The 60,948-nt window shown below is 40.3% G+C and overlaps 3 protein-coding genes across 7 annotated transcripts; all 3 read left to right on the forward strand.

The window, feature by feature from the left end:
- The first annotated feature begins 22,201 nt into the window (after positions 1–22,201).
- slc25a48 (solute carrier family 25 member 48) lies at positions 22,202–34,003 on the forward strand. Its single transcript, XM_040043107.1, has 7 exons — positions 22,202–22,393; positions 24,625–24,668; positions 25,205–25,276; positions 26,255–26,507; positions 28,302–28,592; positions 31,520–31,653; positions 33,017–34,003. Exons 1-7 carry the CDS (start codon positions 22,339–22,341, stop codon positions 33,119–33,121), a joined length of 954 nt encoding a protein of 317 aa, XP_039899041.1. The 5' UTR covers positions 22,202–22,338; the 3' UTR covers positions 33,122–34,003.
- A 1,347-nt stretch (positions 34,004–35,350) lies between these two features.
- LOC120740641 (NLR family CARD domain-containing protein 3-like) lies at positions 35,351–52,816 on the forward strand. 5 transcript variants are annotated; one of them, XM_040043100.1, is made up of 17 exons: positions 35,351–36,345; positions 36,453–36,561; positions 36,668–36,790; positions 36,869–36,979; positions 37,366–37,476; positions 37,582–37,713; positions 37,834–37,905; positions 39,758–39,865; positions 40,234–40,312; positions 40,434–40,647; positions 42,931–44,734; positions 44,837–45,010; positions 45,226–45,399; positions 50,460–50,633; positions 50,894–51,064; positions 51,177–51,223; positions 51,385–52,816. In XM_040043100.1, exons 2-17 carry the CDS (start codon positions 36,479–36,481, stop codon positions 51,966–51,968), a joined length of 4,161 nt encoding a protein of 1,386 aa, XP_039899034.1. In that variant the 5' UTR covers positions 35,351–36,345; positions 36,453–36,478; the 3' UTR covers positions 51,969–52,816. The 5 variants fall into 5 exon arrangements, with proteins under 5 accessions (XP_039899034.1, XP_039899035.1, XP_039899037.1 ...); XM_040043102.1 differs by lacking the exon at positions 35,351–36,345 and having other exon boundaries at positions 36,369–36,561; positions 36,657–36,790; XM_040043099.1 differs by lacking the exon at positions 35,351–36,345 and having other exon boundaries at positions 36,369–36,561.
- Positions 52,817–53,184: 368 nt separating this feature from the next.
- Positions 53,185–60,672, forward strand: LOC120740570 (stonustoxin subunit beta-like). The gene is made up of 4 exons (XM_040043018.1): positions 53,185–53,210; positions 58,450–58,683; positions 58,800–58,846; positions 60,143–60,672. Exons 1-4 carry the CDS (start codon positions 53,185–53,187, stop codon positions 60,670–60,672), a joined length of 837 nt encoding a protein of 278 aa, XP_039898952.1.
- The last annotated feature ends 276 nt before the right edge of the window (positions 60,673–60,948 follow it).

Genomic DNA, 60,948 nt, shown 5'->3' on the forward strand with positions numbered 1-60,948 from the left:
GTGTACATGTTCTGACATGTACCACCTACCTAAGCATTGTTGCAAAGTAACAGCCACGAGGACGGCAGGACCCAAGGTTTCCCAGCAGGTGTTCCCCAAGTAAGCAACGCATACACATACGGACATCCACGTGATAAAACACTCAGCTTTTCATACACATTCACTCCTCAAGTCAGTTAGTGCTATACAAATTGAGTAATTATGATTACTGCAAAGACTCCTGTATCTAAATATATGTAAATAATATTTACAGACATTCAAAATGTTAATAGTCCCAGCTTTTACACTGTTATTTAAAACTTCATTATTTTCACTTCCTGAGCAGGAAAAAAGATTTTTGAATAAATGGAAATAATCTAATAAGCCATTTGGCAGACGGAGTCTTCCGAGGTGCTTTGTCATTTTTAGTATGCCTCAATTCAGGAGATGCCGAACCTTTAGCACTGGCGGTGTTAGTGCCTTGCTCTGCTCTCTCTCGTCAGCTGCACAGGAACATGTGAGCGGTGAGTCAGCAGATGCTCTGGGAGGTTTCATATCGCCCTGGTTCATATCTCCCGAATCCTCAGACCGATAGCCCACCATCTCTGGAGTGTCCTGCATTCCCTGACAGGTGTAGAGAGTTGGCTTCTCTTCACTGCAGAAATGGCATCAACTGTGCTACAGATTATTTTATTACATGGTTGTTGGCTGACTCGCACCTGAGCTGTGAGGAAAGAAAGGAGGGGGTGTTCAGCACAGATGAGCTGGACTCTTAAAGCTGCTCCTCTGCAGCTTGCACACTGCATGTTGTGGGAAATCATTTTTAAGCAACATCCAGGTTCTATCCATCCATTCCCTTCCACTTATCCTTATCAGGGTCACGGCTGCAGCCAGTCTATCGCAGGGCACAACATCCTGATTATTTTATGACTCATGAGTTAAAAACTAACGTTAAAAAATTCCTGAAGTCAATGTATGTCAGGTACACTCAGCTGTGCAGAGAAATGAAGCAGTGGGTTGTCTTGATGGATGCTCGATCCTCCAGGTTTCTGGAGTAAAGTCTAGACTAGTGTCTTTTAAACTTCTATGACATCCGCTTGAAGTCTGCTGCCTGAGGTGAATGCATGGTTGGTGCAGATGAGTCCACACACTCACAAAAAACAGGCAGGCACACAGACATCTGCACAGACCCTCACACTAACCATTCGATGACATCACTGGGACCTAAGCAGACCTGAGCAGACTCACGGACATGGAAGGTATAATTCCCTTCTTGACAGTTTCTGCACATTTTTTAAACTTTTTTTTTATTAATTTGTTTTTACGGTGGCAAACTCTGCCACATGTTGCAGAATTAATCATGAAAAGCACGAGGAAAAATGTTTTCGTTAAAACACCTGGAAAACGACAAGATTTAGTTGGCTGAGTGATGAACTGTGTGTCTTCAAATGAAAAGTTTCTTTAATGTTTTTAAACAACTTGTAGCTAGAGCTCTGTAAGCACACAAACTAAGGAAGAGATGTGAAAACAAAGACTGAAAATCCAAACAGACCATGACAGCCTCAAAGAAACTGAGTTACAGTCAAACAGATCTGTGAAGCGAACAGACGGACACTGCTGTGTTACAGACGCTGTCACGCATCTCCATCATTTACATGTGTGCAGGATTCTGTGAGAGCAGACCTCTGAGTGTGTGTGTGTGTGTGTGTGTGATTTTATTTCACACCCACTCGCACGCATAGTTCACTCATATCAAGCAAAGATAACAAAATGTGCATCTGTCAAAAACACTCTGTTCAGCAGTGTGAGAGATATGTGATATTGATGAGCACCGTCTCAAAGCCAAACAGATGTAAGCTGTTGAGAAAACACAAAATTGTTCAGTTCGCTGTCAGTTCTGCTCTATCGTCTCCATTTATCTGGTGATAAGATGTGACCTCTGACCTCAGTAAACTAGCACTGATACAGTACCCACACATCCTCCAGTAATGGCTGTATCAGCAAATGCAGACTGATAAACAAGCTGAAATCTGACACGTTGGTCTAAACCCAGTGAAGTGTTGGGAGCATAGGTGGGTCCGTTACTGTTTACAGCATGAGGAGAAATATTCCTCTCAGAAACTCGCTAATCTTATTTGCCTTGTGATGTTAGGATATTTCTGAAGTTCTGAGTGATGCCAGCCTGAAGGATGATGAATCTGGGACTTGACGTGCGGTTACAACCAAGCAGCAACCTGAATGCTAGAATTGTACTTCCTTAAATGGCCACTAGAGGGCGACTCCTTAAATGAGTAAAAAAGGCTTCACCTCCACCACTGTTGGAGTTAGTGATCTCGGTGCATGGCTTTCGAGTTGTTTATCAGTTTGTTAGTACACATGCTCTCGTTAGCATGCATCTGCGTTTATGCATTACCTGTGCAGGTGCAGAGCGAGACTAGAGACTAGACAGTCTATGGTAGAAACACATTTTTCGCGCTCTGATTTGTAACTGAACAAAGTTTGAGACCTGCCTGTTACACGTGTTGGGTCCAGCTCGCTCCTGTGTGTCGGCTGTGTCTCCTTTTCTAAGTTCATTAAAAGATGCCATAAATAGTCTATGTTGTTAAATAACTATCTAAAATGTTTCATTAAAAGTTGCAGCTTGCATGATGTTTTGCTGTGTTTCACTGTGTAAGCCTAAAGGCCAGGGGAAAAATAAGTAAAAACTGAGAGCAGTAAGTGAATCTGTGGGTGTTTTTAACACGCTTAATCAGCCAAATCATGCTGTTTATAAGAGTCGACAAGAGTGAACCTTGGCAGACCCACTGCAGAAACTGCAGGCGCAGGTTGGTGCCCGAAGGCCAACTGTGTTGGTGTGTCAGGGCCATTAAGGTCAAGACGTGGGAAACTTTGAACTGAAGTGTGTGAAAATATGCTCTGGGCTTAATTTTAGCTTCGAGGCTCAACACTCGGTTCATCTCGTCTCTCAACAGAAGCTATTTTCACCTGGAAGGATGTCACAGGGCGTGATTGTCACAGGCTTTTTTTTTTTTTTACGTCTTGGGCAACATCAGACTCTCTCAGCACAACGCAGGAGAACATCAGAGCCAGAAGGAAGGAGGCTGGCTGTCAGAGGCAGAGAAATCAGCACGAAAAAGCATTTTATGACTAAAAAGTGAGCCAAAGCTGGACCTTTGGAGAAGGTTAATTATGTGATCACTTCACTAAAAGTGTGCATCTGTCTGTTTCACCCCTCTCTGACTTCTTTCTTCATCTGTCTTTTCTGGACTCTCCGTCTGTAAAGAAGCAGCAGGTTGGAGCTGGAGGCTTAATACTATTTGGATCAGCCAATAGGTGAATGAATCTCATTATTTCTGCAGCAGCAGTCTCTTAATTTATTTTACCATGAGAAATGATATGTGACACACAGTACATAAGAAAAAACCCATGAGCAAAAAGTTTGTTCCTCTTTACTTCTGATAGAAGAATTTTTTTTTATTTTGTCCTATAACCATCACTCTGCATGCCGTCTGCTTCTGAAGATTACTGGTGATGATTCGAGTATGAGCTCTTTTGAGCTCTCCAGAGGATGACCACATCACTCTGAAATCAATCGTTATTGATTTCAATTAGATACAGCTTAAAGTTATAGAGCAGAAACACAGCAAATATGTAGAAGGTATTTTTAACTAAGAGCCGTGGAAACAGGTGTTTTCCAGACAGTGCAGTCTACCTGCACACATTTGATTTTGTTGCCTTTTTGCCATGGAGTCATTGCATCACAAGCACAGACAGGCCAGACATGACCACAGTTTGTCTCGGAGCACTCAGGTCCGTCACTTGATCGGTTTTCAGATGTCAAGTCCAAGGTTAGACTCTCTGTGCCCACGGGCCTGGTGTCAGTGAGAAAGCAGATCTGAAGGGAGGTAAAAAAACACACAAACACACAACCAAAGACAAAACAGCACAACCCACAGGAGCCAAGCTAACCTTTTTTATTTATTTTTATTTTTCATTCTGCTGCTACTCGGGGCAAGGTAAAAAAAAAAAAAAGTGTTGAATGGAGAGAGGAAGGAGGGGGAGGCGTTTTGGGGAGTCTGGGAGAGAAGGATGAAATAAAGAAAGAGGGGCAGGAGGTGAAGAGGAGTCACTGGAGAGAAACCGAGCCGAGCTGCTGTCGGATACAGGAGATGCTGCTCACAGACAAATATGTTGATATTCAAGTTATGTTATTGAACATATTTGTAGAAAACAGCAAGAAAGGTTCCACTGCTGTTTGAATTATGGATAGAGGTCTGCTGTGCAAACACAAACTACACACTGAAGCATTTTTGAGTGTTAGCTAGCTTAAATGATTAGCATCGTCTGTGTATTATCCATCAGAGTTTTGTGTGTGTGTGTGTGTGTGTGTGTGTGTGTGTGTGTGTGTGTGTGTGTGTGAGTGCTTTAACTTTTCAAACCTGCAGCTCAGAGATGGGGATACCTTACAAACTGAAATATATGCTCCACTCTTCTGTTGCATTATTAATGATTGTTGTGAAAGTGCTTGCAGATTTTCTGTATTGCTAATTTTACTCAGTGCAGAGCTAAAAGTCAGAGCATCAAACAAACAGCATTGTTGTTCTTTGTCTCTATCTGATATAAAAAGGAAAGCAAAAACATGAAAATAAGCACTGCTGATTATTAGAAAATAAACAATCACAAATCAGCACATTGCTTGCTTTTGTTTTGTGTGTGTAATATCCATGTGTAGTGCTGTAAGAGAAATAACTGATATATATTCATATGTATCCACATGTGCAATGTGTTGATTAGCTGGTTTGGTTACATCCAGATTTTTAAAAGTCAAACAAATGTCATTATTTACATAATGGCAGACATCTAAGCTTTGTCTGTCAGGCATAATGTGTTTCACTTTAATCTACGGTCCATAAAAAGACACAGGATACTGTACAATTTTAATAAATGCCTGAGAACAAGAAGAGAAATGTGTGGAATGTGTTATTTATGCAACAGCATTGCGTGTTTTCCTAATTTCCTACCCCAGTGATCATCCTGTTACTTTCATGTTTTCAGTGTGACCCCTTGTCGAGGTTTTGTCCTTTCTGTTTTCCAGGACACGGTCGTTAGTGCTGATGATATTCTCAGCAGACACACTCTCGGTAAAATAATAAGCAAACAAGAAAAGTATTCTTCTGGAAAGAGGAATATGTTGACCCAGAAAGCGCTGAGAATAGCAGCTAAATGCTCGCCGTGTGAAAAAGGATGGTCTCAGGCTGACATGTGAACAATCATTGTTTGTTCGAATACACGCTGAGCTTTTAAGGTAAAAATGGAGACTGGTCTAAAAACAGCCACCTTGGAATTTCTGTCTTCTCGCTGACGGCAAATGCATGCGTTTCCTTATGGAGCACACTTTTATCCATCCAATTTGGCATCGTGTTTGGGCCCCGCTCTGCCTGTAAACACTGCAGCACTTAACCTTTGAGCACAAATGGCTCACACACCACAGCAAAATTCAACTTTGTGCTGCTTCCTTTTTCTTCTCTCCTCATCAAAAAGCCTCCTTTCCAACGTCGCGGCCAGCAGAGTCAACACATCACCCCCCCCCCCACACACACACACACACACACACACACACACACATGCCCTGTGCACACTATTCTTCTACTACTGTCACTTTACATTAAGGATGCTCACCTCAAACAACCTGCTGGGGGCTGCAGCAGCAAACTGGTTTTACATCAACACATCTCTCTCTCACTCACACACACACACACACGCACATATAGATATTTGTTCCCCAAGCATATGTTTAATTTTCCTGCATTGTAAAATTCACATTTCCTATTAATGATGTATTGTATTTCAGGTCCTGAGTGACTGACAGTCTCCATCACACAGTGTGAGAGTAAAAGAGAAGCAAAGAGCAAAGATTAGAGGATTGATCAAATTTAAATTTTTACTAATTAAATAAGTTAAACAGTTACTGAGGCAGGTGGTCTTCCACTTGTTTCTCCTTTCTGTGAAGAATTGGAAAAAGTACCGGTATATAAATATATATCCAAAGACACTTCTAGAAATTTAAATTCATATCGCGCCAATTCATAACAGGAATCACCTCAAGGGTCTGGATAAGGTAAAGCTCACACAGTGTTGGGGAAAGCCCTAACAATCAAGCAACCCTGTATGAGCGAGCATTGCAACAGTGGGAAGGAAAAACTCCCTTTTAACAGGAAGAAACCTCTGACAGAACCAGGTTCGGGGAAAAACAGAGGTTTGTAGAATCTGACCCTCGTGAAGGATGTAAATGCTCCTGTTCGCAGGTCCTAGCGAGCCTCATCCATCTGATTTACTGAATTCGTCTTCATAGGCTTAGGAACCATTATGCAGCGCCCTCTCATCTGCACTCACACCTTCCTCTGACACCTCTCAGCTGTTTCAGACAAACGTGTCTGCTGCTCTCAGAGTTTGACACGTCTTACAAAGGCCTCCGGTGCCATACGTCGCTTCAGTACTAATCCTACAGGAAATTAATGAGAGATTACCCAAGCAGCTTTGTTTTTTGCTGAGCTCCTCTAAGAGACAAACTGTGTGGTATTCATCTGATTGAAATCACACTCAATCAGCTTTTGTTTTTCTGTGGTAGAGAACAGAAAGCTAAGGTGAGATCCCACCTGGCTCAGAAGCAGCCGCACCAACCAGTGCTGTGTCCTGTAGCAGCTCGCTCCTTTGAACACGCCATGCACATCATCACAGTGGAGGCGTGGCCTCTCTGAAGGGGCTGGCCTGTGAGTCAAGGACATTTATTATTACTGTTTATTGGTGAAAATTCATGATTGGAGTTGTGAATTATTGGCACCTCAAACAACATGTGTTTAATAATCTAGACTGAATGGTCACAAACTGAATACTAAAGCAAACACCTGGAAAACTCTGATATCAGGCCTCTCACGCTCACATTTTTATTATTTACTGACTAATTTTTACTGTGAAAAGAAATGTTGAATATTTTTCCTTGCAGTTTTCACTTAAATGCAGTTCTGTGGTCTGCATCCAAGTCCAAGGCTTCCATATTAAACATATAAATCACACTGTGACTTCCTTTTTTGTTTCAGTATGTGCATCTTTTTGAGATAAACAGTTTAAGGAGATGAGAAAATAAGAACTAGAAGCCGTTTGGTTCAGAAAAACAGATCATTTTTCTTTCTCTTCACTTTTTATATCTTTGATTGGATGCTGTAAAAGTCCCTCTACGTTTTCTAGTCTGTTGAGTTAATGATCAGTTGAAGAACAGTTAAATTCATCGCCTGAGTTCTTACCACCAAGGAATGAGGGAAGACGTGACGTTGTGCTTGAGGAGTCGCTCTCCAAGTCGTTTTATCGGGCTTTCTCGCTCTCATGAAAGAAATTCCCTTCAGGACGGTAAATTTCTGAGCTCAGCTGCTAGCTCAGATCCTTTGACCTTGACTTGTGGTTGAAAAGAAAAAGCATTCAAAAGGCAGCTGAAGTTTAATTTATACATGCCTATGGTAACAGGACAACCACTGACAAATATGAATAAATATAAGTTTAAATTAATTATTCACTCAAAGATCTTCACAAAAAATTATTTTTTCATTTCTAACATGCAACATGTGAAAACATTAAAATGATCTGTTTATAATACTTTTTTCTGCTGCTGTTGTTATCTAATTTGACCACATGAGAACATCTGAGGATCTTATTAAAAGCTCACTAATAGAGCCAAGCATTAGAGCCACAGGAATTATATTATTTCCCATTAATATAATTCCTGTGGCTCTAATGCTTTTAGAGTTGTTGACATACCCATCCACTAACTTTTCAATTTTTAATGTATAAATAGAAACTTTCTGCATTGGCATTGCAAATAAATCCAATTTTGCTCCAATTCTCCATGTATTTCACTTTAAAAAGTACAGAGTAATAGTAAAGTATCATCATGGAGTAAGTGTAGCATCTGTACTAACTAAGAAAATCCTCCAGCCTTAGATTCATACTGCTCCTGGAGAACTGCACTCAGACTTATTCATTCTAGAAAGTTCCCTTTTAAGCTGATATGGATCAAAGCCAGCTTTTACCTGCAGGGACAAAATGCAACAATATTCATGTCTGTGATTCCAAGGCATCACAATATTAGAGCCTAATGTTATTATGTTATTATCATAATGAACGTTATGACGTTGTTTGTTTCGCTCTTGGGTTTGAATGCAGTTCAGACTGGTTTGTGCCACACGTGGAATAAAGGCTGGGACGTTTGGACGATCTGTGGAGGTTGTGCTGATTGTCAGCAGTCTGAGAGCAGATTCATTCTGTTAATGTGATTAGACATGTTTTTTCCACTGTTGGCTTGTTCAATAATAGATTAGAGACCACTGTAAGTTCACTTGGTACTTAGTTGCTGTTTCTTGGAGTGGGGAGAGCTGCTGTATATGTAGGCTGGAGCTTTGGCTCCTGGTGAGATTCATTTTGACAAGGGGTGGTGCTGAGGAGGCCACGGTGACTGAAAGGGGGTGTAGCCCAGTCCAGAGTCACTTTATCAGTTGTTACATTTGGATGATCGTCTTGAAGTTGTTACTTTTTCATTTTAGCGTAGTTTATTTTTTCTGCACTTTTGGACAAATTGATAATTAAGAAGCATAAATAATCTGGTAAATATCTGGTGAAATGCAAGAAGACAATGAGTTAATTCTGAGGGAACAGTAAGACTCCTGCACCGTCCGTGACCTGTAGAGGGCAGTCCCCACATTTATATGGAAAAAATTACAGGACAAAGTCTTAAAGTGCACACAAGAAATAATTGATTGACAATTATTATTGTTAGAGAGGGACCGATCCGATATTACGTACTGACCTAAATTACTGGATCGGATATCGGAGAGAAATAAAAAATGTAATCTGATCTGAAGTATCACAAAATCACCTCACAAAATGGGCTACTTGGCTTAACCCAGCTCGGCGCATCGGAGCAGTATGTGTCACGTGATAGAGCGGCTGTTGTCTGCGAGACCTGTCGGTGGTCTGTTGGAGCCTTTGGAGGCTCGCTACCAATGTTCCCTCTAATTTTTCACACAAACTCCCCGAGCGGTCCCTTAGACCACTGTGAGTAACAACAGACGTGTGCACTGTGGTCACGCCAGCATTGAATCCATCCAAGTTACATGGTTTATTAAAATAATCAAATTACAGCATTTACATTTATGTTTGACTACTTACTGCTTTAGCCCACTTACAATGAAAATTTAAAAAAATCTTGTTCATGACCTGTGTAGTAAGTTAACACTATTGGGAGTAAAAATAACTTGAAGTCCAATTTTGAAAACACAACTTATTATTTTTTTTATAAAGCTCTGACTTGTATTATGAGTATGAGTCTGTGGTCTGGGAGAAAGTCCTGTAACTCTGTGTCTGCAAAATACAGTATATAATGACCAATGTTGGGCAATTATATAGTTACTTCTTCAAAAAAGTGACTGAGTTATGCAAACAACAACGTTTTTTAAGTACTCTGTTTGCCTAAAAATGCAACCAAGGCATTTTTTTAAATAAACATTTCAAACTATTTACAGAACAATCAAGTGTTCTGCATCAAATTCCACATCAGTCACACTGCTTTGCTAGCTAAAACACTGTTTTCGGCACATAACGACGCTGTCACAGCCTGTCGACGTTGATTAGCTGCGTATATATGAGTGAGAATCGCATTATTGGCTGGACTATGGGATAAGGTGGCATCATTCTAATCCCATACGGGAGCAGCCAGTCACTTACTGGCTAACACTGCAAGACAGAATTGTTAAAGTATTAATTTTAATTTCAATTCAGGTTAGATTTTTTTTTGTGCGCAACGCAGATTTTCTGTGCGCAGAGAGCGTGCTGCCAAATAAATATTTTTCTATGTTATGTCATTTAAAAACTTTGAATAAATAATTATCTGAATCTTACAACAAAATTGGTCACCTGATTAAATGTATAGAAATCCATTATTGTATATAGTAACTAATAAGTCTAATATACACCCTAGTAAGCTATAGTACTTTTTCCTTTGGGAAGGTACCATCTGTGCAGTCTGCAATTCTGTTGAAGAAAGATGTTGAATCTATTTAATTATAGTAGAAAAATAATTGATTCCTGTGCATTTGTTTTACACTTGCATTAAATTAAAGTTGATTACATCGATTAAGGGCGGGGGGTGGTTCCCTAATATTTTTGCTGGGAGTTGGCAACCCTATTAGTTAGGTAGATAAGTACTCTTTAAAATACCAGAATAGGGAGGATGGTGTAGGTTTAAATTTATTAGACTGATCAGTGTTGCTGAACTATAAAATGTTTTGGGTGGAGTGTATTTTTTGCATACAGGTATAACAGAATAGCTTCAAACTTGAGTATGAACTTATACAAAATGCAGCAAGATATTTATAAAAAACAGTTTTATTGATTACAAAATACGCTATATCGGATTCATATCAGTATCGGCAGATATCCAAATGTATGATATCGGAATCGGTATCGGACATTAAAAAGTGGTATCGTGCCATCTCTAATTATTATTATTATTTATTAATTATTATTGGCTAATGATCAATACACACATGTTTATTAATACCAACTGTCTCCCATATAAACAGTAGAGTATAAATATAAGTGTCCTGAGCTGTAAACATCAAACGACAGCATGCATCAGTAGTTTTGCTGAAATATGCTGAGGAGTACAGACCTTCTATGTGTGTAAGGAAGTGGTTTGGACAATGACATTCAGGTGAATAATGTTATTACTACATGTAGTTTGCTGCATGATTAATATTATTATTATTAATTTTACGTAATATTAAAATGCTTACAAATAAAAGAAAATGCCCAAAAGCTTCACAGATGTGCTCCATCTTTACAAGCTGCAAATGAAAAGTTGTACTTCTGTTTTTCTTTTATCAGAATTTTTTCTAATTGTTGTACTTTATCTAATTCATGAATACTGTGCATACAATGATGTGTTTGTGTATAAATAATTTTTTAAGGAGTTTATTTGGAGAAAACCATTAAATATCTCTCCTTGTTACTGCGTCACTGCTGAGTTTTGGATCAACTGAGGGGGTTTCAGGGAGGACAATGAGGAATCACAACAGTCCAATCTCAAAGTAAGAAATGCATCTCCGCATTCAACCGGACTTGAAAGGTCAGCGTGATATTAAATGCTCATCAGAGAAGTTTGTGTGCAAACAGGTTCACTGTGATCAGCTGCATAATGGATGTGATTAGCAGTCTTTGTATGATGGAGATGGAAAATGAGTCTTATGTCTTGTTCCGTTGTCTTTTCTGTGATGAGCTGAAAGACATGCGTTGCAGCACAGCTGCCTCAGTTTCTACTATATTCCTTTGATAATAAAATATTTAGAAATGTAGAAAACACAGCAGCATGTTGAGTTTCCTTGACGTGTAAATCTAAAGCTTGACTTAGATTTCTGCAGGAAATTTAGGACCTAACTTATGTAGCAACTCCTTTTATGCCTACAGGGAAACTTCTACATCCTCCAAGTCACTGTGGTACACATGGAAGACACCAGCAGATGAAGGTTATTTTTACCACCAGGGTGTAGAAACAAGCTGCCAACTGCAAATCTAGGGAAACATTCCCATTCAGCCCCATCAGACCTCTTCATATGTCAGCATGTGTGACTCGTTAAACCGTTTGTATCTGTGAGGTGTAGTGCACACTGACGCCTCTGGGGGGCATCCGTGTGAAATCTTTAGTGTTGATTATCTGATTTTAATTTCCTGCTGAGCGTTTTCCCTTTTTTTCTTTGCATTTTCCCACCTCTTTCTCTGTTTTCATTCCCCTGTTTTGAGGAATAATTACCTCCTTTCTATATATTTTTAATGTCTCACAGTCTGAGCCTCAAATAAAAAATTTACTCTGTCGCCTCAGGACTTGGGCTCATTAAACCATATTTCAGTCCATGTCATTTAGGAGTCTCACGGCAATGAGACTGCACCTCATTTTAGGTTCCGGTCTGCAGAGTCTGAAAACCACCCACACGTTAATAGAATTCATGAAAAGAGCCTTTTTCCTGTTTCAGCCGGACCGCTCAGACAGGAGGGACATAGAAGAGTCAGGATTGAATTTATTTAGGCTCAAAGTCAAATTTAATTTTGTTCTATAAATGCCATCAGGGGTTCATATTTTCTACAAAGAAAGTGTTATATCATCCAGTGAATTAAGTAGCCATGAAAGGACATTAAAAGCAGTGTGTAACCCTGCTCAAAGAATGAGTTTGTTCACATTACCATGCCATGAATTACATCCAGGGTTCATAAACAGTCGGGAGTCGTAAAAGTTGTAGATTAGAGCTCACAGCATATTGCACTCAGTGTTGGGAAGGTTACTTTTAAAATGTATTCCACTACAGATTACAGAATACATGCCCCAAATGTATTTTGTAACGTATTCCATTAAGTTACTCAATGTGAGTAATGTATTCTGAGTACTTTGAATTACTTGATATATTGTCATGCTTTTTACAACTACATAAATGTACTATTTCTGTGTGATTTATTACTATTACTGAAGGCTACTCGCCACCGAGCTAACATTGTTAGTTCATAGACTGTTAGACTTAATGGATAACATTAACAACGTGCTAGCTGCAAATAATCATGTGCAGTTCTGAAAACAATACCAACTAGATTTTAAAATCTTAATATAAAATGAGTAACAGTAGGGTGGACATTAGGTAAGGCTGCACTTTTTGTAGTGAGCTCGTTCTTTCTGTCTGCTTTCAGAACAGCAGCTAGCAGGTTGTAATGCAGCCTTCAGTAATAGTAATAAATCACACAGCAATAGCACATCGAAGATACTCAAGTGGCAGATAACCCAGGTAAGCTACCACAAGTACAACAAGGTAGCTGCAGCAGGCTAACGTTAGTTTTTAAAAATGAACTTACTTCCAAATGTTTCTTTAGGTTGGAGTCTTTTGAGAGAGCAGCTTGGTTGCTCAGATTTCATCCCTTTCTTCTTTAAATGTGAAGTGGTTTCTGATTTTCCAAGTAAGAAATGCATTCCTGCTAGCTCTGTTGTGCTGGCCCCGGGTCCGTGGTGTAACTGACACCAACAACATTAACAGGACGCTTACATTAGAGCCTCTTATTGTGTGGTTTTTTTGGGGTTTACACCTGCATGGAATTACCAAAATTAGAGAGAGGCTAGAGAGGGGATAGCATAACATATGAAACATATGAATCCATTTATTTCAACAAAGTAACTGTATTCTGAATACCAGCTTTTTAAACAGCAACTATAACAGAATACAGTTACTCATATTTTGTATTTTAAATACGTAACGCCTCTACATGTATTCCATTACTCCCCAGCACTGATTGCACTAAAGCTATCAGCAGGGTCCTCATACACACATTCAAGCACAACGGAACTAAATGTGAGAAATGAAAGTATTACTTTATGGAAAAGGTATTGATTACATTTCAGTGACTAAACTAAAATCTAAAGCTTTATTTTCTTAAAAACGTTGACTTATTTACTCACTTTACATTTACTTTACATTTTTGAGAATATAACAGAAAAATTCAACTGCTAAATTGAGATTTTGAGATAATAACCCAAAGTTTTGACTTGTTGACCACATTTTTGTTGTTTTAATAACTGAACCAAGCTTCTATACTGTAGGTATGTGCATGTTATAAAACTAGCTTCTGCATAAATAGAGAAAGGAACAAAAACAAAAAGCATTTTAATACTGCTTTTATTTGAAATAATGTCAATTATTAAGCGTTATTAGGCAATGCATGTCTATGCAGTAAGCATGGATAAATTTCTTCACATTTCTTCCAATAAGGACATTTCTATACCAACATGAGTTTACAGGCAGTGTGCTTTTAAACCCATGCTGCTTCTTCAGGACTCCATGAGTCATGATGTGTATTAGCATTACTTTATTTACTGGATCACTTTAGGAATTCCTCTGGAATCACATGTTCTGTCGCAAGAATGCTACTACGGGAGGCGGAAAAGGTCATCCGTAATTGAAAACATGACATTGAAGAGGTAAAACAGAAGGATAATTAACGGGCCTCCCTGAAACTCAAAGATGAAGTTATTCTGCCCTCTAGTGTCAGCAGGAGGCAGGTACATTTTTCACATATTTTTCTTTTCTATTATATAGGCCGTGACTTGCTGATGTTTACTATCATGTCACCACCTCGCTCATCGAGCCAGTCATTGTTTAGTCTAAATTTAAGAGAATGACCAGTTATCACTTATATAACTCAAACACTTCAGCGGTTTTGTTCCTGTTCAGACTTTGTGGAAGTAAATATTTTTGAGCCAAATCAGAGTGTTTGTACCGGTTACCAGGTTGGCTCACGCTGATGTGATTAACCTGGATGCAGCAGTGTTGAGCGCCATACATTTGATTGGAAGAACTATGATATAAGAAAAAGATTCAGTGGATTAGATCATCTATTATAATCTCTGGAAGTCACATGATGCTGTGACACAATCTACGGTTTTTAGTGTAACACACACACACACACACACATATTTTCATATCTTAGTGAGGACATCTAATTGACATAATACTTTCCATAGCCCTAACCATCAAAAATGAATGCCTAACCCTCAGCCTAAACTTAACCATAACCTAAGTGTAATCCTGACACTAAAACCACATTTTGAGCCTCAAAAAAATGCCTTAAACTTGTGGGGACGGGCATTTGGTCCTCATAAGTAGAGAGGCATGCCAATTTTCTGTCCTCACAAAGATGTCTAAACATGCACACACACACACACCACATTTTCTATCTGCCTGACCATCTTCCTGGTGACCAGTCCACCTTTACCAGGTCCATATTATCAGTCCAGCTAATACAGAAGGAATTTAACGTTTTGTAATTTGGTCATTTGTAGTTTGATTCCTTCCAAAAATGTATTAAATTGGAAAATAGCATGTCACTTTAATTTGTTCTGTACATCTCCTTTTTTCTATGTTCTGATAGAGGGAGACACTTTTACTTTATGAAACCTTTATTTTTCAAAAAAAGAATTCATACAATAGGTTTCGAGAATAATTGTGGTGAAGTCTAAAACCTGTTTTCTATCGCTGAGCTTCTGTATTCAGGGAAACATATCTGCATAAATTCCTTTTGCCATTCCCAGCAGTACTGAGTTTCGAGTTCCTGTGAATAAACCTTTTAAAACTGCTGTCGGTCTCTGGGTTAGCTGTTTGAGTCCAACCTCTGGTAAATGTGACAAAGTTGTTTGTGAGTCATAGAATTTCTCAACTTTCACAGTGAAGAAATGTAAAAATGAAGTGATCACTTTGTGTAGACACACTGAGAATTGCACTTTGTTCTCTTCATCACAATGAACACATGAACTATTTTTTATTAAAAAACTATTTTTAAGACTGTGCGGTTAATGTTTTTCTTCACCCTCCCCTGCACAGCATTACCCTCAGGCAATGGAAAGTTTTTGAGCCACTTGTCCAGATAATATCTACTGGAATAATTGCAGCTTCAACAAAACAGCCAAAAAAGTTTTCATCTTTCTGTGACAGCTGGCCTGGATGGCATTCATTCAAACCTGTGAAATATGGTTCAAATAATTCATTCTGTGTTTCTGCTGCCAATGAAAGTTTACCAGTCACTCATTTAAGATATATGAGACAATACCTCACACTGGCCAATAGCATGTACTTGTGGATACACAGGAACTCCAGAGGTTTTTCATCCATCCATCCAATTCAATTGAATTCAATGTTATTTATACAGCGGCAAATCACAACACCAGTTGCCTCAAGGTGCTTTATATTGTAAGGTAGCCCCCACAATAATACATACAGAGAAAAACCCAACAATCATATGACCCCCCTATGAGCAAGCACTTTGTCAACAGTGGGAAGGAAAAACTGAAGGGCTCATTATTGTCATCCTCACAAACAACCGAGAACTGCACTTTGGTGTAACTTCGCCAATAATGCATCTCTCCAGTTTATAACCCAACAGGTGTACACCTGCTACCTTCCTAACCAGCTTAAAAATCTGAGGGGTTTTTTTTTTTTTTTTACTGCTGCTTCAATGATCTATCAGTGCAGAAGTTCAGACTCAGATTCTACAAAGAGAGATGCTGCAACAGCTGGGAGATGTGACTTCCTGGAGGACAGTTCTCCTCCTCTACCAGCGCTGATATGAAGGTTTGTCTGAGCAGTGACACCCATCATTCATGAGCAGGTACCCACGGCCTCAGAGAGAAATGTTGATGTCTGCTGTTTGCAACGAACCATAATGGGGCTCTGAGGTTGAACCCACCCACCTTTGAGGAAGCTCTTTTCTGACACTCCTATCTTCTATCTCATTCGTTCAGACACCACGCAGAGCTTGTGTCTATATGTAAGGGTGGGATAAAAGAATCAGCCACTTCGTTCTCTCTCAGCCCTCCTCTCCCCTCACTTGGGGCAGTGTCTTTCATTTTACTCACTTTTCTAAGTTAACAAACCAAAACTGTCATTGTATCAAAATCTGTCCTAATAATACAACTCTGGAGATAAATGTTTGGGCTTTTCAGACTGACTTTTATGTGAAATGATGTAATGCTTGCCTCAATCTGTAGTAAAAGAGTGACAGGAGAAACAAACACACTGTTTTGTTTTTGTTTTATTTATTTTTTGGATAAGTCAACGGGCCTCTTGGCTGCTTCTTTGTTCCTTATTATTTCCCAAGCAGGTAGATCTGTATATTTTATTTGGCCCTGGTATCACAGTGGATGTAGTCCCTGATCCGGCCTGATTATCCACTTTAAGTTCCCTCCTGGAATCGAACCAAAAACATCTGAGATCCTGTCAAATTAAAAGCCTCAATAATAACTTCAACATATCAGAATCAATGGTTGCCTTGTTGTTTTGAGTTTCTCAACTTTAGGAATATTTTCTAAATGATGTTCGCTTTATTTTTACAGATGAACATTAATCAATCAGCACTGAGCTCATGTATGTTTTTTCATTTCAGGGAAAGCTGAAGAGGAGGAGGGAAATAGAGGAGCTGCTCTTTGCTGGTTGTTGTTTTTTTTTTAAACCTTTGTCGGTCAAACTTGACTCACTTGTGTTTTCTGGTAATTTTCCATAAAGTACGAAAGCGCTGTGTCTCTGTTATCAGTGTCTTATCGCAGGGTGGAGCACATGTGGAGGTGCAGGAGGAAAGGGGGGAGTGTTCACCACAAAGACATAAGGTCATGTGATTTCAGGGGAAGTACGTGTGTTTACAAATGATTTAACCCCTTCACATCCAGTTTACGTTCAGCTGGTTTCTGTTTTATCTTTTTCTTTTTTCTTTGAGGCTAAATTATATTTGTGTGTTCACTCCCAGCACAGCACAGAGTTTAAGCACATAAAGTTTAGATGTCTTCTCATTTGGATCCTTAAATTAAAGGACAGAGTATGAATGCTGTGCTCAGTGTTACACTTGTATAATGCACAAGAATGTTTCCTCAGTAATTTACATTTTTGTGACAGACTGAAGTTGATGTGTTTTTGTAGCACTTTGTTGTTGGTTTTTGTGTTCAAAGTTTTCATATGATTATTTAATATCTAACATCTCTTTTTTGTTGTCTGAGTTTATTTCCAGCTGTTGTTGAAAAATATTGCAGGATTTTGACAAAATAAGAAGGATCGATACAACGTTGATATCAGCTTCTGTTATAAAATAGAAACAAAGCTCCACTTTTGTCCCAGTAACTCACATCTGGTGCCTGAAATGTTGTTTTTCACCAAAACAGTGAGCTGAAAAGTGGAGATGATTCCGAGCTGCCACCCTGTTTCCTTCTTAATAATTACAAGGAAGGTCAAAAGCAAAGGACAAAAGCCCTGGGAACTAATAATTAACTTGAGTTAACTTAAAAAGACCTTTTACAAGACAACAGATGAAAAGTTTCCTTTTCCATGCAGCTGAAGTGCAGAAAGATACAGGAGACAGAGGACACAACAATAATGCCGTGCAGTTTTGCCATATATCTCCAGTAGGAGTGATACAGAGAAGAGCAGCCAAAGGAGATCACCCAGCAGCCTGAACCTGCTTAACATAGAGGTGGTTTGAGTTCACATAATCCAGCCCTAACTATCAAAAAGGAAAGTTTGAAGCCTATTCTTAAAAGTAGAGATAGTTTATGTCTCCTGAATCCAAACTGGAAGCTGGTTCCACAGAAGAGGGGCCTGAAAACTGAAGGCTCTGCCTCCCGTTCTACTTTTAAATACTCTGGGAACAACAAGTAGGCCTGCAGTGCGAGAGTGAAGAGCTCTGTTAGGATAATTCAGGATTCTGAATTATAGGAGAAGGATTTTGAACTCAGTTCTGAATGTAGCAAGGAACCAATGAAAAAAACCTAATATGGGAGATAATATGGGAGCGACCTTAAAACAGTGAGTTACAATACACAGGAAGTTGTTTCTGCTCATCTGGATGTTGGATTTTCAGTGGAAGAAACATCTGAGTGACTTCATCAGTCTCAGCTGACTGCAGGTTTCCCCAACCTTATAAACAATGCTTCTGCATAACGGCTGACACCAGCACCATGACTAAAGGTCAAGTTTCATGGTCATTAATATGCAAATTGTTGTGACCATTGATTAGCAACCATGAATAACATTCACAGAGAGCTGGCTATAATCACAGCATTGTAAGATCGTGACAGATTTCCCTTCTCCTCAATTCAGAGATGGCCATTATCATGTAAACGCTGGAATACTGTAAAGTAGTACTAAATGCATGAACTAGTTTTTCAGCATCACTATGACACAGGATGTTTCTCATTTCAGAGATATCGCACAAATAGAAGAAAGCAGTCCTACATATTTGTTTAATATGTGCATTGAAGGACATGTGGAGAGAGTGAGCAGCTTCCGGTTCCTTGGCGTACACCTGGCTGAGGATCTTACGTGGTCAGTACACACAAACAAAACAGTGAAGAAGGCGCAGCAGCGCCTCTTCTTTCTCAGGAGACTGAAAAGATTCGGCATGAGCCCCCGCATCCTCAGGACCTTCTATCACTGTGCCATTGAGAGCATCCTCACTGGATGCATCACCACCTGGTATGGCAACAGCACCGCCTACAACTGCAAAGCTCTCCAGCGAGTAGTGCAGTGCTCTGAACGGATAATTGGAGGTGAGCTTCCCTCCCTCCAAGACATCTACAGGAAGCGGTGCCTGAGGAAAGCGGGGAGGATCATCAAGGACTCCAGTCACCCCAGCCATAAACTGTTCAGACTGCTTCCATCAGGAAGGAGGTTCTGCAGCATCCGGTCCCGAACCAGCAGACTGAGAGACGGCTTTTTCCATCAGGCCATCAGACTGCTGAACACGTCATAGACACCTCAGCTTCACTACTGGAACTTTAACATTATGCACTCCATACTGTACAGTAATGCCACTGTTTTGCACATGTCTCACTCTGTATATTTTATTTTATTTATTTTATATATTTTATTTATTGTTTACTCTATTTAATTTGTAAAATATGTGTACACACACACACACACACACACACACACGTAGAAAAATATTTAGTATACACATCCAGAAATGCATATACTATTATATATTGTACATATATTTATTAGTTTCAGATGTAGCCATTCTTGTATTTTGCTTGTTTACATTATTGTATTTTGCACAACTCTGTTGCTTGTGAAGCTCGCACACAAGAATTTCACTCACATGTGCTGTACCAATGTACCTGCACATGTGATGTGACAATAAAAGTGATTTGATTTGATTTGATTTGACATATCCTGCTCAGAAAGGACTCTGAGGTTCCTCACAGTGTTGCTGGAGGTCAAGCTATCATCTGGATTAAGCATCTGGTTAGATACCATATTTCTAAGATTTTCAGGGCCGAATACATTTTCACTTTTGTCTGAACTGAGATGTTTTGTGGCCTATGCGATATAAGTCCGTTTTTTTAATACGTTGTGCATTCAGCATTGCACCTTTTGAATAGCTCTGTGTTGTTGTCAAAAGAACTTGCTTGAAGACGTTTCACCTCTCATTTGAGAAGCTTCTTCAGTTCTAAGGTCAAATGGTGGAGAGTCCCAGATTTAAGTCGTAGTGTCCCCCAAGGGGGTCATGAACCCCTGTTGATCCTTTACTTAATCACACAAGCCAAGGTGTGAAAACGGGTGTAGGTCACAATCAGTGTTGGGAAGGTTACTTTTAAAATTTATTCCACTACAGATTACAGAATACATGCCCCAAAATGTATTTTGCAAGGTATTCCGTTGCGTTACTAAGTGAGAGTAACGTATTGTGAATACTTTGGATTACTTAATATATTATCATGCTTTTTACAACTACATGAATGTACTATTGCTGTGTGATTTATTACTATTACTGAAGGTTACTTGCCATACCAATGCCAACTAGAGTTTTAAATTTTAATATAAAATGAGCAACAGTAGGGTGGAGGCTGCACTTTTTGCAGCGATCTCGTATAGAAAACTATTCCGCGCGTATATAAAACAGGTCCACTGCTCCAAACCGTAAAGGCGTAAAACCGTAAAGTGACCTCTAGCTAATACGTCGGGTTGTAGCTGAAAACTAGCTTTACTTTGTTGTCTGGGTCAAATTTGCTAGCGAGAGACAGAGAGAGGCGTTGAAAGGCTGCTCCAACTGAACTTATTGTTTCGGAGGAAAACACGAGCAAACTGTACAGTCCATCGAGTCTTAATAGCTTACTTACAACTGGGCGCGTCAGGCCCGGTGACAACTCGTACTTTTCCACTGTCCTTTTTCTCTCTCCTTGCGCTCACAGACACGTAACGGGTACGGCAGTCCATTCTCCATGCAGCACGGACTACACTGCCTATGAGGCTACATTCTTTAGGGCTATGCCTGTAGCATTCTGCCTATTACCTTCTTATTAAATTATTTTTGTGAATATTTTTTTTTAATATTTCTTCATGTCATTTTGTGGGCTACAAATAGAGGTGACATGGGCCGCGAGACTGAGACCCAGGCATTAGACCCACTTAATGCGCGTTTTGTTTAGGTTTCCACCGGCGTGGAATTATCAAAAATAGAGAGGGCACAGCCTAACATAGGACAAACAGGAAAAGACCGCCGAGTAATCTATTTATTTCAACAAAGTAACTGTGTTCTGAATACCACCTTTTTAAATGGTAACTGTAACGGAATACAGTTATTCATATTTTGTATTTTAAATACGTAACAGCGGTACATGTATTCCGTTACTCCCCAGCACTGGTCACAATCAGCCAAGGATGAGCCTGCTGTGAAACCTAGCCCCACCGTATCATGTGACGTCTTGAGGTCAATGTATTGTTATATGATTTGAGGATCCTTACCTTATAGTATAAAGTTCATCGAGGTGACTGTTGTTGATGCCACAAAAATAAAACTGAAATCATATTTATAAGCAGTTTGTGTAACTGCAGTCTTCAATTTGTAACCCAGGGGTGGGGAAACTCCAGGCCTCAAATGGCCGGTGTCCTGCAGGTTTTAGATGTGTCCTTGATCCAGCACCGCTCATTTAAATGGCCAAATTACCTCCTCAACATGTCTTAAAGTTCTCCAAAGGTCTTGTAATGAACTAATTATTTGATTCAGGTGTGTTGAACCAGGGTGATCTAAAACCTGCACGTCACCGGCCCTTGAGGGCTGGAATTTCCCACCCCTGTTGTAACCCTTCTTGTTTTTAAAGAAATCAGATCTTCATCAAACACCTTCTGTGATGTTCTCTTTATTATAGTTTTTTTTTTTTTTTACTTTTCCCTTCAGCAGACAATTTTTATCCAGCTCAGTCTGTTTGAGTGCAGCTCTGTTTCACAGCTGTGTCACTGATCACACTCCACCATTCATATATATGAAGTGTATAGAAGATCAATATAAGCACAAGCTGCTTTAATTACATCCATGATGATCATTTTACAGCACATACAGGAAGTTACTTTTTCTTGTCGGTTTTTAAGAGTTTTACTCTTATTGGGCAGGCTGAAGTGAAGTAGGAGAAAGGTCAAAGTGTGCAGCAGTATCTGTTTTTCTGCTCAGCTTTCCTCATGGCTCATTTCCATCCCGGCCTCTCTATAGGCCGCATAGCTTTGGATAGCTCACTCCTGATTGGCCAGCAGAACGGCCTCACAGATTCAGGCTTTGCTCTGATTGGTTGCTAGTGACAACTCCCGGAGTTACCTTCTATAAGCCGTTTTTTTCCCTTCTTGTGAAAAAAGTTTGGGCCGATACGTGATCAGCGGGAGCCGCCGGCAGCAGTAAGTGTTCTGTCCCGTGGAGAGCGCGCAGACTGTGAGATTACTGGCGTGGGGCGCGCAGAGCAGCTCCGAGTGGAAGATGCAGACCTCCAAAAGTTTCCGCGTGGATGATTTCATCGCAGGATGGATTGCAGGTGAGTTCCTCAGTCAGACACTCCGTCAATGCGTGTTTTCAGTGGATCTTTGTGGGGTGTGTGGGGGCGAACTGAAGATGGCATGGGTGGGAGGTGGAGGGAGGCTCAACAGCGCGTTTGTTTGGGTCCAGTGAGCTTCACACAGAGCTCCACAGATACGCACAATCCTCCGTTGTTGTACTGTAAAAACACGTTTATCAGGGGAAAAAACGTCATGAGCTCCGCGTGCATCCTCATCCAGATAAACAGTGGAGGCTCTGCGCAGACTCCCACCCCCACCCGAACCCCTCATGTTCCCACAGTGTCACTGCAACGCAGGCTCACCGCCTCCGTTTACTCGGAAAGCTGCTCGCTGAATGCTCTCTCCCCTCGGTCAGTCTACAGGATTCAGTCTGCGCACGTTTTTATTCTAAGGACAAAAAAATCGCTTTTTCCAAGCTTAATGCGTGCTGTGTCAGGGCTAGCCGCTAGGGGCTTTATTTTAATTATTCTATGAAACTGAAATCATAAAAAGATGTAAAACAAAAAAGCACAAAGCCCTGCAAAAACACATTATGTTTAAGCTGTCATATAGTGATATTCTAAATCCCAGCTGTAATACAAAACACAGAAAAAGCCTGACATTGTTAATATTCAGCAAGTCTGGTTTGGATGGGAACTAGCTCCAGCTGAAAAGCTAAGACAGTCTCTGGGCTTATTAATTAATTTTGATAAGCTTTATTTTGCAATGTGAAGCCATGCTGCCAGTTGGACATTGCATTATTATGATGTCAGAGTCACAGCCGTGGAGCTTTTGCAGTCACAAAGAAAAGATTACACAACGAGCTGATGCCGGAAATCTATGTAGACCTACTTCTTTTCTCCAAATGTTCAGCTGAAGCAATAGCAGTGATCCTATCAATAAAAGCTTTTTGGAGGCCGATGATGAGCTCAGAAAAACCCCAAAAGTTTGGTTCAAGTGCAGGACTTCTAATCTGATTTTAAACTACAGTGTCCAGGGGCGCATTGCATTTTTCTGTCATCACCAAGATTTCACGTTTTTTGGCTGCTTTGAAAAATGCAATTAAATTTAAATTAAAAAAAAAAAAAGAAGAAGAATAGAAAGCTAGAAATAGACATTAAAGAGTATCTCACAGATTTCCCTGAATGTTATAAAATGTTAAGAAACATGTCCGGCCTCATTTGCAGCTTCACTTTGTGTTTCACTGCCTTCACAGCAAAGGTGAACTGACGTTTTTTTTAAAAAATATATATAAATTTTGCTGGGTTACACTGCTAACACAGCACTAATTCAATATGAAATCACTGTGATTTTTAATCTTTGCAATATGTCGACCAACCTTCCAGTTCTGTAGCAGTATAACCAGAATACCAGCAGCTGGCAGCCAGTTGAGTCTAGTCCCCTGAAGTTGTGCTCGATGATAAAGACTCTTTCAGATTGGTGGCAGCATGCTGTCAGTCTGTTTGCATTCATAAATTAGACAGAAGTTATTTAAAAACCTTTAAAAATCCAGTCAGACTGTGACTGTTTGCAGAAAGGTTTGCTTCTATCGGCCCACCTGTGCCGTCACCATGTGATCCAAGTCTTGCTCAGTGTGCAACACCTTCAAGCTGTGGGTAATTATTTAGTCTCCACACTCCAGTTGGTCACAGAAGGTGGAATAATCATGAGGTACCTTCATCAAGCTGTGTGTGGATGGTTTTGATGTTTGCTCTGCTTCCTGATGGCGGTGCGTGCGGCAAACCCTCTTGTTTTTTTTATTTGATATTTGGTGTCCTTGCATCGATACAATATCGCCACACAAAATACTGCAGTACTATGCAGTACCAGTTTTCCCCGCACTTCTTGTAACTTTATGAAGTCACTGAATACTAACATGGTCAACAGGACATATGCACTCCTGGTTCTTATCTGGGCAACAACTGAGCGAGATCCTGTGGCATGTATGTTGTGTGTGTTTGATACCCACTCATGCACACACACAGTAGCTCGCGTTCCCCCCTGTGATGGCTGCTCATTTGAAGTAAACTTTAAGCCCTGACTGCAAACATGCAGGTCTGATGTCCTGTAGTAAAAACAGTTTAAGACGCTTTAGTTTTTGGCTGAGACACGTTGCCTTTCAGCATGTTGGTTATGAGTAAAACTCTTGAGATTTTTGTGGAAAGTTGTCTGTTTTTCTCTCTCTGGCATTTTGTGCTTCATTCCTCTTTTCTTTCTGTTTTGGCTGCAGGAGCTTCCAGTGTGGTTGTTGGCCATCCGCTGGATACAGTAAAGGTATGTCACACCTCTGGAATCATTTTACTGTAGCATTCCTCCACTTTTGTGTTATAGCTGTTATAAAAATGAACAAGCCTGCAGCTCATCAAGTCATATACACTCTGTTGCACATTCTTTTGGGCCATTCTTTTTTTTATTTACGTCCTTATCCATCCTACAAATCAGGATCTGTGTTTGTATGACACACAGAGTCAGTTTCTTCCCTATAATTATAATTGAATTGATGTTTTGATGTCACATATTTTTTTTGCCAAAAAGAATTTAGTATGTGTAGCAGCTAAGGAAGGAAGCATTTATCAGAAATGATCTGAATGTGCTCAAAACCAGTGTGAGTGTTATGAACTGTCTTCAGTCAGAGATGTGTGCAATGACTCCAAGGTGAAAAGCCTGAATATTTTTGTCCAACAAACTCCAAAATAAGAAATCTGAAAACCTATGTTTCACATTCGGGGGGAAAAAACCCCCCAAATCAACTTTATTTATTCCTCATATGGAAATTGCTTGTTTGAATAAAGTCAGTGGCACTGTTTCAGACTCGGCTCCAGGCAGGGAATTGCTACAAAAACACTCTGCACTGCATCCTCACCATCTACAGGAAGGAAACGGTAAACATTCAAACTTCTTCTCTTTCCTCCATTTCTGCATCGCTCCAAACAGTATAAACGGTAATAAGTTATCTGACATGCTTTGAAAATATGCTTTTCATTCACCCTGCAGTACCGTATATTTAACCAAATGCTTTGTTGGTTCTGTTGTGTGTTTTAACTTGGCTGAAGCTATGGCAGTACAAATGCTGGGCAGCAATCAGAAACTTGGATATATTGTATCTGTCCCAGTGTTTTTCCACACAACTCCAGTCAGTACATCAGAGTCCCTCAGAGCCAGGGTTAGGACAGGTTTATAGGATCTGGACACAAAATGTGGTCCTTCAGAGCCTAAGATCGAGTTAATCATTTCATCATAGATTGGACCTAAAACCACGTTCAGCTCACTGCACAATACGCAAACATCCACAGTCATTCTGTCGCTTTAAGTTGTTTCCACAGCTCCCAGTCACTTTATTTCTCCTGTGACCCAGTTTCCCAGCTGGATGCTTTAAGCTGGACCTTTTGTTTACCACCACCATGAAAAGCTTAAACCAGCTGAGTGATGATAGCAGCTTATTTTACAGAAAAATAATACATTTAGGTGAGGCTAAATATGTGCAAAAGGTTGAATTTAAGCTGCATCTATCAGTTTTATCTCTTTGGGGTGTCATATGATAAGAAGTTTTCGGTGTGTCCGTTACAAATCACAGGCCTGCTGCTCTCAGAGGTCACATGATTTATTCAGCTATGTTTTATTCCCAGCATATGTCTCCCCAGACTGTAACTGCCTCCTCAGGTTGGCCCGAGGAAAGGTTTCCATACTATTTGGCAGCAGCTGCACCCCGTATTTAATTCTGTGCATGTCATCAGTGTAAACGCCTCACTTACAGTTCTTTACTGTTCCCTCCACACTTTTCCTGCTTTCACCCGTGCATATGTATGTTTTTTTTCACATGTTGTGCTGACCTTCTTGCTTCCCTCTCGACTCTTTTTCAGGTCACAGGATTCTTTAAGGGCATGTCTTTCCCCCTGGCCAGCATCACGGTCTACAACTCGGCCGTGTTTGGCTTCTTCAGTAGCACTCAAAGACTCATAAGCAATTATCGCTATGGTGACGGGCAGCATCCCTGCAGCATGTTGGACCTGACCATGGCCAGCATGCTGACCGGACTGATGTCCGTGAGCCTGGGAGCTCCAGTGGATTTGGTTAAGATCAGACTGCAAATGCAAACGCAGATGGTTCTAGCAGGTAACGTGGGGATCACTTTTTTCAGGTCGGGACCTTTTGTTTTTGTATCTTAGCCTTGAAAAAAAAGTTTTGCTGTTTTTAACTTCTCTAAGATTTTGGCACATAGACAGCACACGCCCAGATAAAAAGCAGCCTTGTCAATATAGTAACAACTTTGTCCCAAATACACCTCTGTCAGAGGAAGCTCAAATAATGGCTTTGTTTTTAATCCTCGTTCTTTTCTAAAATTTCAAAAAGAACAAGTTGACTAAGGATCGCATCAAAGAGAGTTAAGCTGTGCCCTTTCTGCTCGTTAATTACCGGCCAGCCACAAACTGCCATGTGGCGTTCATCAGATGACATTAATACATGAAATGCTTACACAGCTCCAGCTTCTGTTCTGCAATGTTTCCTTCTTATTACATCATGAGCTTTTGGGGATACAAAGTTCTCGCCGAGCTGCTGTCTTTGATAGTCACACTTCACCAGCTGGTTGCAGAATTGTTGCCAGTAGGAGTACTTTTTTTTTTTCTTTTTCTTTTTTTAAAAATAGTTTACTTTTGTATTTATTATCTAAATCGAGCAAGATCTATCTAGACTGAGTGTCACGGTAACATAGCCTCAGAACTCAATATGAATATGTCCTGATGACACAGACATCAAAACATGCTTCAGAAAACATTTCTGCTCGTGTCATCTTTTCTATAACTACATGCTGATATTCACTGATACACAGAATAACATTACAGCATCTATAAGTGTAGCAGGATGTTTGACAGCATATGGTAAATATTAATAAAGAACGTTTAATATGAAAGTGGCCATAAACAGCTGCCAGAGAGGTAACTGTTCATCTAAAAGAGATCTGAGGAGCTGAGCCATTAGAAGAACACAGTTTCCCTTCAGTTCTACTTATTAACCCTTTATCCCTCATATGCACCGATGCAGTGCTGGTAGAGGGTCCTGGTCTTTAAGTGTGCTGTCATATTGTGTACAAAGATTTTTCTTTTCTAACAAAATCTAATTTTTCTGTGTTTGTAGCATTTTTAGGACCTTTGAATGATGGATTTAAGGACTAAATGTCAATTTTCTCCACAGTTAGGAACCCATTCTTGCATGAATACAAAGTCTGTCGTTATATTGTTTCTTGGTCTTGTGATTTCTGGCCCGCGTCTTTCTGTTAAACAATAAAATAATAAAGCCGAGCACAGAGGGACTCCAGTCAGACATTTATAGCTTTCTACATGTTTACAGTGTTTGGCAGGCTCATACATCTTCCACCGGTCACTGGGATTAGTTACATTTCTTTCATCATCTTCCTCAGTGATACTTTGGACTTGACTTTGAATAGAGCCGACTCTTTTATGATGGAGCAAAGTGTCAGTGAGTTCAGCCAGGATCAGGAAACCATTTCACTGTAAACTCAGCATTACATATTGCGATTAGCATGACTGACTTACTAAGCCAGATACTTGGTATGATCACCGTCACTAAAACAGAAAGTCATTTCACTCTAATGTAAAAGGACTGCTACATATTAATGGTATTGTGTTTGTCGGTTGGTTCTTTTCCACGTGATATGGAAAGACTCGAGCACCTTCCTGTGTTTCAGACACCAACGTTTTTGGACTGTGAGAAAGAAACAAAAAAGTTTGAAAAACGTTCTGCTGAGACTGAAAATCCCCTGAAGTTGAAACACCTTTGCTTAAAGTTCCCAGAGACGAGGACACGGAGAGGAGAACAAACTGGATGAAGCAGATCCCTAACTAACCTGCTCACTGACTTCACTCTCATATATTTTTGTTTTTTAAACAGAGAACCTCCACCTTGCGGGCAACATGTCGAATGGCACCAACATCCGTCTGCGCTCCGTCAGCATTCCCAGCCAGCAGCAGCTGTACCGAGGGCCCATCCACTGCATCAGCAGCATCCTGCAGACCGAGGGCCTCCAGGGCCTGTACAGAGGAGCCGGAGCCATGATCCTGAGGGACGTACCTGGATACACGCTCTACTTCATCCCTTACGCCATCTTCTGCGACCTGCTGAGGCCGGACAACACTTCGAGCCCACATCCATGTTCCATCTGGCTGGCAGGAGGACTGGCAGGTAAATGTCACCAAAACAAAGTTTCCTCTGATATTTTCAGTGTCATTAGCGTTGTTTGAGTTATTGGTGACTTTAGACGTCATTTAAATTTATGCCTGTTGCCACAGACCTGTGAGTCAGATGTACAGGAAAACATTTGTGGAAGTTCTTTCCTCGTCCACTCACCGCTGAGCTGGGTGATGGGTCACTGTGCACCAAATTAACAACAAAGGAGAAAAGGAGTGAACAGACAGCTGGCCGTACTCAAAGTGCTGATTCTGGGTCTTTGGGAGGAAGCTGATGACTTTGTTAGGACACACAGTAGCTAACATTAACCTGTGATGTCAATGCAGCAGTTCTGACCCTTTAACGAGGGGTGTGGCAACGCTGTCCTGAAGAACAGCGTGTTGAGTCCGTGCTAACATGGAGGGTAATGAAGTGCGTGTTTCTGATTGAAGTGGCAGTTTCAATGTGAGCCTGACTGGACTGGATGTGATGTGGCAGCGCTGCAGCAGTAGAAGAATTAGACGAGCCTTAGGTGCACAGTCAGAGCACAGTTAAACCTGCTATTAAAACCTTTGTTATTTATTTAAGGTTTTATTTCAGAGTCCAACACGTTTGAAAATGTTTTGAGACCTTCACACACTCTGAAGTGTCTGCCTTAACCTTAACATAACCTTGTTCTTCAGAGCTGTCCTTCTGTTAGTAATGAACCAGAGGGGGTCGATGTCAGCTGAACATTTGAGAATAAAAGCGAATAGATCTTAAGGTTTTCTTCTTTCGTATTTTTGCTAAAACCTCTTTATATTTCTCTACTTGTATCAGTTACACTGGCAGAACCTCACAGAGATAATAAAAGTTAATTATTGATAAGATATAAGTAAACGCCTCCGCTGATGCCAGTCGGCATTAAACCAAACTGTTGCACAACCAGAGCCAGCAGTAACCCCCAATTACAAGGAATTTGGCAAGAAATCAAGAACTTCTGAACAATGGTCAGAAATCACTCTTGGTCTGTCAGATGGGACTAGAGCACAGACAAACCAGTAATTCCATTAAGTGATAAATCTTTGAGTATGTTACTTTTGTTTTTTGTTTTTTTTCCTTCTATCCTATCAGCGTTGTAGAAGCCGATTCTTGACAGTTGTTGTTTTTTTGTTTTGTTTTTTCTTCAGCTTTATGAACTGATAGACTCGGATGAAACTGTACTGTAGAACAACAGCTGACACAGTTTTCTTTTCTTATATAAAATGACAGAAAACACATAAAGTCTGAGATATTTTTAGTTGGGGGTCAGATCAGTGCTATTATTGATACTTATTGATCAATACTTTTACATAATTAAGTCACTGTAGCATCTATTCAATGTCCAAAAAAACTAAAGTTGCACATTATCTTTGCCCTCTCTCCTCTGATTCAGTTATTGATGAAACGTCGCAGCTCTTCGGTTGTGTCTTATTTTAACAATTCATGACACTGAGGCTAAAATGTGATGAAGTCCTTTTTAAACTTGGTTCAAGCTGTAATGTTCACACTGTTAACAAGGTATGAACTGGAACGGCCTCAAAAATGTGGAGAATCATTGCCTCCAACAGTTTGGCTGTAAATAGGTCACTGTTATTATTCGGTTCAGAGGGTTTGAGGATAAAATCCAGACCTAAAGGTAACTTTGTTTTTTCAGTACCTTTATTTTTCCTTTACTTTCCTCTGCTGACACACATCATTGTCCTGCTGTGTCCCAGACCTTCTGCTCTGTACATAAACACCAGTATTGATCCGAGCAGGTCAGACTGAGCTATGGGTGGTTTCTGTTTGTCTGACTGGCCTCTGAATGACGTCCGTGGGCTGTTATTAACCTGGCGAAGACTGTACATGTGACCTTATCTTTGTTCATTCGTAGGTTCCACAGAACTGCAATAGCAAGAAATCAATATGAGCAAACGCATCTGAGGCCAATCAAGTTCTGGCTGGTGCAAACGGATGCATGGAGTCGGAGGCTGGAGTTTCAGGGTTGTTTGGTCTCAGAGGTTAAAGCAGGCTCCACATGCAGACCAGCCAGCTGTGAACATCTGACTGAGTGAAAAATGTAGTGCGAGAGCTTCGGTCAGCTGGACGGCATAAATCTGAAATGCTGCCATGTTTAGCCTCCCATTAGGCCTGAATCCGTCGTAGTTGAACTAAAACTCGGACAATATCCTGATGATTTTTCCTCCAAACCTTCAACAATGAGTTACAGTAAATGTTTTAATTATGTTCTGTACGTCTTAAAGTCTAAATGACCCTTAAACTCGTGTATCAGCTGATGTCAAGTCATTTCCTCTTTACTGCTGGCTGTGTGAGTGAATCTATTACAGATGTTATAAGGAGCGCCTGAATGCAGCATGTGAAGTTTGTGCTGAGCCCTGTAACCCTCATTTAACCTCCTAGGACTTGGCGTCCACATATGTGGACATCACATTTTGGGTTATTTAGACCAAAATACTCAATTTTGCTCTACATGGGCCTGATATCCACTTACGGGGACATTATACTGCTACTGTTCTATCAAAATTTTAAACAAATATCCTCATATGTGGCTCTTATTTTTCTTAAAAACAAAAATAAGGTAAAAAAAATCTGGTAATTTTTTGTTTTTGCATTCATCGGGCCCCAATATGCCCAAATATCAAAGAGAAATTAAAAATGCATGCTGGGGAAGAGTTCGGGTCTTAGGAGGTTAAAGATCCTCATTTTTGGCGAAAGTAAAAGGTTCCAGAAGCTGAACTGTGATCTTTGGTCCTACACAATAAAATGACAAAATCTCAGTATCAGAGGAGACTTTCACAGTCTGAGATTTTGTTATGTGTTTGCTCTAGTCCTTGTCTGGTTCCATATGTGACTTCCACCTGGTTTAGAGTCCTTGCACCATGACATCAGCAGGAAGTTCAGAGCTCTCTCCTCTTTCTCAGGGTCCATTTCCTGGGTCACAGCCACACCAACCGACGTGGTAAAGAGTCGAATGCAGGCTGATGCTCAGCTGCAGAGGAAGTACAAGGGAATTTTACACTGCATCATCCACAGCTACAAGACAGAGGGAGTACAGGTGAGTAATGACTTCAACCAGCCAAAACTATAAGAACACTGTTTTTAAGCACCTCGATCTGGCTCCACACAAACAGCAAAAACACAATGCAAACTCAGCTACCCGCTGTGTTTGGACACTTAGCTGTGTCCATGTGAGCTTTGTATCTGAGGATCCAGCAGAGCACACAAGTTACCGCAGCTTGAACACTGAAGCTTCTGCCTGAAGAATTCAACCAAGATGCACAAAGTTTGTCCATCAGAGACACTGTAGTACCGATCTCAGGGCTTCCTGAATGAATGTTGTGTGTGCTTGGGTCAACATGTTGTCCCTGAAATCGTATGAATATCTATTTTAAAGAAAAAGAAAGAAATTTTACAAACATCTTACCAAACTGAGCCTCAATGACACACCTCCACATGGGTAAGTCATGACACCCCCTGGGCATCAATGGGCCACATAGCTGCTACAGACATCTGTCCAATAAGCAGACTGAATGCTCTCACATGTGTGAAGTTTGAAGTTCACTTTTTGGTTCCTCAAATGTTTCTGCTGAAAATATTTAAATTACAAGGAAAGAATTCTCTTCAGATACTTGGCAGGAAACCTCTTCCCCAGCGAGGCTTAAAAGGCCTGTTACACCTGCCTTTGTCACCGCCAACACCAAAAGTGATGTCAGAGATGCTGCTGAAAGTTGCCCTTTGGTGTTTCCACTCATCCTGCACCTCCAGAGATTTCTAGACCCTAACATGGACAACAACAAGAATTATATTTTAGGATTAAAAATATCATTTCCATGAAAGAGGCCGTTCATACTGCTGATAATTGCAGTAATTATCAGTATTGTTAGTTTAGGGCAGCTGTGGCAACAAACCTTACTTTGGGTGGTGGTCTAATAATTTTGCTAAGACCTGTACAGGATGAAAAAGTGAAACTCCTCGTCGTAAAAAAATATCCTCTTATAAAATAAAACTGGCTACATGCTGCAGAAAACCTTATGTGGGGTTATGTCAGGTCAGCATTTGCCACACGGCTGGTGTCCTGGCCTGAGACGAGCAAATGTTGCATCTTTGTGTCCGACCCGTGCTGTTCATAATGTCAAAGGTTGTAAACTGTAGACAAGCTATCGCAGTGTCCAGAAATCAGGAGGGGTCAGGTTCTGAGAAAGTAAACTGGACTGTTGATGTGAACAGAGGTCAGTGAGTTGGGTTACTACAGGCCAGCATCCCCAAAGAAAAATCAATGTAACACTGCGGTCTGTGGGCTGTGTTCACCTTCACTCGTGTTTCCTGTCAGCACGGCACCAAAGATCTGGAATGATAACAGATGCGTGTAGACAGTTTAACATATTTAATTCCAACTTTCTCTTTTTTTTAATGTTCAGGTGTTCTTCAGGGGAGCATCAGTGAACGCCATCCGAGGCTTCCCGATGAGCTCCACCATGTTCCTGACCTATGAACTCTCTCTGCGGTTCTTCAGGGGTCTTTAGGACACATTTTACTAATTAAAGGAGTCACACTGAGTTACTTGGAAAAATGAGCACAAAGCAAATAGAGCCCAGCGTCTCTGAGACGAGAGACCGGTGACAGTGTAAGTCATCTGATCAAACCTTTAGCTCACAGTCACACAGACAGTTTTATCACACCGGTGGCCAGCGATGTTACGCAATGCTGCTTGAGTTATTCAGAGATTAAAGATTTTAGTGTTGGTGCTGCAGAGTGATTGTGTGGAGCTATTTTTATAGTTTTATAAATTGGATCAGTTTCAGGTGGATTGCAATTATTGGTCAAATCAAAAAGTATCTTCTTGTTATGTGTAGTATAATAGTTGAATGACATGTTGATGTCAGAATTTTACTGAAGTTGAATTTTTCTTTGCTGCATATTTACCAAAGAACTCTGTGTGTTCCTCCGAGGTTTGTTTTTGGGGCAAGTCTGAACTTCCTGTGAAAAAGACGGTCAGTATGGAGGTGATGTGCACAGTAATATTGTGTTAATACACAGTAGTGCACTGTTAGCATGTGATTGGTGATCTGTAGGGAAAAGAAAGGAAGTCCGGTGATGAGGAGTAAAACTGGCATAGATGTCATGTGTAGTCATCAGTGCGTAATGTTTCATACTGAATACGATCAGCTAAAATATTTTTAAACAGATCTCATGTATAACTTAGCTGTTTCACTTTGTAACCTCCACATGTAAAGTGTTTATCTGGCCTTTATGTGCTGCACTTTATCTCAAAGAGATAAGCTCAATTGACCAAGTCAATGTGAAAAGATGAGTTTGACATTTTCAACACAAGCAGAGGGTCAACATATTCTGTTACCTCTTAGTTGTAGGTTTACATTATGAACTGGATGTACCTTACATATATTCAAAATGATAAAACGCATCATTTTAATGAGTTTTAGATGTTCTTTCTTCTGCTCTCTCGTTCTGTACTTTAAAATCCCGTTTATGTTGAAAATGGCACATCCACAGAGTCATAACATGAAATGTTGCCTTCCATGCGGACTGTATGTGTGTTGCACACTAACGTCCTCTTGTACATTTGTCTGTGTGTTTCTTATATTAAGAAAAGTGAGTTTTACAAGTTTATAATTAAACGTCCTGCTAACAAACTTTCCACAGACTGCAGTTAAAAGCTTTGGCGTTTCGCTCTGAAGTCAGATTAAAATTATAACATGATTTATTGTTTTTAAAACCCTGACATGTAAATATGTGTAAATATGTTCGCTGCCAAGGAGCCAGAAATTTCTTATTGTACATAAATAAAAGCTTTTAATCACACTGCTCTCCTTTTCTGAATCAGCTCTTCTCAGAATAATGTGACATTCATGTGACTGCTCGTCTACTTAGAGATAGGGGCCTGCTGTCAGATAAATACTTCGTGATGTCGACACGTGGTACGAGAGCTGATTTTCATGTCATATCTGAGGCCTAAAGCGAAGACTCTGGCTTCAGTAGAATTGCAGACAGGCGTTGACTTTCTGCCTGCAGTCAGCTGATAAGAACCTGGAGCTCTAAAGTCACTCTCATAACTACAGTGAAAGCTGTTTGTTATTTTCACCTCAACTTCCCTCTAAGGGCTCACAACACCCACTAGGGGGCAGCCTCTAGCAACACAACTCAATGAAGCTGCTATTCGCACAAATCTTCCCACGATGCACTGAGTGTTTCTTCTTAATCTGTGGCTCTCTTCCATAGCGTGCCTTTGCCCCATCCCTGATACTGGGTCTGGTTTCTTTCTGCTAAAAACAGTTTTTCCTTTCTGCTGTCATCAAAGGTTGATTGGTCGAGTTTTCTTTGTATTACTAACTTGCAGTATAAAGTGCCTTGAGGCAACTGTTGTTGTGATTTGGCGCTGTATAAATAATATAAAATGAATCAATTAAATTGAAACTCTTTAGTCAATTTGTAATAGTAAGAAGGCTTATTTTTAGTCATTTACACATTTTTCATATAACAGTTTAATAATGAACACTGTTAATGTAAATCGTTCTTCTTTGGAACTTCAAGCAGAGTTTCTATTGCAGCAGGTCCTCCTTAACAAAAAGAAAAACCGCCTAATAATGAAAACAGCTGCGCGTTGGTGTCATTTAGGGTGGTACATTGCCACATTGTGGAATAAACTGTAATCAACCTTTGTAAATACTGCATATCCCAGCAAATACTGCATTAACGTTATACTGCAAGAACTCTGCAAGTATAACTTTATTTTTTTTTATAATTATTATTATGGAAAATCTTCTGGTTTGCAGATAAACAATACTGTGCACAGTTTATGGTTTTTGACTTGACCAGTAATATTCATGCAGTGTTGCTTTGATTGTGGCACAGATGCTCATGCATGTAGTTAAAAAAAAATTATTATTAGTTTATATTATTAGTTATTATATTTGTCTCACTTCAAGCAATAATGGGTTCATAAATTCTTGCTTTGACCTGGCTGACAGGCAGTGGGGGGAGCAAGAGAATTTTAATAGGGGCTGGCAGCCTGAGATTATTACTGATACAGCACAGAGACACATAAAACAAATCTGTAATATTATTTAAAACATAAAAACAGATTTTCCTTTAATGTGGACTCAGGTCTGGTAGGATACAGCACTTAGTTGTTTTGGGTGTTGGTGTTAGTGTGGCAGACGCAAAGTTCAAGGAGAAGAGACGATTTGTTTGCTTGGCTGACAAATAAAACCGGTGAAACTATGAGACACACTTTGACTTATTGTGGCTGCAAAATTTAAAATTTTGTGTTTTTTTTTTTTTTTTTAAATCCTTCCCTCTCTGTAACTTCTGCCTTCATTTTTAATGCACGTCTCAGGAGTTTGCTGTGGACACTGAGAAGAATAGTAGCACGTGGAACAAAAGGAAAACATTTCTACACTGTGAAGTGTTTGGTCAAACTGAGGCACTCGGTATAAACTGTAGGCAAAAAGTTTCATTTTTAAAGTTATGAACAAACTTTGATGGAGTGACATGAAGCACAGTAAAGTAGCTCTTTTTTTTATGTTTTTGTGGATGAATTTCTTGGCCCATTTAAAAATCCTGCCTATCCTGCCCACTCCAGCCTAGCAGGGGGCAGTATTACTCCTACATGTTTAAAAGAATAAAAGAAGAGTCGTAGCAAGCCTGCAGTGACGTCATCGCTTCCTGGTTATTATTTACTTTCATTTTATGGCTTTGTGAAGCTGCAGATGATTGTCTCCGTGTAGAGGTGAGTAAGGCCTACGGTTGACTGCTGGGCTCTGACTCTGATTTGCTTCACTCAGAGCGGTGAGTTTGTGACACTCACAATGAGTAGAAATCTTTTTTTTTCTGCAGGTTTCTGTGCTTCAGCTGACTCTGTGATGTCGCTGTGTGAGAACAAAGTGGAGCTTCCTCCTCCCTCTAAAGCCACTCTGTGTGGAGACGAGATCACCAAAGCTCAGAGGTCAGATGACTTTCTTTACTGCCAGGGACTCTTCTGCATCCTACAGCTCTGCATTTAAATCACTGCACCATCATTTTTATTCACATGTAAAACTGTGTGTGTGAAGCCCAGAGAAGCAGCACAGACCCCACACAGCCCACCGTGAACCTGAACCCAGCTGTATGTCTGTGATGAGCGACCAATCAAATGAGCGCTATATTGATTTCCAACAAGGAGCACAGGAAACAAAGTGAGTTTTTGTCAGCATTAAAACTTAACAGTTACGCTGAATATGTGACCTTTGAAACATTTATCAATATTTTATCAGGATACGTCAGAGAAAACAATCTCCTAAACCTGAACTCGTCTGTGTGTCCACGATGAGCAGCAGCTCAAATGAGCGATATATTGATTTCAAACAAGCACCAGTGGAGACAAGGTGAGTTGTTGTCAGACATGTAACATATATGTTAAAAATTGTTTGCCCCTTTTTTTTTGCATATTTGCCACACAAATCTTAATATTAGACAAAAACAAACTGAGAAGATACAAAATGCAGTTTTTCATTTAAATTTATTTAGGCCAAAAATCTATCAAATCTACCTGCCCTTTGTGGAAAAAGTACTTTCTCCTAAACCTAATAACTGGTTGTGCCACCCTTGGCAGCGTAGACTGCAGTCAAGTGTGTGCCAGAAACATGTAAATTTTACAAAGAAAAGGAGGCAAATACTTTTCAAACCACTGTATTTATTTATTATATTATTTTAATCTGTGACAGTTAAGCTGAATTTGTGACCTTTGATACATTTCCTATTGTTGTATCAGGGGTCATCAGATTCCAGATACTTCTAACCCCGGACCCAGCTGTGTGTCAATGATGAGCGACCAGTCCAATGAGCGACATATTGACTTCAAACAAGGATCACAAGACACAAAGTGAGTTGTTGTCAGCATTAAAACTTAACAATTTATTCTCTATTAAAATGTTTTATAGTTAAGCTGAATGTGTGACCTTTGATACATTTACCGATATTTTATCAGGAAACATCGGAGAAAAAAATCTCCTAAACCTGAACCCGTCTGTGTGTCCACGATGAGCAGCAGCTCAAATGAGCGATATATTGATTTCAGCCGAGATACAGAGAACAGTCAGAACCTGCCTGCTAATGAAGGGTAAGGATGGAAAGCTACCAGAAATATTTAACTGGACTTTAGCAAATAAAACATTTTAACCAGGAGTTAATTAACTTCATGCTGTTCATTGTAATTATGTGTTTTCTTGCCCATATGCAGCTGGTTATCCTTCATAAAGAACTGGATCATGGATGTGATCGTGAATTTATTACAAAGATTACGTGTGAAACAGTAAGTCGTTGCATTACATCTTACTAATTATTCATTGTGTTTGTCTCTACAGAGCTGCAAGGAGACGAAGCATGTGGTTGAGAATGTTGTGACTAAAAGAAACCTGAACATAGAGATGTAGTGGTAGCACATCTGTCCACCAAGCCAGACATCAGGGGTCCGTTCTTCGTACCTCGCTTACTACATCCAAGATCAAATGACACATCCAAGATCAAATCATCGCGCCAACTTTGAGCTCGCTATTCCTGTTCTCCAAACACACCTGTTGTTGACGATTAGTATAGCTGGATGAAGTAATGTGAGATCACTGGGTGGCTTAACAGGGGCTACGCATCGATAGTAGAAACATTGATCGGCAACCCTTTGATTGGTCGGCGAAAATGTCGAAGGAGCGCGCTCAGTATTTTTCGGCAGCAGAGCAAGAACTCTTGATTGAGGGATTTCAGGAGTTTCAGAGTTTAATTAAAACGCAAGGGAACACTGCAAAGGCTGCAAAAGCAAGGAGAGAGGGCTGGCAGAAAGTTGCTGACAAATTAAACTCGTAAGTAATTTAATAATAATAATAATAATGGATTGGATTTATATAGCGCCTTTCAAGGCACCCAAAGCGCTTTACAATGCCACTATTCATTCACTCTCACATTCACACACTGGTGGAGGCAGCTACGGTTGTAGCCACAGCTGCCCTGGGGCAGACTGACAGAAGCGAGGCTGCCATATCGCGCCATCGGCCCCTCTGGCCAACACCAGTAGGCGGTAGGGTAAATTTATTATATTATATTATATTATATCATATTATATTATATTACATTATATCCTCTTTCACATTAGAGCCACAACAGGACCCACTAGAACATGGGAACAAGTAAAAGTGAAATATAAGAATATTCTACAGAATGGTAATATTTATCACTTATATTGCTTTTAGTGTCTTGAAAAGAGACCCTGAAATAATCTGTTTGTTTGTTTATAACAGCAACCAAGAAAAGGGCAGAGCAAAAAAAGACAGGTGGTGGTCCTGCACCCCCTCGTCAAAAAGTTGGTTAAGTAAATAATACCCTCACGGGAAAATCGATATCTCTCTATGAGCACACTGTCGCGCTGAGCTAAAGGATCCTGTCTATCCCGCAATATACGCTGAATTCTGAAAACTCTGCTTATCAATCTTGCACCTTCCACAATGGGTTGCTCGCGTATACGGACAGGACATGGCTGCGACTTGAGGCGACTTATGTTGTGATTTGGCGCTATATAAATAAAATTGAATCGAATTGAATTGAATTGACAGACTTCCCAAATCCACCTTCGCTTTTATAGCCGTGGTCTCTCATCTTGATTACATGAAGTAATTTACTATTACTACTCTAAAATATGAATTACATCTGAAATAATCAAATACATGAAATAGAATGATTAATAGTACATTTCCCTTTTTTTAGGAAATGACCTGTATGTATCTGTATGAAATCAATAAAAGAATCAAATACTGCATTATCTTTAGTTACATTGATAATATTTATTTATGGAATAACAGTGGAAAAATATCGCTGTTGCTTTCGTATCGATGAAGCGGACATACCTGAGTGGCCGCGATCTAATCCTGTTTACATAAAGTAAGCCTGCTCCCAAGCAGGTTTACGCTTACGGATCTGTTGTTATGACAGCAAGTCCCGGATGAGCTTCGGGGAACCGAACGATCCAAGATCACGCTAAATCGTCAACAATCAAATCCAGCTAACTTACTTAGCGAGGTACGAAGAACGGACCCCAGCTGTTTACAATAACATCTGTCACTCACTGCAGCCAAGGGGCATCTTTTCTTCTTCAGTTAACCTTATCTGCTGTTATTCAGGTTACAACAGATACCAGCATCTTCTGAACCTGATTCATCAGCACCCACAACGTGCGATGAATCTGTTCTTCATAACTCCAGCGATGAAATCGACTCTGTTAACGAGGCGTAAGTACTTCAGGATGATAGTGAAAACTGAATACTAGCGCTCATCTTAGTGAAACGTTGAAGTTTCTAGTATAACCAGTCGGAGAACCTAAAGAGGAGCAGTAGGAGGTTGTAGATGACTTGCTTCAGAGAACTTCAGAAGTTTACAGTGAAGGAGGGGGAGTTAGTGCAAGCTGTTAGGACTAGACCCAGCTGAGGATGCTGAAAGCTACAGAAACCTGTTAATTCTTAAAAGCTTCAGCATCACTCACTGCTCACAGTCACTCACGTTCACTGTTTGAGACCAAATGTTACTAGATGGACCTTTGCCTTGTGGTTGTTTTGTGTGAACAGATATGATGGGAGCTAATTTTTCACAATTCTTCCAGATTTGACGAGGAAAGTACAGAGGCTCCAAGTGATCAGCCTGCCCAGCAGCATCAATCACATCCGGACTCAGTCTTTAGGGTGTGTACAACAACTTCTTTTACATGTGTTTTGTTCCCAGTCATCTCCATGCTGCACTTGTGTCTGATGGTCATTGTGATGATTTAAATCTGGTTTCATTAATTGATATATCCTGTTCAAGCTGCTGGAGGACAACATTATCACTTTTGTGAAAAATGAGCTGAAGAAGATCCAGAAGATGTTGTTTCCAGATAACTCAGAGAGTCAGATGGAGGAAGAGATGCTGCTGGGGGGTGAGGGTGAAGAACACAAGAACAGAGAGGCATTGGTGAAGCTCGCCCTGCATTTCCTGAGGAAAATGAAACAGAACGACATGGCCGACTGTCTGCAGAACAGTAAGTAAAATGAGCCTGATCAGTAAATGTGACAGATCATTGCAGTTATTTATCAGTGTTTTCATGGATGAGCAGTTGACAGGAATTGCATATTGTACTATATTTGATCTGTTTGGGTGCAATTATTTAAAAATTCAGTTCCTGAACCATATACCGATTCTGCCTTTTATTTAGAAAATTCCTCACTTAGCACATTAGCACTCATCACATTAGCAGTTTTGGTCCTAACCCCCCCCCCCCCCCCAAAAAAAAAAAAAAAACCTAATAACTGATTTCTGTGAGTGTAGAAATTCTTAAATAGGGCTGTGCAATATCATATTGTCTATGGTAAATATAAATTAGTATGTGATATAAGGGTCGCATCATGATATAATTTCTACAGCAATGCAATTTAAGTTCCCTAGTGCATGAGACAAACCCAGGCATGTCTGCAAACAAGCGCTGTCTGTCAGTATCTAATAGCAATATAGTACCAAAGAAACAACGCTGCCCAAAAAATAACAAAGGAACAGGTTAATTCAACTTCTGGGGATTGTTTCAACTGCTTTGATGTTCAAGAAATAACAACAGGTGTACTAGAAGGGGAACAATGAGGCAACACCCAAAAGGTGGAGAAACTGACATTTTTCTCTCCTCATCCTTTCTGATGTTTTTTTTCACTGGTTTTGGATTTGGCTGGGGTCAGCGTCACTGGTGGTCCATATCCAGACCATTCAGAGACCTCCTATGCACTGAGTGGTCTTAGTTTTTTCACTAACTATGGCTGCCCCTCTCTGAACCTGGTTTTAGTTTTTAGTTTACTTCCTGTTAAAAGTGAGTTTTTCCTTCCTACAGTCACCAAGTTGTTGCTCAAGGGGGCCGTTTGATTGTTGGAGTTTTCTCTGTATTATTGTAGGGTCTTTACCTTACAGTATAAAACAGGGGTGGGCAACTCCAGGCCTCGAGGGCCGGTGTCCTTCAGGTTTTAGATGTGTCCTTGATCCAACACAGCTGAATCAAATGGCTAAATTACCTCTTCAACATGTCTTGTAGTTCTCCAGAGGCCTAGTAATGAACTAATCCTTTAATTCAGGTGGGTTGAACCAGGGTGATATCTAAAACCTGCAGGACACTAGCCCTCGAGGCCTGGATTTGCCCACCCCTGGTATAAAATATAAAGCGCCTTGAGGTGACTACTGTTGTGTTTGGCACTGTATAAATAAAATTAAACTGCTTGGCAGGACATGGGCCCCCTGGCACTGTTGGGCCCCTGCTGCGGGGTGGAGGGCACTTGGGTCTCGGGTCTGTGTGCCTGGAGCTCAGACTGCTCTGGTGGAGCCTGCGGGGCTCTCCTCTGCTCTTCTCTGAGTAGGGGTCGCGGTTGTCCCTGCAATGGCCGTCCTCGGGCTCAGGCTCTCTCTCCCTCTCCTTCTGTTAACTTTTTGACAGTTTCTCTTTCTTGTTATGTAAAATATGTTTTATAATGTGATATTATTGTGCAGTTCCTAAAGAGTTACCAGTTTTAGTTACTTTAGGTGTTGTTAAAATAAAGTATTTAGCAGTTGTTTTATACTGAAATTTCCAGTGAAAACACTACCTGAGCTACATTTATGCTTACGTGTCACTACTATTGCGCTGCTGCTGCTGCTGGTACCTTGTTTCAGTAGATTTAGACTTCAAATTAGGTGGTCTATAATTGGTTACAGTAACACATTAAAAAAGAAGGATATGAAATGTCCTTTATTTACTTGCACTTATAAATTGCGCTGCCTGCAAGGATCAATAAAATGTTCAGTATCTTTTTTTAAGGAGTTTTGTCACATGACACCATGCAGAGGTTGCTCAAGAGTCATCCACCACATTGGACTTGAATCACAGTTGCTATGGAAAAATGTGAAAATAACCTAGGTTACACTTTCCTTCCCAAAATAGGAACTGAACATTTTAGATTAAATGAGAATCTCTTCTAAGTGTATCCAATAACACTAAACGAACATGAAATTATACTGCACTGTTTTTTTTTGTTTGTTTGTTTTTCAAATTCATTTTTTTTACTTTAATTCTTAAATTACTGGTTCATTTACTCTTTTATTGATAACAAGAGAAGAACCATAACAGCATATTCTGTTGTACTTCATTATATTTCTGCTACCTTCTGAATTCTTCTGCCATGATTATCCCAAGATGGGAAAATAACAGCACCTACTGTTCACAAGGCATATACAGTACTGTTACTACTGTAAACTTTGTTTGTGCTTTTATTTGGTAGATTTTTGCTCACTGATGCAATTTCTGTCCATTTAGAACTTTTTGCTCCACAATGTCAACGTAAACTTAAAAGTAATCTGAAGAAGAAGTCCCAGAGTGTGTTTGAGGGGATCGCTAAAGCAGGAAACCCAACCCTTCTGAATCAGATCTACACTGAGCTCTACATCACAGAGGGAGGGACTGCAGAAGTCAATAATGAACATGAGGTCAGACAGCTCGCAACAGCATCCAGGAAGCCAGACAGATCAGAAACAACAATCAGACGAGAAGACATCTTTAAAAAGTCACCTGGAAGAGATGAACCAATCAGAACAGTGCTGACAAAAGGAGTGGCCGGCATTGGGAAAACAGTCTTAATTCAAAAGTTTACGCTAGACTGGGCTGAAGAACAAGCTAACCAGGACATCCAGTTTACATTTCCATTTACATTCAGGGAGCTGAATGTGTTGAAAGAGAAAAAGTTCAGCTTGGTGGGACTTGTTCATCACTTCTTTACTGAAACCAAAAAAGCAGGAATTTGCTGGTTTGAACACTTCCAAGTTGTGTTCATCTTGGATGGTCTGGATGAGTGTCGACTTCCTCTGGACTTCCACCGCAGTGAAACTCTAACTGATATTACACAGTCCGCCTCAGTGGGTGTGCTTCTTACAAACCTCATCAGGGGGAAACTGCTTCCCTCCGCTCATGTCTGGATAACCACACGGCCTGCAGCAGCCAGTCAGATTCCTCCTGAGTTTGTTCAGATGGTGACAGAAGTCAGAGGGTTCACCGATGAACAGAAGGAGGAGTACTTCAGGAAGAGATTCAGAGATGAGGAACAGGCCAGCAGGATCATCTCCCACATCAAATCATCACGAAGCCTCCACATCATGTGCCATATCCCAGTCTTCTGCTGGATCACTGCTACTGTTCTGGAGAATATGTTGAAAACCAGAGAGGGAGGAATATTACCTAAGACTCTGACTGAGATGTACATCTATTTCCTAGTGGTTCAGTCCAAAGTAAGGAAGATCAAGTATGATGGTGGTGCTGAGACAGATTGTCACTGGGGTCCAGAAAGCAAGAAGATGATTGAATCACTGGGAAAACTGGCTTTTGACCAGCTAGAGAAAGGAAACCTGATCTTTTATGAATCAGACCTGAAAGAGTGTGGCATTGATATTAGAGCAGCCTCAGTGTGCTCAGGAGTGTTCACACAGATCTTTAAAGAGGAAAAGGGGCTATATCAGAACCCAGTGTTCTGCTTCATCCATCTGAGCGTTCAGGAGTTTCTGGCTGCTCTTCATGTCCATCTGGCCTTCATCAACTCTGGAGTCAGCGTGCTACCAGAGGAACAAACAGCATCTCAGACATCTGAAACGCCTAAAAATAAGATTGTAAAAACAGACTTCTACCAACGTGCTGTGGACAATGCTTTGCAGAGTCCAAATGGACACCTGGACTTGTTCCTCCGCTTCCTCCTGGGTCTTTCATTGCAGTCAAATCAGGATCTTCTAAAAGGCCTGCAGACACAGACAGAAAGCAGTTCAGAAACCAATCAAAAATCGGTCCAGTACATTAAGATGAAGATAAGTGAGAATCTGTCTGCAGAAAAAAGCATCAATCTGTTCCACTGTCTCAATGAACTGAACGACCGTTCTCTAGTGGAGGAGATCCAACAGTCCCTGAGTTCAAGAACCCTCTCTGTGGATAAACTGTCTACTGCCCAGTGGTCAGCTCTGGTCTTCATCTTACTGTCATCAGAAAATGATCTGGATGAGTTTGTCCTGAAGAAATACTCTGCTTCGGAGGAGGCTCTTCTGAGGCTGCTGCCAGTGATCAAAGCCTCCAAAAAAGCCATGTAAGTACACAGACAGGTACACATTTATTGAAAACAGGAAAGCAGCATTTTTTTTGTTTCAGTATTTAAAAATCTGTTTTTTTTTTCACATTCTGTTTTTAGACTGACTGACTGTAACCTCTCAAAGACAAGCTGTGAAGCTCTGACTTCAGTTCTCAGTAACCCAGTCTCTAGTCTGCTTGAGCTAGACCTGAGTAACAACACACTGCAGAATTCTGGGGTGAAAGCACTTTCTGTTGAACTGGGGAGCCCACACTGTAAACTGGAAACTCTAAGGTATGGATAAATAATATAAATAACTGATGTGGTCAGATCAAACATTTAACAATCTTTAACCTGTGAAAAAACAGGTTATGGAATCACAATGAGTGTCATGTGTCCTCCCTCTTTCATCCCTAACTAAGCACTATCCTTTACAAATTTTTCAGCTCGGGATACTGAAAATAGAAAATGAAAATAAATTGGACTTGTGTTGTTTTCTTGTTCGGCAGACTGTCAGGCTGTCAGATTACAGAGGATGGCTGTAGGTATCTTGTCTCAGCTCTCAACTCTAACCTTACCCACTTGAAAGAACTGAACTTGAGCTACAATAATGCAGGGGACTCAGGAGTACAACTGTTATCAGATGGACTAGAGCATTCGTTACGAAAGTTAGAAACTCTGAGGTCAGTTCTTATGATTATTTTTAATTTTTCTCTTTTTGGTATCTTTGTTTCCTTTTTGAGGATTTTCAGTGTGTGCAAAAAACTCTGCTCTTTACATATTCAATTCAATTCAATTTTATTTTTATAGCGCCAAATCACAACAGCAGTCGCCTCAAGGCGCTTTATATTGTACAGTAGATACAGAGGAAAAACCCAACAATCATATGACCCCCTATGAGCAAGCACTCTAGTGACAGTGGAAAGGAAAAACTCCCTTTTAACAGGAAAAAACCTCCAGCAGAACCAGGCTCAGGGAGGGGCGGGGTCATCTGCTGCCACCGGTTGGGGTGAGAGAAGGAAGACATGATGAAAGACATGCTGTGGAAGAGAGACAGAGGTTAATAACAGATATGATTCAATGCCGAGAGGTCTATTAACACATAGTGAGTGAGAAAGGTGACTGGAAAGGAAAACTCAGTGCATCATGGGAATCCCCCAGCAGCCTACGTCTATTGCAGCATAACTATGGGAGGATTCAGGGTCACCTGATCCAGCCCTAACTATATGCTTTAGCAAAAAGGAAAGTTTTAAGCCTAATCTTAAAAGTAGAGATAGTGTCTGTCTCCCGAATCCAAATTGGAAGCTGGTTCCACAGAAGAGGGGCCTGAAAACTGAAGGCTCTGCCTCCCATTCTACTTTTAAATACTTTAGGAACAACAAGTAAGCCTGCAGTGTGAGAGCAAAGTGCTCTAATAGGGTGATATGGTACTACAAGGTCATTAAGATAAGATGGGACCTGATTATTTAAGACCTTGTATGTGAGGAGCAGGATATTGAATTCAATTCTGGATTTAACAGGGAGCCAATGAAGGGAAGCCAATACAGGAGAAATATGCTCTCTCTTTCTAGTCCCTGTCAGTACTCTTGCTGCAGCATTTTGGATTAACTGAAGGCTTTTCAGGGAGTTTTTAGGACATCCTGATAATAATGAATTGCAGTAGTCCAGCCTAGAAGTAATAAATGCATGAACTAGTTTTTCAGCATCACCCTGAAACAGGATATTTCTAATTCTCGAGATGTTGTGCAAATGGAAGAAAGCAGTCTTACATATTTGTTTAATATGTGTATTGAAGGACATGTCTTGGTCAAAAACGACCCCAAGGTTCTTCACAGTGTTACTGGAGGCCAAGGTAATGCCATCCAGAGTAAGAATCTGGTTAGATATCACATTTTTAAGATTTTCAGGGCCAAGTAAAATGACCTCAGTTTTATCTGAATTAAGAAGCAGAAAGTTAGCGGCCATCCAGGTCTTTATGTCTTTAAGACATTCCTGCAGTTTAACTAATTGGTGTGTGTTATCTGACTTCATGGACAGATAGAGCTGGGTGTCATCAGCATAGCAGTGAAAATGTATGCTATGACTTCTGATGATGCTGCCTAAGGGAAGCATGTATAATGTAAACAGAATTGGTCCTAGCACTGAACCCTGTGGGACACCATAACTGACCTTAGTGTGTGAAGAGGACTCTCCATTTACATGCACAAATTGGAGTCTATTAGATAGATATGATACAAACCACTGCAGCGCAGTACCTGAAATACCTACAGCATGCTCTAATAGAATATTATGCTCAACAGTATCGAATGCTGCGCTGAGGTCTAGCAGGACAAGCAGAGAGATGAGTCCACTGTCAGAGGCCATAAGAAGATCATTTGTAACCTTCACTAAAGCTGGTTCTGTGCTGTGATGAGCTCTGAAACCTGAGTGAAACTCTTCAAATAAGCCATTCCTCTGCAGATGATCTGTTAGCTGTTTGACAACTACTCTTTCAAGGATTTTTGATATGAAAGGAAGGTTGGAGATTGGCCTATAATTAGCTAAGACTGCTGGGTCTAGAGATGGCTTTTTAAGTAAAGGTTTAACTACTGCCAGCTTGAAGGCCTGTGGTACATAGCCGATTATTAGAGATGAGTTGATCATATTTAGGATTGAAGAATTAATTAATGGCAGGACTTCTTTGAGCAATTTTGTAGGAATGGGGGTCTAAAAGACATGTTGATGGTTTGGAGGAAGTAATTATTGAAGTTAACTCGGAAAGATCAATTGGAGAAAAAGAGTCTAACTTAACATCAATGGTACTAAGAGTAGCTGTAGATAATATTACATCCGCGGGATGATTATTGGTAATTTTTTCTCTAATGATAAAAATTTTATTTGTGAAGAAGTTCATGAAGTCATTACTAGTTAACGTTAAAGGGATGGTTGGCTCAAAAGAGCTCTGACTTTTTGTCAGCCTGGCTACAGTGCTGAAGAGAAACCTAGGGTTGTTCTTATTTTCTTCAATCAGTGATAAATAGTAAAATGTTCTGGCTTTGCGGAGGGCTTTCATATAAAGCAACAAACTATTTCTCCAGGCTAAATGATGATCCTTTAAATTTGTGACACGCCATTTCCTCTCTAGCTTACGAGTTATCTGCTTTAGGCTACGTGTTTGGGAACTATACCACAGAGTCAGGTACTTCTGATTTGAGATCTTAGTTTTCACAGGAGCTACAGTATCCAGAGTCGTACGTAGTGAGGAGGTAAAATTATTAACAAGATAATCGACCTCTGTTGGAGTAGCGTTCAGGTAGCTGCTCTGCTCTGTGTTGGTACAGGGCATTGAAGATGATAACTGTGGGTGGATTATATTCTTAAACGTAGTTACAGCGCTTTCAGAAAGACATCTACTGTGATAAAGTCTACTCTCCACTGCTGTGTAATCAATTATTGTAAATGTAAATGTTATCAGGAAATGATCAGACAGGAGAGGGTTTTCAGGAAACACTGTTAAATGTTCAGTTTCTATGCCATGTGTTAAAACAAGATCTAGAGTGTGATTAAAGTGGTGGGTGGGTTCTTTTACATTTTGAGAGAAGCCAATTGAGTCTAATAGCAGATTAAATGCCATGTTGAGGCTGTCACTTTTAGCATCTACATGATTGTTAAAATCACCCACAATAATTATGTTATCTGAGCTGAGCACTAAATCAGATAAAAAGTCTGAGAAATCAGACAGAAACTCTGTGTAAGGTCCAGGTGGACGATAGATGATAACAAGTAAGACTGGTTTCTGAGTTTTACAGCTGGGGTGGACAATGTTAAGCATCAGGCTTTCAAATGAATTAAAAGTCTGTCTTAGTCTTTCGTTGATTGATAGGCTGGTGTGAAAAATTGCTGCCATACCGCCCCCTCTGCCTGTGCTTCGAGATTTCTGGTAGTTAGAATGACTCGGGGGTGTTGATTCATTTAAACTAACATAATCATCCTGCTGCAACCAGGTTTCTGTAAGGCAGAGTAAATCGATTTGCTGATCAATTATTAAGTCATGTACTAACAGAGACTTGGAGGAGAGAGACCTAATATTTAATAATCCACATTTCACTGTTTTACTCTTTGTTTCAGATGTGGATACTGTATTGTTCTTTCTTTGTGATTTTTTTTTATGTTTAAGTTGTGTATTGCTGTTTTTTATTTTTTCGTCTGTTTGGGAGCTGACACAGTCTCAATGGAAATGGGGTTTTAGGGGGGTAACAGGAGGAGAGAAGCTGCAGAGAGGCGTGTAAGACTGCAACTCTGCTTCCTGGTCCCAACTCTGGATAGTCATATTTTGGGGGGGTTTAATAAATTTCTAGAAATGAGAACTGCTCCATCCAAAGTGGGATTAATGCCGTCTCTCCTAACAAGACCAGGTTTCCTCCAGAAGGTCTGCCAATTATCTATGAAGCCCACATCGTTTCTGGGACACCACTCAGACAGCCAGCAATTTAAGGAGAACATACGGCTAAACATGTCACTCCTGGTCTGATTGGGGAGGGGACCAGAGAAAACTACAGAGTCCGACATTGCCACAGATTTTCATATAGCCACAGATTTATTGAAGGGGGGATGCCTTACAATATAAAGTGACTTGAGAACACTGTTGTTGTGATATGATGCTGTATAAATAAAACTGAATTAAATTGAATGTTGTGACTTTGAGGAATAGTTGTGGGAGTAAAACAGCACAGCAGAAAACTTTATCGATCCTTTAAAAGCAGATACAAGTACCAACATTTTTATATTTGGCCATCTGGAGCCATTTGAGTTACTTCATGATTGCTAATGGCATATAGAGCACTTAACCACAGTATACATGCTTGCATAAATCAAATATATTTATTCAATTTATGGGTACATGGTTTTCTTAATTCAGTTATTTATACAAGACATTATCTAAAAATTCTCTCAGTGCCTTTTAAATCACAAGGTATGAATTCTGAACTAGTGCTTTACCCTTACCTAATTTGATCCTGTGTAAATTGTCTGGGATGTGATTTCAACAAAACATCTACCTGTATTTGTACATCACTATGACCCTCATAGAAAATTATGGGAAAAAATGTATTGTACAGTAGAGTTTGTAAATAATCTGAGCCTATTATTTACAAATAATCTGAGACTTTTAAAGTATCTGTATAAAAATGTATGATTTGACAGTAAGATAACTTAAAAGCCAATTTTGTTTTCTAATATGTTGCGCCAGACCATGACCCTAAACACTGCTCAAAATCTACTAAGGCATTCATGCAGAGGAACAAGTACAATGTTCTGGAATGGCCATCTCAGTCCCCAGACCTGAATATTATTGAAAATCTATGGTGTGACTGTCCATGCTCGGAAACCATCAAACCTGACTGAACTGGAGATGTTTTGTAAAGACGAAAGGTCCAAAATACCTTCAACCAGAATCCAGACTCTCATTGGAAGCTATAAGAAGTGTTTGGAGGCATTATTTCTGCAAAAGGAGGATCTACTAAATATTGATGTAATTTTTCTGTTGGGGTGCCCAAATTTATGCACCTGCCTAATTTAGTTTAAGTAACTGTTGCACACTATTGCTGATCCAAACAACCAATGATTTATGAAGGAAAAACATGAAAATTATCAGGAGTGCCCAAACTTTTGCATACCACTGTAGTTGATAAGATTTTATGCTCATTATTAGATTATTTGTTTATTCAAACCAATCATTGTGTCCTATTCATTATTGTCTTTTCAGACTGAGTGTCTGCAACCTGTCAGAAAAAAGCTGTGAAGCTCTTTCTCCAGCTCTCTCCTGCCAGTCATCGAGTCTGAGAGAGCTGGACCTGAATAACAACAACCTGAAGGATACAGGAGTGAAGGCACTGTCCACTGGACTGGAAAGTCAACACTGCAAACTGGAAACTCTCAGGTTAAGATTAGCCTCTGCAATCAGTATTTACACTGTGAATTAAGATGACTGTTTCTCTGCTTACATTGTTATATTATAATATTTATTTTTATTACGTTTTCTATTGGGACACCTGATTATTGGTTGAAGTTAATGGTCTGGATTATAATTAAAGAAACAAAATGTGATGATAATAATCAGCTTAATTAAATGATAGATCACAGTACGTCAGCGTTTTGTTGCTTTAGTAGCTTATCCAGCCTCATTTTGTGTGCCTCCAGGCTTTCGGGCTGCTTGATCACAAAGGATGGCTGTGCTTCTCTGGCCTCAGCTCTGAACTCCAACCCCTCTCATCTGAAAGTGCTGGACTTGAGTTACAATCATCCAGAGGATGCAGGAGTAGAGCTTCAGACTGGAGTAAAGGATCAACGCTGGAAACTGGAAAACCTAAGGTTGATGAGATGACATTATTGTTAATGACTGAGCACAATGGGTGTTGATACACTGGATGTAATTTCTGTTTTTGCATGTTGAAAGATATGGTGCTGATACTTGTCATTTCAGGGTGGAACCTGCTGGAGCAGAGTGGTTGAAACCAGGATTGAAGAAGTGTAAGTGTTTTGTTTTTTTAATTCATAAAGATAAAACAGTAAATATTAAGCTGTCTTTATATTTTGGTGTCATTCTCTTAAGATTATCACTGATATTGTGAAGTGTTAAAGGAACAGCTGGTAGATTAACTGCAGCTGCATTGTGTCTCTTTTCTTGACAGATCTCTCTAAACTTACAGTCAACACAAATACAATAAACAAAAATCTCAAACTGTCTATGAATAACATGAAGGTGACACATACAAGAAACAACTTCATATATCCCGATCATGCTGACAGATTTGTTGACTGGTGTCAGCTGCTGTGTAAAGATGTTTTACATGGTCGGTGTTACTGGGAGGTGGAGTGGACAGGTGAGGTTGACATATCAGTAAGTTACAGAGGAATAGCAAGGAAAGGAGAACGAAAAAACTGCAGATTTGGAGAGAATCCTCAGTCCTGGAGTCTGGACTGCTCTAATGCCCGCGGCTACACTGTGTATCACAATCAGAGAATATCAGTCATTCACCCCTCATCCTCCTTGTCCCCTTCCTGTGGTCCTAAGCGAGTAGCAGTGTATGTGGACTGTCCTGCTGGCACTCTGTCCTTCTACAATGTCTCCAGTGACTCTCTGATCCACCTCCACACCTTCAACACCACATTCACTGAACCTCTTTATCCTGGCTTTGGAGTCTGGCACCATTCATGTGGTTCCTCAGTGCGTCTGTGTTCTGTGCAGGTAGAAGTATCTCCTTCTGTTAGATAAGCTGTGTAACTGCAGATGCACAGAGAAATCTGCAGGCTCTCATGGACTCAGAATCACGTTTAACGTCTACATGACGGATTTCTTAAGAATTCAAAGATTGTGTCTTTAAATTAGGATTGTGTCTCATTATTGCAGTGATTCTGCAACTGCTGAGTGTCTTTAGTGTCTTATGTGAACAATTCTGACCTGCCTGGTTGTTTAAAGATAGATGTCTTTCATGTTCACTCTCACTTTTTGTTTTAATATTTGGAGCATCTGTGTATGTTTTATAGTTTCACTTTTTTTTTTCTCTGAAATGGGACAAAATCGAAAACGTAAACTTTGAAGACCAAATGAAACTTTAAACGTTTATTTTACAACACTAGTTTATGTACATAGTATACATGCAGTATTATATAATTGATATAGAAGGGTGTGTTGTAGATATGTATAAATCATTTTATTTAGTATTAGAGGGGAAAAAACAACTCTTGAAATACACCTTCTGTCTTTGTGCTGTCTTGTTAGCACAACTGGTATTAGAAACAGACGACTCTGGAACGTATGTTGTTTTGTATTCAACACGAAGTGGGTTTCCTTGCCACCAGCAAGTTTCAAACAGTTGTTCACTGGTGTTACGGCCCTAGCTGGGCCTCCTCCTGAAGGTGCCTGTGTGGGCGTGTCACACTACCTCTTCTGCCTGAGGTGCCACCTTTCCCTTTTACACAGCTGACTCACGTCAGTAATTAAGGAGATTTAAGCCCAGGGAAAGGTGAGCTCTGGGCCAGAGTGCCATTGCAGCTAGTGAGCTGTGTGTGTTTGTGGTGTTTGCAGCTAGTGAGCTGTGTGTGTGTGTTTGCGGTGTTTGCAGCTAGTGAGCTGTGTGTGTTTGTGAGTGGTTACAGCTAGTGAGCTGCTCTCTTTCTTTTTGGCTTACGTTTTACTTTATTGACCAACGCCTGAGTTTTGTTTTTCTTAAATGGTGATAGCAGCTTGTCCGTCTCTTTTAGTTAAGTTTGAAAGGGAACTTTAATAAAACTCTTTGATTTAACCCTTTTGCCTCCTTGACTCCTTTTTCTGACCCGGTCACTTTTTGTTACTTTCCCCTCACCGCCTAGACCCCTCAGGGGAACGTAACACTGGCACAAACTGCTCAATCCAGAAAAACTAAAACTTTGTGAAATTCACCTCAAATATAAATGTGTTTGTATGGATTTGAATATTGCAAACAGAAATAATGTCCCAGGTTGAAGCTGAGTTGTTGTTAGCAATAAAAGACTACTTGCATAAATACACTGACATCTCAATGCAATAAAGGTTTCTTGAAGGTCAGTCATTCACCCCTCATATATGTGTATGTGTATGTGTGTGTGTATATATATATATATATATATATATATACATACATAGCTGTACATAGCTTGTACTCACTACAGCCTGTACATACTTATAGTTATAGAATATTCACAACATACTTCATACCGTGTACATTATAACATACCATAATAGACCCATTTCTGTAATATGCTCACATATCTATATTATTGCTAATATATATAGTAATATATCTATATCACTAAAGCACTTCTGGATGGATGCAAACTGCATTTCGTTGCCCTGTACCTGTGCATGTGCAATGACAATAAAGTTGAATTCTATTCTATTCTATATATATATATATATATATATATATATATATATATATATGTATATGTATGTATGTATGTATATGTATGTATGTATGTATGTATATGTATGTATGTATGTGTATGTATGTATGTATGTATATGTATGTATGTATGTATATATGTATGTATGTATGTATGTATGTATGTATATATATATTAGGGGTGCAACGATATTCGTATCGATATTGAACCGTTCGATACAGTGCTTTCGGTTCGGTACGCATATGTATCGAACAATACAACATTTGTAATTTATTTTATCAACTTTCCTTCTGATGATGCTGTCTGTGTTGAGCGCTCAGTGAATCTGCGTTCGACTACTCCGCCTAGGCTGCACTGTCGAGCGCAGATCCACTGAGCGCTCAACACAGACAGCATCGTCAGAAGGAAGAGCGCAGGGCACCTCCCCCACCCTCATTCAGATCTGGCTTTTGGAATTATTTTGGTTTTCATGTGACGTATGACCCTGAAGGTAAGCGAGTCATGGACTAAAGTAAAACAGTATGTTGGATGTGCCATGCAATGCTCAATTACATGGGTGGGAACTAGTGTGTTAGCGCAGTTAGCTTGTTAACGTGTTGGCCGTCTAGCCCCATGCACGGGGCAATCGGCGGTAGCTCGTTAACGGAGATTTGCCGTGTTGTGGTGTTAAGGTCATTTCAACGAGATCAACCTGAAAGCACTAGTGGGAACACAACGAATATGACTGCACATTTACGCCGACATCATCCTAGTGCAAAGACAAAAACAACAAGCATGCTACTAACTTTAGCCGAGTCATTTAGACAGCTGTTAGCACATGACTCTCCTTATGCTGCTGAGAATATAGCCCAGAAGAAGCGGATAGTATAGCTTTTATTTTGGAAAGAGACATTTCTCTGTAATAAACTCTTTTCCAAAGATGAGTGATTCCTCAATAAGATACAGGGCTCGCAATATCGCTAGCCCGACGTCCTGGGGCTAGCGATGTTTTTCAGTCGGGCTACCAAAATCTATCTCTTCCCTGCCCGTCGGGCTATTGTAGGAAGGAAAAATATATGTCAATGCTTTTGCATTCTTTCAGAAATGTAGCTGGGTAATTATGTCATTGGCATCGGTGAGCCACTGTCAATATGTGACATATTGAAATCGCGTTTGAATTTGCGCTTGTTTTTTTGCTTTCCCTTTGCAATCGTGCGAACTGTGTATAGAGAGCGACAGCACTGATCTGTGAGTGATGATAATTTGCGCACCAATTCCTCTGACATCGTCTTATTAATCGTTAGCTTACTATGCAAACATGACAAGTGAAATCTCCCACAGCAAGCTTAAACATGTGAGAGGCTGATCGCGCAGAGAATCGCTGAGCTTATGTGAGTGCGTGTGTAAAAGCAGCAGGATATATATTTGACTACGATGACCTGGATGACTGAGAACCTTCACAGACAGATATATATTTTAGTTCTGCTGAGCCAAATAAGACAGGTCAGGGTGAAGAAGTGACAGCCAAAGAAAAGCTTACCACAAAACGGAGAAGTTATGACAAATCAGACTATAAGGCAAAAAGAAAGTGCAGCTTTATGGTTTCATGGACAAAAGAATTTCTGTGGCTGCAATATGACGAGCTAAATAACCAGGGCTGCACATAAGTGGTCCGCAGGTGCGCATTCGCTGTCAAAATAAAAAACACGCACAAGGGTTAGGGTTAAATTTAAAAACTGTACTTTTGAGTTAAAATATATATTTATAATTTTAATAAATGACAAATTAAAAAGGCATGAACATTTTTTTTGTATCGAAAAAATATCGAACCGTGTATATATATAAAAAAAACACCCAGCACGCCCCTGCGGGCGGTTTATCCTTCAAGCTCGGGTCCTCTACCAGAGGCCTGGGAGCTTGAGGGTCCTGCGCAGTATCTTAGCTGTTCCCAGGACTGCGCTCTTCTGGACAGAGATCTCCGATGTTATTCCCGGGATCTGCTGGAGCCACTCGCCTAGCTTGGGAGTCACCGCACCTAGTGCTCCGATTACCACGGGGACCACCATTACCTTCACCCTCCACATCCTCTCGAGCTCTTCTCTGAGCCCTTGGTATTTCTCCAGCTTCTCGTGTTCCTTCTTCCTGATATTGCTGTCATTCGGAACCGCTACATCGATCACTACGGCCGTCTTCTTCTGTTTGTCTACCACCACTATGTCCGGTTGGTTAGCCACCACCATTTTGTCCGTCTGTATCTGGAAGTCCCACAGGATCTTAGCTCGGTCATTCTCCACCACCCTTGGGGGCATCTCCCATTTTGACTTCGGGACTTCCAGGTTATACTCGGCACAGATGTTCCTGTACACTATGCCGGCCACTTGGTTATGGCGTTCCATGTATGCCTTGCCTGCTAGCATCTTGCACCCTGCTGTTATGTGCTGGATTGTCTCTGGGGCATCTTTACACAGCCTGCACCTGGGGTCTTGCCTGGTGTGATAGACCCCAGCCTCTATGGATCTTGTACTCAGAGCTTGTTCTTGTGCTGCCATGATTAGTGCCTCTGTGCTGTCTTTCAGTCCAGCTTTGTCCAGCCACTGGTAGGATTTCTGGATATCAGCCACCTCCTCTATCTGCCGGTGGTACATACCGTGCAGGGGCCTGTCCTTCCATGATGGTTCCTCGTCTCCCTCCTCTTTCTTGGGTTTCTGCTGCCTGAGGTATTCACTGAGCACTCGGTCAGTTGGGGCCATCTTCCCAATGTATTCTTGGATGTATATATATATATATATATATATATATATATATATATATATATATATATGTTCATGCCTTTTTAATTTGTCATTTATTAAAATTATAAATATATATTTTAACTCAAAAGTACAGTTTTTAAATTTAACCCTAACCCTTGTGCGTGTTTTTTATTTTGACAGCGAATGCGCACTTGCGGACCACTTATGTGCAGCCCTGGTTATTTAGCTCGTCATATTGCAGCCACAGAAATTCTTTTGTCCATGAAACCATAAAGCTGCACTTTCTTTTTGCCTTATACTCTGATTTGTCATAACTTCTCCGTTTTGTGGTAAGCTTTTCTTTGGCTGTCACTTCTTCACCCTGACCTGTCTTATTTGGCTCAGCAGAACTGAAATGCTTTTACACGCTCACTCACATAAGCTCAGCGATTCTCTGCGCGATCAACCTCTCACATGTTTAAGCTTGCTGCAGGAGATTTCACTTGTCATGTTTGCATAGTAAGCTAACGATTAATAAGACGATGTCAGAGGAATTGGTGCACAAATTATCATCACTCACAGATCAGTGCTGTCGCTCTCTATACACAGTTCGCACGATTGCAAAGTGAAAGCAAAAAAACAAGCGCAAATTCAAACGCGACTTCAATATGTCACATATTGACAGTGGCTCACCGATGCCAATGACATAATTACCCAGCTACATTTCTGAAAGAATGCAAAAGCATTGACATATATTTTTCCTACAATAGCCCGACGGGCAGGGAAGAGATAGATTTTGGTAGCCCGACTGAAAAAAATCGCTAGCCCCAGGACGTCGGGCTAGCGATATTGCGAGCCCTGTATCTTATTGAGGAATCACTCATCTTTGGAAAAGAGTTTATTACAGAGAAATGTCTCTTTCCAAAATAAAAGCTATACTATCCGCTTCTTCTGGGCTATATTCTCAGCAGCATAAGGAGAGTCATGTGCTAACAGCTGTCTAAATGACTCGGCTAAAGTTAGTAGCATGCTTGCTTTTGTCTTTCCTTGTCTTTGCACTAGGATGATGTCGGCGTAAATGTGCAGTCATATTCGTTGTGTTCCCACTAGTGCTTTCAGGTTGATCTCGTTGAAATGACCTTAACGCCACAACACGGCAAATCTCCGTTAACGAGCTACCGCTGATCGCCCCGTGCATGGGGCTAGACGGCAAACACGTTAACGAGCTAACTGCGCTAACACACTAGTTCCCACCCATGTAATTGAGCATTGCATGGCACATCCAACATACTGTTTTACTTTAGTCCATGACTCGCTTACCTTCAGGGTCATACGTCACATGAAAACCAAAATAATTCCAAACGCCAGATCTGAATGTTGCAAGGAGAGCTTAACTTCTGTCTTGCTAGCTTGCCCTGCGCTCTTCCTTCTGACGATGCTGTCTGTGTTGAGCGCTCAGTGGATCTGCGCTCGACAGTGCAGCCTAGGCGGAGTAGTCGAACGCAGATTCACTGAGCGCTCAACACAGATAGCATCGTCAGAAGGAAAGTTGATAAAATAAATTACAAATGTTGTATTGTTCGATACATATGCGTACCGAACCGAAAGCACTGTATCGAACGGTTCAATATCGATACGAATATCGTTGCACCCCTAATATATACATATATACACACATATATATATATACACATATATACATATACACACATATATATATACACATATATACATATACACACATATATATATATACACACATATACATATACACATATACATATACACACATATATATATATATATATATATATATATATATATATATATATATATATATATATATATATATATATATATATATATATATATATATACAGGTTGGGATTAGCCTGTAGAATCAGTCTTTACATTTTGAGTTACAGTGATATATTAACTAAAGAATTACTATTATTTTTTTTGTACTTTTTGTTTTGATATAGTACTACTTTGTAATATTGTGTTCTAATTGAACAGCAGTATTATCTGATTACTGGTATGAATTAAAAGTAAAGAAAAAAATAATGATAGTAATTTGCTTAATCCCACAGAACTTAACAATATCTTAGTCTTGTGATGCAGTAACCTCTCTATTCCTGTAGTAGCCTCAAATCGCTTGACTTGCACCATTTTGTGTGCCTGCAGGCTGTCGGGCTGCTTGATCACAAAAGATGGCTGTGCTTCTCTGGCCTCAGCTCTGAACTCCAATCCCTCTCAACTGAAAGTGCTGGACTTGAGTTACAATCATCCAGACGATGCAGGAGTGGAGCTTCAGGCTGGAGTAAAGGACCAGCACTGGAAACTGGAAACCCTAAGGTTGGTGAGATGACATTATTGTTAATGACTGAGCAGAATTACGGTGGATGTTGATACACTAGATGTAATGTCTGTTTACATGTTGAAAGATATGGTGCTTACACTTGTCATTTCAGGGTGGAACCTGCTGGAGCCAAGTGGTTGAAACCAGGTTTGAAGAAGTGTAAGTGTTTTTTTTTTTAAATATTTTCATGAAAACCCATTTTAAAAATTCATCTGTCTTTTGATTTTGACATTATCAAGTGTCAAGTGAACAGATGGTAGATTTCTGTTTCAGTTTACACACCACAACAGCCACCATATTTCTAAGTTTTTCAGGGCCGAGTACAATAACCTCAGTTTTATCTGAATTTAGAAGCAGAAAATTAGAGGTCATTCAGATCTTTATGGCTTTAAGACATTCCTGCAGTTTAACTCATTTGTGTGTGTTATCTGGCTTCATGAATAGATAAAGTTGAGTCTCGTCTGCATAGCAGTGAAAATGTATGACTGCCACTGCAGTGTAATACCTACAGCCTGCTCTAATTGCTGTAATAAAACAATCAGAATCACAATATTTTATTAATCCCTAAGGAAATTACACAGTTGCAGTTGCTCCAAGACAACAAGGACAGTAACAGGCTGAACTAAATTAAGTAATACAATTGATTACAAAATTACTAAATATAAGCAATAGCTCTAATATATATAAATAGCTCTATTATAAATATTACATAGTTTAAATATATGTGATTGACATTTTTGTTCTAAAGTGTAAAACTTTGTTATTTGTCAATTTCAATGTAGAAAATATGCAAAACGGTCTAACTATTGTACTGTGTACTGTGCATCAGATGGAGGAGTTGTACAGTGAGATATGAGACAGGCAGGAATGATTTCCTGTGTAGTTCAGTGGTGCATTATGGGTAATCTCAGTCCTTCACTGAATGTGCTCCTATGACAGGCCAGCATGTCATGGAGTGGGTGGGAGATATTATCCAGCATTGTCTTTATCTTGGATAACATCCACCTCTCTGGTGCCACCTTAAGGGAGTCCAGCTCCGTCCCCTCAAAATTACTGGCCTTGCACATCAGTTTATGCCCCAGCATGCAACAGCATAGAGAGAGAGGGGCATTGGCCACAACAGATTCAGAGAAAATCCGGAGCGTTGTCCAACAGATGTTAAAAGACAGCCGCCTCAAAAAATGGAGACGACTCTGGACCTTCCCTTTAACTTGCAGTGGTGTTTTTAAACTCAGTCCAGCTTATTGTTAGTGTGTACTCTGAAATATTGTGGTCAACAGTACTAAATGGTGCACGGAAGTGTAGCAGGACAAGTACAAAAATGAGTCCACCGTCAGAGGCCATAAGAAGAGCATTTGTAACCTTCAATAGTGGTGTTTGTGTTTTGTGATAAATTCTGAATCGTGACTAACTGATTAATAACTGCAGCTGCATTATGTCTCTTTTTCTTGACAGATTTCTGTGAACTCATAGTTGACACAAACACTATAAACAAAAACCTCAAACTGTCTACCAACAACAGGAAGGTGACACATGTGAGAAACGATCTGATTTATCCTCATCATGATGACAGATTTCTTGACTGGTGTCAGCTGCTGTCTAAAGATGTTTTACGTGGTTACTGGGAGGTGGAGTGGACAGGTGAGGTTGATATATCAGTAAGATACAGAGGAATAGGAAGGAAAGGAGAACGAAGGAACTGCAGATTTGGAGAGAATCCTCAGTCCTGGAGTCTGGACTGCTCTAATGCCCGTGGCTATGCCGTGTATCACAATCAGAGAAAATCACCCATTCACCCTGTGGCGAGAATAAGGCACGGCGGGACCACAGAGTATCATTTAGAGCCATCTTTATTCACATCTCACCACAACACAACCCCAACCCCTGAGTCCCCGAGTTTTAACACGGCGGGTGTGATTGCGGATGCCCCACCACACACCCCTCCTCCTCCTCCTCGTCTCCTCCCTGTGGTTCTAAGCGAGTAGCAGTGTATGTGGACTGTCCTGCTGGCACTCTGTCCTTCTACAATGTCTCCAGTGACTCTTTGATCCACCTCCACACCTTCAACACATCACACATCACATTCACTGAACCTCTTTATCCTGGCTGTGGAATCTGGCACCATTCATGTGGTTCCTCAGTGCATCTGTGTTCTGTGCAGGTGGAAGAATCTCCTTCTGTTAGAGAAACTGTGTAACTGCAGATACACGGACTCATTGATGAAAGATGCATTTTTGTAACTTTCACTTACAGAACTGTTT

This window comes from Simochromis diagramma, unplaced genomic scaffold, assembly GCF_900408965.1.
Source record: "Simochromis diagramma unplaced genomic scaffold, fSimDia1.1 OVJJ01000433.1, whole genome shotgun sequence".
Classification (NCBI taxonomy): domain Eukaryota; kingdom Metazoa; phylum Chordata; class Actinopteri; order Cichliformes; family Cichlidae; genus Simochromis; species Simochromis diagramma.

What these genes read in the sequence shown, in the direction of transcription:
- slc25a48 (XM_040043107.1), top strand. Translation starts at nt 22,339, where the DNA reads ATGCAGACCTCCAAAAGTTTCCGCGTGGATGATTTCATCGCAGGATGG. An exon ending in AACGCAGATGGTTCTAGCAG is followed by an intron (nt 26,508 to 28,301) that starts GTAACGTGGGGA and finishes TTTTTTAAACAG; the next exon opens with AGAACCTCCACCTTGCGGGC. An exon ending in GCTGGCAGGAGGACTGGCAG is followed by an intron (nt 28,593 to 31,519) that starts GTAAATGTCACC and finishes CCTCTTTCTCAG; the next exon opens with GGTCCATTTCCTGGGTCACA.
- LOC120740641 (XM_040043099.1), top strand. Translation starts at nt 36,425, where the DNA reads ATGAGTAGAAATCTTTTTTTTTCTGCAGGTTTCTGTGCTTCAGCTGAC. An exon ending in TGCAAACTGGAAACTCTCAG is followed by an intron (nt 50,634 to 50,893) that starts GTTAAGATTAGC and finishes GTGTGCCTCCAG; the next exon opens with GCTTTCGGGCTGCTTGATCA. An exon ending in GAAACCAGGATTGAAGAAGT is followed by an intron (nt 51,224 to 51,384) that starts GTAAGTGTTTTG and finishes TTTTCTTGACAG; the next exon opens with ATCTCTCTAAACTTACAGTC.
- LOC120740570 (XM_040043018.1), top strand. Translation starts at nt 53,185, where the DNA reads ATGTCCCAGGTTGAAGCTGAGTTGTT. An exon ending in CAGGTTGAAGCTGAGTTGTT is followed by an intron (nt 53,211 to 58,449) that starts GTTAGCAATAAA and finishes CTTGTGATGCAG; the next exon opens with TAACCTCTCTATTCCTGTAG. An exon ending in GAAACCAGGTTTGAAGAAGT is followed by an intron (nt 58,847 to 60,142) that starts GTAAGTGTTTTT and finishes TTTTCTTGACAG; the next exon opens with ATTTCTGTGAACTCATAGTT.